The 55,115-nt window shown below is 36.9% G+C and overlaps 4 protein-coding genes across 6 annotated transcripts; 3 read left to right on the top strand and 1 right to left on the bottom strand.

The window, feature by feature from the left end:
- Positions 1–17,413: 17,413 nt before the first annotated feature.
- LOC137739885 (pentatricopeptide repeat-containing protein ELI1, chloroplastic) lies at positions 17,414–19,425 on the top strand. Its single transcript, XM_068479624.1, has one exon. It carries the CDS (start codon positions 17,456–17,458, stop codon positions 19,331–19,333), a length of 1,878 nt encoding a protein of 625 aa, XP_068335725.1. The 5' UTR covers positions 17,414–17,455; the 3' UTR covers positions 19,334–19,425.
- Positions 19,426–19,543: 118 nt separating this feature from the next.
- LOC137739894 (WD40 repeat-containing protein HOS15-like) lies at positions 19,544–28,103 on the bottom strand. 3 transcript variants are annotated; one of them, XM_068479652.1, is made up of 15 exons: positions 27,804–28,103; positions 26,959–27,104; positions 26,462–26,837; positions 26,226–26,303; positions 23,656–23,735; positions 23,482–23,528; positions 22,832–22,982; positions 22,513–22,576; positions 22,238–22,396; positions 22,038–22,159; positions 21,435–21,509; positions 20,985–21,038; positions 20,814–20,887; positions 20,190–20,264; positions 19,544–20,101 (listed from the first exon to the last, which is right to left on the bottom strand). In XM_068479652.1, the coding sequence occupies exons 1-15, from the start codon at positions 27,862–27,864 to the stop codon at positions 19,882–19,884; spliced, it is 1,782 nt and encodes a 593-aa protein (XP_068335753.1). In that variant the 5' UTR covers positions 27,865–28,103; the 3' UTR covers positions 19,544–19,881. The 3 variants fall into 3 exon arrangements, with proteins under 3 accessions (XP_068335753.1, XP_068335737.1, XP_068335745.1); XM_068479636.1 differs by lacking the exon at positions 26,226–26,303 and having other exon boundaries at positions 23,656–23,738; XM_068479644.1 differs by lacking the exon at positions 26,226–26,303 and having other exon boundaries at positions 23,656–23,732.
- Positions 28,104–34,638: 6,535 nt separating this feature from the next.
- Positions 34,639–38,476, top strand: LOC137719980 (cytochrome P450 81Q32-like). Its single transcript, XM_068458968.1, has 2 exons — positions 34,639–35,671; positions 37,729–38,476. Exons 1-2 carry the CDS (start codon positions 34,775–34,777, stop codon positions 38,341–38,343), a joined length of 1,512 nt encoding a protein of 503 aa, XP_068315069.1. The 5' UTR covers positions 34,639–34,774; the 3' UTR covers positions 38,344–38,476.
- Positions 38,477–52,631: 14,155 nt separating this feature from the next.
- LOC137733843 (cytochrome P450 81Q32-like) lies at positions 52,632–54,680 on the top strand. Its single transcript, XM_068473039.1, has 2 exons — positions 52,632–53,557; positions 54,010–54,680. Exons 1-2 carry the CDS (start codon positions 52,667–52,669, stop codon positions 54,619–54,621), a joined length of 1,503 nt encoding a protein of 500 aa, XP_068329140.1. The 5' UTR covers positions 52,632–52,666; the 3' UTR covers positions 54,622–54,680.
- The last annotated feature ends 435 nt before the right edge of the window (positions 54,681–55,115 follow it).

Genomic DNA, 55,115 nt, shown 5'->3' with positions numbered 1-55,115 from the left:
TGGATATCACATCCCTTTAGATATTGAGGTAAAACACAGTGATTAAAATGCACTTTTTTTTTTCCAAATTAAAATGCACTTAAGGGTAACCCGACTTTAATTTTTAAGAAAATTAATGAAAATACTTTAAATACTTTAAATTTTAACTAAAAATCATGTAATAACTTTATTTAATAGTTATGACAAAATCCAATACCAAACCAACCCAATAAGACTCGCCCAAACAAAATAATTTATCAACCTTCCGATTTTACCCCTTGTTGAGAAGTCAATGATATCATTCCTGATATCTTGGCTTAGTTTTAGGAAAGTATCTTGTAAATTGTTTGTAATTTATTTGTGATTATCTGTAAACCCTAGAATGTAGGATAGGTTACTTCTTCGGCAAGTACTCTCTTTGTATAAAGTCTCTTAGTATCAATTGAAGAAATTAATCTTCTGCAAAATATTCTTTGGACTTTTTACATGGTATCGAGAGCTAGGCTGAAAACCTAGTTCCTTCCGCTGCCTTTTGTTTCTCTGTTCTTTTCTGTCGTTTGCCATGGCTACCGACGCTGTTTCTGGAAGCAATTCCGATGCAAAGGCTAATGTTTCCAACCCTTTTTTTATTCATCATTCTGATCATCCAGCCATGATGCTGGTTTCAAAGCCCTTGAATGGGGATAATTATTCAACTTGGTCTCGTGCTATGAAGATCTCCTTGAGTGCCAAAAACAAACTTTGTTTTGTTGATGGCACTGTCCTTCAACCTTCTGTCAAGACCAAGCCGGACGATCACGCTTCATGGCAGAGATGCAACGACATGATTGTAGCATAGATTATTAATTCCATTGACTCGGATATTGCTGACAGTATCCTTTATATGACTGATGCTCATGCAATTTGGGAAGAATTACGTGAACGCTATTACCAAAGTAATGCTCCTTGAATTTTTCAACTACAACGGGACATTGCTTCACTTACACAAGATCAACTCTCTATTGCTGCATATTATACGAAGATGAAAATTTTATGGGATGAGTTGTCGTCCTACAGTGACTCCGTTTCTTGCACTTGTGGAGCACAGAATGAGAGGAACAAGTTGATGCAGTTTCTCATGGGACTTAACGACTCCTATAGTGCTGTTTGAGGGCAGCTTCTGTTGATGAATCCTCTTCCAACTGTTCGTCAAGCCTATGCATCGATTTCCCAGGAGGAGAAGCAAAGAAGCCTTGCTTCTTCCCGAGTTACTACATGCACAGCAGCCATGGCTGTGCGTCACAGTGGTTCGAAACCTTCTAATCGCAAACCCTTGCATTGTACTCATTGTGATCAAGACTACCATACCATTGATACCTGCTATCAACTTCATGGGTATCCACCAGGACACCGTTTGCATAAGGTTAAGCCACAGAAAGGGAACCATCGTCCTAAGACGGAGCGGGGTTCTTCCTCGGCAAATCATGTCTTGGAAAATGCAGCCACCAAAGAGGAGATGCAGTCCGTTATGTCTAGGCTCTCTGATGCCCAGTTTCAACAGATTCTTCAAATCATGAATGGTCAGGGTAGTGATGAACAGCCACAGGCCAATGCCAATGCCGGCAAGACAGGTTTGTCAAATCCCTCTTTGCATCTCCATCAATGGATAATCGATAGTGGTGCAACGGATCATATCACTTCCTCACCAGAATTGTTAACTAATGGTGTTGAAAATAAGAAACTGTCACCTGTTTTGTTACCCAGTGGAGAGACAGCCCGCATACTTTCCACCGGTCACATTCCTTTGAGTTCTACTTTTAGATTGCAAGATGTGCTATGTGTGCCTACCTTTAAAGTAGATTTGATGTCAGTAAGTCGTATTTGACCTCCCAACGTCAGCGTCTGCTCCTGCCCCGGTGCTCCGTCGCTCTAGCCGTCATTCTTCTCCGCCACCCAAGTTACGTGATTATGATTGTCCTACTCTCAAGCTTACCCAACCACATCCTCCATCGTCTTCGTCATCTGGTCACACTCCAGGTACATGGTATCCACTCGCTAATTACCTTACTTACCATCGTTTCTCACCTGCACATCAATCTTTCCTTGTCCATATTACTCAACAGGTTGAACCCCGAAGTTACGAGGAAGCTGCTCGTTTTCCTCATTGGCAAGCTGCCATGGCTTCTGAATTAGAGGCATTGGAAGCTAACCAAACTTGATCTCTTACTTCCCTTCCCCGTGGCAAAACTCTCATTGGCTACCGTTCGGTTTACAAGATTAAGCACCGTTCTGATGGCTCTATTGAGCGCTATAAGGCACGTTTGGTTGCCAAGGGCTATACCCAGCTTGAAGGTGTTGACTTCCATGACACGTTTTCTCCTACTGCCAAGATGGTCACTGTTCGGTGTTTATTGGCTCTTGCTGCTTCACGGCAGTGGTCTCTTCATCAGTTAGACGTTAACAATGCTTTTCTTCATGGTGACCTTCATGAAGAAATTTATATGATTCCTCCTCCAGGTTTTCGGCTACAGGGGGAGAACTTGGTTTGTCGCCTCAGCAAGTCTTTATATGGGTTGAAACAAGTTTCCCGTCAATGGTTTGCAAAGTTTTCTGACTCTGTTCAATCCGCTGGTTTTGAACAATCCAAGGCTGACTACTCGTTATTTACCCGGAAACAAGGCAAGTCTTTTACAGCCCTCCTAATTTATGTTGATGATATTTTGATTACGGGGAATGATTCGAATGTTATCGATGCCCTAAAACAGTTCCTTAATGGTCGTTTTAAAATCAAGGATCTTGGCAATCTAAAGTACTTTCTTGGGATCGAAGTATCACGTTCTAAGAAAGGAGTCTTTATTTCCCAACGAAAGTATGCTTTAGAAATATTAAAAGATGGAGGTCTTTTGGGAGCTCGCCCCGTTGAATTTCCCATGGAACAAAATCTTAAGTTATCAGACAATGGTGCAATTCTTAAAGACCCGGCCCAATATAGAAGATTGGTGGGGCGTCTGATATACCTAACAATCACTAGGCCGGATATAACCTATTCCGTGCATGTGTTGAGTAGGTTTATGCATGAGCCTCGCACACCACACATGGAAGCAGCCCTTCGGATTTTGAAATATATCAAAAATACACATGGACAAGGTTTGTTCTTCTCTTCTGAAAATGATTTGGCCTTAAATGCATATTGTGACTCGGACTGGGCAGGTTGTCCAATAACACGAAGATCAACTACGGGGTATTGTATTTTTTTGGGCTCTTCATTGATTTTTTGGAAGTCAAAAAGATAAAAGACTGTGTCTTTATCATCAGCAGAGGCCGAGTATCGAGCCATGGCTGGAACTTGTTGTGAATTATCATGGCTACGATATTTATTGAAAGATCTAGGTATACTGCATCAAAGACCGGCTCTGCTCCATTGTGACAATAAAGCAGCTCTTCACATTGCTGCTAACCCAGTTTTTCATGAGAGAACTAGGCACATAGAAATGGACTGTCACTTCATCCGGGACAAGATACAAGACGGTTTAGTTGTTACGAGATTTATTCCTTCTTCCAATCAACTTGCAGATGTACTCACGAAGCCATTAGGGAAGGAAACTTTCTCAAAGATCATTCATAAGTTGGGAGTTCTCAATATCCACTCTCCAACTTGAGGGGGAGTGTTGAGAAGTCAATGATATCATTCATGATATCTTGGCTTAGTTTTAGGAAACTATCTTGTAAATTGTTTGTAATTTATTTGTGATTATCTGTAAACCCTAGAATGTAGGTTAGGTTACTTCTTCGGCAAGTACTCTCTTTGTATAAAGTCTCTTAATATCAATTGAAGAAATTAATCTTCTGCAAAATATTCTTTGCACTTTTTACACCCCTAACGCCTGTCGTGGCCTCTAAGGTTAGATTTGACGACTTGAATACCATTGTCATTGCTGAGCTCTGCACCCGAGGTCGAGATTCTTATTTCATAGCATGTTTTACTTCTGAGCTCGGGAAGTTTAAATCCAACTTTATTTGCAGCATCTCAAACAAACAACCTGGAAATCCCAATTAATACATATACAAATTCTATAGACATCCCGTATGATTACGGTGCAGGGGAAGTAGACGACTGTTCATTTTTCACGGAGGCTCTCCAAGTCGAATCTGGATTTTCGTAAAGACCAAAATCTAAACATCGAAGTTGAAGACAACCCCTGATCCTCCCTTTGAGAACCCTCAGATTGTTGCCTTCCCGATTCCTCAATTCCCAATTGAATTGAATCAAAAAATAGAAAATGAAATCCCTTGTTCATTTTCTAATGCTAAACATGGGCACTAGTACAAACCTCCATGTAGTAGCCTTTCAAAATGTATTTTGTCTTCTTCCACAATTTTTGACACACCTCGACCGGAGTCGAGGCATATTGGCTGTCTTTTGAAGGTGACGTAACCATAAAGGAAAGTGAACTGTAAAAATATGTGTAAATTTAAACCAAAACTAACATTTATTTAATCTAAAATAAGGAGATCACAGTAGTGGGAATAACCCTTAAAACACAAATGTTAAGAGCATAGATGACATAAGTAGTGCAGTCGAAACTAGTTAAGTACTTATTACTCAACAGGAAAAGTTCCTACATTTATTTAGAGGTATGTCAAAATCGCCGGATATTCCTCGTATGCCACAGAGTAAATCAACTAACTAGGACCTGGAGGGGCGAAAAACAGAAGGGTGAGTGGGCAAAAACAAAGGTTTATAAAATACATTTAGTTTTAGAACATACTAACCCATCATTGTAAAACATGTATAGTTTCTAGAAATCATACTACGTACAAGTATGAAATCAAATGTAAATCAACAATAAATCCAGAAATATGCCAAATCACAATATCGCAACAGTAGTATAATAAAATCAGGTGCTCATCAATCTATGCTGACACACAAGTTCATGCAGAGGATTTCTGACATGAACATGACTGGGTGTAATCATAATATACGCTCTAGTGCTACAATCACGTGAAAATTTGCGCTATTTGTGGTCACATACGAGTCAGAGTTGCTTATTGCAACCTGTACGACATGACTGGCACCTCCTTGGATCCAAGGTGAGCATGCAGTGCGGATGTGAACATACACGTGAAAAACTGGCTCTGGCCCTAGGCGAGCACTAACACCGGGTGTAGCAATGTATGATGAGCAGGTAAAATGCATACGAACATGCCATGACAGTATATAAATCTCAACCACGTAATAAGATTTCTAAAATTAAATAAGACATGGGATGATAGGCATAAATCATTCCAAAAGCATTTGTGGAAACTATAAAATATATATATATATATATATATATATATATATATATATATATATATATATATATATATATATATGCCCACTCACTGATACGTCGATGGATCGTAGCCTCCTAGCCTTGCTTAACCTCGAACTTCCTTGGGATAAGTCTCACCTATGTGGGAAATAACTAAACTAATTAATTAGTAAGGACATAAACAAAAAGGCTAGGGAAAACCCCCATAGTTTTCTTAAACGGAGGGTTTAAATATACGAAAATGTTCTACAAGAAGTCATGGACCCATACACGTCGGCCTGAGGCTGGACGTGCCCTCAATGTAAAACCCCTCCTCAAATTTATTGTGAATTTTACGTTTCCCCTAAAGGTCCTTTTTACATTTTGGTCCCCTTACCCTTAACCAATTCGAATCCCTTTTAGATTTTCTCTTTTCTCTTTAGCTGCCACGCAGCAATTCCCTAACCCTTTCCCTTATTCTCTATTTTCCCTACCCCGAGACTCTCTCTCTCAGCTTTTTATCTCTCCCTCCTAAATCTCTCTCCTTCTTCCTTTCCCGATCAACACAGCATTGATAGGAGCATATTTATGCGACTTAAATGGCTTGTTCTCGTACATTTACGTTATGTTTCTTTAGTTATTTTAGTACTTTAAGCTATTTTCGTGTGTTTGTAGGTCCAAAGGGCTAAAGGAGCAAAAAGATGCATTTTGGAGACTTTTGGAGCACTTTTGGGCTAAGGACGGATAGCTTATGCTTGAAGCCAAAGTGTTGGACGAAATTGAAGACCTAATTGGAGCCAAAGTGTTGGAACCTTGTTCTCTTTAGTTTTAGGACATTTAAACCTTTCCTAATCCCAATCATGCCATGCATAACACACATCCATTCTAACACATTGTCATTGCACATGCATTTCCTTCATTAGTTAACCCACATGCACTTATCACTTATCATCACCACATATCATATCACTTAATCACTTATCACTTATCATCACCACTTAACCACTTATCATATCATAACCACATATCATATCACTTATCACTTATCACTTAACATAACATCCACCTACTTCACCTACAACATCCACTTCACCTACAACATCCACTTCACCTACAACATCCACCTACTTCACCTACAACATCCACCCACTTCACCTACAACATCCACCTATTTCACCTACAACATCCACCTACTTCACCTACAACATCCACTTCACCTACAACATCCACCTACTTCACCTACAACATCCACCTACTTCACCTACAAATGACATAGCCATATGTTCCCTCCACTACTCCTATAAATACCCTTGCATTCATTCATTCATAATCATCTCATTTCATACACAACACACCACAAACACTTCCATTCCCTCATTGCCGTGAGTCTCCCTTCCCTTATAATCCAAACACACCACTCCTCATCCATTTCCATAATTCCCCAATCCATTCAACACATCAACAACATCCCTTAGACCTTATGCTACAACGAAGAGGAGGAGAAGAGTGCCTAAACGTTCATACAATTCAAGTTTGAGTTGTTGGAATGTTTAGGTGTTTCTTTTCCTCGATTATAATGTTTAATTTTGATTCTCTTTGTTTTGTAATCATGAGGAACTAAACCCCCCTTTAGCTAGGGGGGGATTCGAAATATATGTTTATGCTTGCATTTTGATTTGATTACTTCTAATTGCGTTTTATAAGTTGTGATTTCAATTTGTTTAACCGTTTGATTGATAATTTATTTATGAATGTTTATTAAGAATGCGCGCTTAATTTTCATGCATAAATATGACGCTAGAATATAAGTGAATTTCACCTAATCGTTATGAACTTATATTCACAAGTAGTGGAGGTTGCTTATAAACAATCGCGTTAAATGAATTCTTGGCACTAGTTTCATGCGTATTCCATAGTAACGAAGGCCTCGTCAACACTTATAGTTTTCATAATGCTTAATGATCTTTGATTGTATCTTTATTGTGCTGTTCACGTAAAGGACTTTTGGAGAATGTTGTGAATTGCGTTGCGCAAACCCATCCAATTCATTAACTTAAGGAAAACTTGACGGTTAATTTAAGCGGACCTAATTAACCCGGAGTGTTGAGTTTCATAATTTATCGAAAGACCAACTGAGAATCAATCTTGTATGCAAGTGTAACATGTGTGGAGAAGAACCCCTTGGCTATTCCATCATCCATATTTTATTCACATTCATATTTACATTCTGTTTTAATTGCAATCTGTTCATTTAGTTTAATTTTGTCAAAACCTAAATCCCCCTTTACTTTAATGTCAAATTAGTTAGAAATCAATTTAGTTTGTGTTTTTAAGAGTTTTGAGTCTTTTGAACTTGTTAGAATCTGTTTAGTTTATGTTTTAAAGTATTTTTGAATTCTTTGAGTCTAGTTTAGTGTTTTATATTGTTTTTACGTTTTTAAGTCAGTTTCCAAGAGATTAACAATCCCTCCTAATCCCCGGTCCAGAACGATCCCTACTTGCACCTATACTACAATGGCGGATTGAAGTGTGCTGATTCGTTCACCGCTTCTTCAAAAGCAAAGGTATCTCATATCATCAAGGTCAAAAGCAAAAGTATCTCATATCATGCTCTTTCCCTTTCCTTTTCTTTGTCCTTGTTCTTACTCGCATGGCAAAGTGAAAGAAGCAATCAGCCGGCACTTGGAGTCAGTCTTCCGATCTGGATCCGACTGCCTGGAATTTATTCCTGATTGCTTACCTAGCGTTGCTCTCGAGTAGTCATCTTCAACGGTTGATACACTTCCAGAGAAGGGACCACTCCTGCAAAGATTGAACAAAGAAACAGATAAAAGGGGAAAGCTCAGACCTCCGGGGGAGACCAAAAGAAGCCTGTTGCCCAGTCCAAGAGTAGCACAAAGGAAAATCAACGATGGGAGCAGCGCAGTTCAAGAGTAAGCCTGTGGAATCACAAAGATCAAAGCCTCAATGCAATTATCAAGGAGAAGATGGAATTTACACTCTATAACCAGATTTGCGTCTCTAAACTCTTCTCTTTGTTAATTACATTCTGCCATGTTTAGTATGTTTAAATGCTTTTTGTGTGTTTACTTATGCTTTGTATGATTTTAAGCTTAAAACATTGAGGACAATGTTTGATTTAAGTGTGGGGGGGTAACTAATGTTGTTAATGCAAATTCGTGGGATTTTATCGCCCATAACTTCAAATGTTGTTCCTTACTGTTTTAAGTTGTTTTAGAGTGTTTTAGTATGTTTTGTTTTTATAACTCCGAAAATACCATAAAAATTTGAAAAAATTGTTTTGAAAAGCCTAAAAAGAGTGTTTTGAGTCGTTTTTGTGTGTTTGTGTCTTAGGGTACCTTCCAACACAATAATGAGGATTTGGTTTGTAATTGCATGACTGTTAAAAAGAGTTATAAACATGGATGAAAGTTTGATTTACTCTTGGTATATGCTTGGTTATGGTTATAATGTATGACTTCACATGCAATCATAAAAAAAAATTCGTTTTTGTAACATGCTTGAAGGAAGGAACTCAAACAAACGCTACAACCCTGAGAGACTTGAGCCTATAACGTTCTTTGGAGAGTATAATCTGTGATTTCTTGTTTTCTAAAGTCGTTGCATGATCTCATTATTCTTTGTTTGGTTACTACTTAGAAGGCGTTTCATCATATAGTTCCAAATGCTAGAACTCATGCCCATTTCATTCAAAGCATGTTATTGATTTGCATAACACATATTCAAGAAGAAGTTGTGTAGTGACCACCACCATAGCCAAATAGCCTTACTTCCCATACTTCGTATATGTTGTAAGTTTTAACCCCGTTGAGCCTCGTTTTGCCTTTATTCCTTGTTTACCCACATCACCCCTTACCTAGCTTAGAGTAGGACTTTCCTATACCCTTGTTCTTAAAGTTTAGTGAGCATGACTTAAATGAATTCCTTTTGAGTTACATTATGCAAGAAAATGAGTGTGGGGGAGTAAAAGTTTGTTCTTACGTTTATATGTATGTTTTGAGATTCAAAAGAAAAAGAAGAAAAAAAAAAGAAAAAAAAAAAAAAAAAAAAAAAAAGGAGTGAAAATAAGTAAGAATGAACTCACGAGCGTTGATGGTTGAAGAAAGGGTCCAAAAAGTTGAATATGGCCCTAAGTTTTGTGTGATTTTCCCTTGGGTGTTCAAAGTTGACTTCTGCGTTCTTAAGGGAATTCTAAGTGTCTAATTCAATACTTTGCTCATTATTGCTTTAAGAATGTTTGTTTATCCTTCACCTTTCATTGTTAGCCAATACCCTAGCCCCGTTACTACCCTTTGACTTCTATATTGAGTGTTATGTATTTCAATTGTGGAGTTTGAACTTGGTATGAGCTTATGGTGTCACTGGTTCTCGCGTCTAAGTAGTAGCATTCCATTCATGAGATCATATCTAAACATGCTTATTAACTCCAGAAAATGCTTTCCTTATTATAACATATGTGAGTGTTCGTCTACATGTTTACATCAATCTTCTCACATATACCTAGTGTAGGGTGTGTAGTCAGAAAATCTGTGTGAAAAACGAGAGTACATCTAGTAAGAAATTGAGGGAATTCTCTAAAGGCATGTTACTACATTTGAAATGTGTTTTAATTGCTTAATTGTGAACTAGTATGTGGTGACTATGATTAAGAATGTACTTAAGTGTAAAGATGGCTCAAATCTGTGAGAATAATGATTTTTAACTTGTCATGTGCATTGGAAGTCCCTGATACGATTGTTGGAAGGTGTAGGTTGTGTTTTGTTCTTTTTGTTTTGTTTTTCTGTTTTGCTCGAGGACTAGCAAAAGCTAAGTGTGGGGGTATTTGATAGGAGCATATTTATGCGACTTAAATGGCTTGTTCTCGTACATTTACGTTATGTTTCTTTAGTTATTTTAGTACTTTAAGCTATTTTCGTGTGTTTGTAGGTCCAAAGGGCTAAAGGAGCAAAAAGATGCATTTTGGAGACTTTTGGAGCACTTTTGGGCTAAGGACGGATAGCTTATGCTTGAAGCCAAAGTGTTGGACGAAATTGAAGACCTAATTGGAGCCAAAGTGTTGGAACCTTGTTCTCTTTAGTTTTAGGACATTTAAACCTTTCCTAATCCCAATCATGCCATGCATAACACACATCCATTCTAACACATTGTCATTGCACATGCATTTCCTTCATTAGTTAACCCACATGCACTTATCACTTATCATCACCACATATCATATCACTTAATCACTTATCACTTATCATCACCACTTAACCACTTATCATATCATAACCACATATCATATCACTTATCACTTATCACTTAACATAACATCCACCTACTTCACCTACAACATCCACTTCACCTACAACATCCACTTCACCTACAACATCCACCTACTTCACCTACAACATCCACCTACTTCACCTACAACATCCACCCACTTCACCTACAACATCCACCTACTTCACCTACAACATCCACTTCACCTACAACATCCACCTACTTCACCTACAACATCCACCTACTTCACCTACAAATGACATAGCCATATGTTCCCTCCACTACTCCTATAAATACCCTTGCATTCATTCATTCATAATCATCTCATTTCATACACAACACACCACAAACACTTCCATTCCCTCATTGCCGTGAGTCTCCCTTCCCTTATAATCCAAACACACCACTCCTCATCCATTTCCATAATTCCCCAATCCATTCAACACATCAACAACATCCCTTAGACCTTATGCTACAACGAAGAGGAGGAGAAGAGTGCCTAAACGTTCATACAATTCAAGTTTGAGTTGTTGGAATGTTTAGGTGTTTCTTTTCCTCGATTATAATGTTTAATTTTGATTCTCTTTGTTTTGTAATCATGAGGAACTAAACCCCCCTTTAGCTAGGGGGGGATTCGAAATATATGTTTATGCTTGCATTTTGATTTGATTACTTCTAATTGCGTTTTATAAGTTGTGATTTCAATTTGTTTAACCGTTTGATTGATAATTTATTTATGAATGTTTATTAAGAATGCGCGCTTAATTTTCATGCATAAATATGACGCTAGAATATAAGTGAATTTCACCTAATCGTTATGAACTTATATTCACAAGTAGTGGAGGTTGCTTATAAACAATCGCGTTAAATGAATTCTTGGCACTAGTTTCATGCGTATTCCATAGTAACGAAGGCCTCGTCAACACTTATAGTTTTCATAATGCTTAATGATCTTTGATTGTATCTTTATTGTGCTGTTCACGTAAAGGACTTTTGGAGAATGTTGTGAATTGCGTTGCGCAAACCCATCCAATTCATTAACTTAAGGAAAACTTGACGGTTAATTTAAGCGGACCTAATTAACCCGGAGTGTTGAGTTTCATAATTTATCGAAAGACCAACTGAGAATCAATCTTGTATGCAAGTGTAACATGTGTGGAGAAGAACCCCTTGGCTATTCCATCATCCATATTTTATTCACATTCATATTTACATTCTGTTTTAATTGCAATCTGTTCATTTAGTTTAATTTTGTCAAAACCTAAATCCCCCTTTACTTTAATGTCAAATTAGTTAGAAATCAATTTAGTTTGTGTTTTTAAGAGTTTTGAGTCTTTTGAACTTGTTAGAATCTGTTTAGTTTATGTTTTAAAGTATTTTTGAATTCTTTGAGTCTAGTTTAGTGTTTTATATTGTTTTTACGTTTTTAAGTCAGTTTCCAAGAGATTAACAATCCCTCCTAATCCCCGGTCCAGAACGATCCCTACTTGCAACTATCCCGACCTGGTTGATCCGTTGACTTTGATCCGGTCTGACCGTTGACTTTGACCGGTCAACGATCATCGTTGACTTTGACCGATCAACCGTCAACGTTGACTTTTCGACTGTTTTTCAGGTTTTTTTCTGGGACCCATCCTAGGCTAATTTCAATGTCCTGAATCCGTTTTCCAAAATTCAATCGTTTGAATGTAGTTTTATTAATTGGACCCTTATGTGCTTAGGGGCAATTATGGTGGCTTTGCCGGCTTCGCTAGTTTGCGTGGCTCTTCGGTGGCGAAACATCTGTGAGTGGACCCCATCTAAAATGCCTTTTTTAATAGTAGAAATGCATACATGAAAAGCATGATTTAATGATTACGTTTTATGAGATATTATGCTTACTTAGAATATTTTGGAATACCATATTTTCTATCGAACCCATGTTCTTATAGGGTATCTGATGGATGACAATATACTATTTAGAACATGTTTTTACACACTTCTTTATAGTATAGATGATGAATGACTTTATACTATGAAAATGTTCTTGAGATATATGTACCTATGTTTGGAAAGTCGATGTTAAATGTTTGTGTGTGTATCTAGTGGTCACTGTTCTGCCTTTGGGCGGGCATGTGTAGGGTATTGTTCTGTGCATATGGAAGATGGTACTTATATTGCCTTTGGGCGGACGTGTGTAGGGCATTATTATGTGCAGAAGAGAGATACTGATACTGATATCACTAGTTAGCACATTATATACAAGATATGTTTTATGAAAATTTTATGGCATGCTAGGGTTTTTCGAAGAAACCTATTACATATTATGCTACTAGTTTTCATAAACCTTTGGGGGTTATTATGTTGATAACTGTTTTATTATATATATATATATATATATATATATATATATATATATCAACTTGGTACACTCATGTTTGTTTTGCGCCCCCCTCAGGATTTGAGGCGTACGATCCCGGTGTCAAGGCACTTCTGCATCGGCATCTTCAAGTCCTGACTCATCCCTTTGTTCATTCAATTTTATATTATTCCTTTTTAGTGTCTAGGATTAGTTGTATGTTCTAAACACGTTCCTCATTTGCATATTGATTATATTAAAATTTTTGTTATCTTATTCCTATTTTAGTTCTCATATTTTCAATAAATGGCTTGCGTCACCCTCGAGTGTCGACCAGCACATACCTACCCTGGTATTCGGGGAATATCAGGATCGGGGTGTGTCACTCACGCGTCGCCTTGCCCACGACCACATGTGTGCCCAAGCGCAAGACAGAAGCTGACAGACCTAGGGAATATTCCTTCAGACTTGACAGAATATTCCGTTAACAGTAACGACGTCAGTTAAAGGCATTAACTGAGGGCGTCAGAATATTCCGTCAACTTTGACAGAATATTCTCCTTCTTCTCCGATGGTCTTCCGCCGTCTGCCGCCGCCACCGTCTGGTTCGTCGGTTTCTGAAAAAATTTCAGAACTTCATAACTTTTTCATTTCTTAACCATTCTTGACAAATTTTATATGGAAATGAAGCTTATGAAGAGTAGAACAAGTCTATACTTTTTGGAAATCCAAAAATGGACGAGAAATTGACTAAAAAAGCCTCGAAAGTTTCGGCATTAACTCAAACGTCTTAACTCGCGTGTTTCGACGTTGGCTTGCCTTTGACCTTGAACTTGAGGCCTCAGGGAGTTGTGTAGGTGCTCCCAAAGGCCTCAGGGAGTTGTGTAGGTGCTCCCAAAACTCCCAAAACCTTGTAACTCAAGCTGGAAATCGACGGGAAAACTCCACCCGAGTCAAAGCTCCGAGTTGTTCCGAGTTGGGCACTCAAAACTCGTCCATTTGAGAATAAATTGGTATGGATGGGTTCGTGAGGATGAGAGGATCTCGATGGTGGTAATTTTAGGCTTGATCCGCGAAGTTTGGTGGTGGTATATGGTTGTTGCAGAGAGGAAAAGGTATCGGGATAGAGAGAAGGAGAAGATGTGAGAGAGAGAGAGAGAGAGAGCTTTCTGATTGGCTGAGAAGAAGAACAAAAATTTGATTGGGTGCAATAGTGTCAGAAATGAAATGATTGGCGATGAGGGAAAAATAATAGGGCTCGGGACAAATTTTTAAAGAGGGAAAATGGATAAGATTTGGTGCAATCCAAAGGTACACAAAATTTGTCCCCTTATCAAAAACAATGTTTCCAACACTAAAAAATTAACACACGCGTGTACAATTTTACCTGTTGTTAACGCACTTCAACTAAGCGTAATTTTTTTCGTTACAAGTCTGATTCAGGTCTAACTCGCGTTCACACGTTCGTAACAACGAGTACTATTTAATTATGATACTAGGAAAAATAAATTAAAAGGCGAATAAGTACGTCCATGTTATGTTCCACTTTTGCCAAAAAGGGCATAAACGTCAATTTACACACTCGAGGAGAAAATTACATAGAAAATTAGGGACGGGTGATCACAATTTTTCTTACATAAAATAGTATCGAAATTATTCTGATTCTTGACTTGCTTGTGTTTGTGCATACATTTATACACATAATGGATCTTTAATCTAGTACACGAAAACATATCAACTGAGGGGGCATTGATATGAAAATTGAACCAAAATTGTGAAATCGAACCAAAATAACTTACACTATTTTTGGAAGGAACAAAATAAACACTATTTCTGGAACTACAACAAAATAACTACACTATTTATGAAATTGAACCAAAATAACCCACACTATTTCTGGAACTACTGCAAAATAAACCACACTATTTATGAAACGAGACCAAAATAGCCCACACTATTTATGAAACTATACCAAAATAACACACTATTTATGAAACTAGATGAAAATAATCCACATTATTTATGATACGATAGCAAAATAACCCACACTATTTATGAAACTAGACCAAAATAACCACACTATTTATGAAACTATAGTAAAATAACCCACACTATTTTTTAAACTAGTCCAAAATAACCCACATTATTTATGAAACTATAGCACAATACCCACACTATTTATGAAACTAGAACAAAATAACCCATACTATTTATGAAACTATAGCAAAATAACCCACACTATTTCTGGAAGTGAACGAAATTAAATTTATTTCTGGAACTACATCAAAATAACCACACTATTTCTGATATTAAACCAAAATAAGCCGCACTATTTTATAGAACTATAACAAAATAACTCGCACTATTTCTGAAATTAAATCAAAATAACCTAGACTATTTATGACACTATAGTAAAATAACCCAAACTATTTTTGAAACTATACCAAAATAACCCATACTATTTATGAAACTATAGCACAATCACCCACACTATTTATGAAACTAGACCAAAATAATCCACACTATTTATAAAACTATAGCAAAATAACTCACACTATTTTTGAAACTATATCAAAATAACCCACACTATTTATGAAACTAGACTAAAATAACCCACTCTATTTATGAAACTATAGCAAAATAACCCACAATATTTTTAAACCTAAACCAAAATAACCCACACTATTTCTGAAAGTGAACAAAATAAACATTATTTCTGGAACTACAACAAAATAACCACGCTACTTTTGATACTGAACCAAAATAAGCCATACTATTATGGAACTATAGCAAAATAACTCACACTATTTTTAAAACTAAACCAAAATAATCCACACTATTTATGTAATGGAACAAAATAAACGCTATTTCTAAAACTTTATGGTATATTCTCTATATATAAACGTGACAAATGCTATATTTTCTATTACAAGTGTGCATTTGTCATGTCTCACTAATTCATAAAAAATATAGAGCGAGAGTGCCACACCAACAAACAACAAGCTTTGCTACCATTCCCTGTCAAAGCACCTACCTTCTCTTTCTAGGTGAGTCTGGGTTCCCATTCTCTCATCACCTTCTCTTCCTCCGAATCTGCAGAATTCTGCCACTTCTCCTTTTCTTGTCTTCGAATTTGTTACACAGATTTGCAAAGAACTCGACCATCACCTTTCCCCTCATTTTTATTTTCGAAAAATGTTACACACTGTCGCCATCAATAAAAAGACTGCAATCCAATCTATCATCAATATCATGCATGCTTGATTTAATTTAGAAATTGATGCATGGTTTAAATTCCATACTAATTGAAGGAATTCTTGCAATATTTATGCCTATTTTTCCAGATGGATATAAGACTAATATCCTAGTTCGAGCCAGGCACTGAGCAAGAATCTAAATTATTTTTCTGTAATATTGTCGATTTCAATTTGTTTTCATGGCCTCTGAGACAAATTTTCAATAAATTTGATACTTCTCATTTCAAAATCACCATTTGATTCTTTGAGATCTATTAACATTTGTTTTTGGGTTCGATTCTGAAAGAAGGTGGCTAACTGACTGTTATGGCGGAGAGAGAATGAGAGGAATAGTTCTTTTTTGTTTTTCGTTTTTTTCATTGAAATGGCAGACAAGAAGGAGATGAATAAGTAGAGAGAGAAACGGAAAAGAGAGGATTAAGATGATGGGTTAATGCTTCTTGGGTTTGATGGAGGGGAATAGCAGGAAATAAAAATAAAGAAAACTAATGAAAATGATTTGAAAATTTTGAGTTTTAACGATAAGGATAAAATAAAGGGTACAGTGAATAGTATCAGGATTGATTTTTTAGTGTAAAAATGTGGTTTTTCGTTAAAGTAAATAGTACTGTAAGTTTTTCGTTAAAACTTCTATAAAAGTAAATAAATAAAGCACCTATTGGGTTCGGCTAGCAATTCGCTCATAGTATTTGTGAATTGGCTAACGGGCTTCGGTTAGGATCTGCTAGGGGTAATTATGAAAAAAAGTATTTTATTACGGGTTGGGCTTTAATTCGGCCTGTGTTTTTAATGTTTGTAGGATTGATATATAAATAGTTTTGTCTTTAGGTTAATTCTCAAGTTCTTTTAGTTAAATAAAAGCTTATGATGATTTTGTTAAGAAAAAATTGGTCCAATAGCTCCCCTAATTTTTCACTTTTTAGCGTGACTGACTAAACTTATTGAAAAATAGAAGGAATTGAGAAGAGAGAAATAAACACCAAGTAAGACCTAGTTTGGTACTGAGGTGATTCTGAAAAAAGCTGGTATAAAAAAAAACTGGGAGCTGTTTTTGTGTTTGGTAAACATTCAGCTTCAGCTTTTTTTCACAGTTTTGGGTGAAAAAAGCAAAAAACAAGAAGCTGCAAAACCCAGCTTTGAAAAATCGGTTTTTTTTCACATTTGTTTTTCTTTATTTCACAGCTGCTTATTCTCACAGCACAGCAGAATCAACTTTTTTTCAAAGCACAGCAATACCAAACCAGCCCTAAATCACAAATAATATATACACAAGAAGATAAATAATTAAGGGCGCCAAATATTTTTGAGATAGCGTTGGCAAAACAATGTCCTCAACCGCCACTTTGGCCACCACCGCACCCACTCACCACCACCACCACCGCCGCCGCCGCCACCCACCATCAATTGACAGACTCACATTCCTAATCGACAAGTCAAAATCCATCAACCACCTTCTCCAAACTCACGCCCTTCTCCTCCGCCACGGTCTCCACCACCACCCAATCCTGAACTTCAAGCTCCAACGCTCTTACGCCTCGTTTGGCCGCCTCGACCACTCCGTCGCCCTTTTCCACCGCACCGACAACCCCACTGTCTACTTCTGGACCTCCATTATCCACAGCCATGCCCAGTTGGGTCTTCAGAACCTTGCCCTCATGTACTTCACCGAGATGCTCACCAATGGCGTTGAACCCAATTGCTTCACCTTCTCCGCTGTTATGAAAACTTGCCCGCTTGAGCCCGGAAAAGCACTCCATTCCCAGACGATTAAGCTCGGGTTCGATTCGGATTTGTATGTCAGGACCGGTCTTGTGGATGTTTACGCAAGAGCCGGCGATGTTGTGTCTGCAAGGCAGCTGTTTGATACAATGCCTGAGAAGAGTTTGGTTTCGCTGACGGCGATGATCACTAGCTATGTGAAAAGAGGGGCAATTGAGGCGGCCCGCAAATTGTTTGACGGAATGCAGGAGAGAGATGTGGTGTGTTGGAATGTGATGATTGATGGGTATGCTCAGCATGGGATGCCAAATGAGGCTTTGTTTTTGTTTCGGAAAATGCTGGCGGCAAAGTTTAAGCCAAACGAATTGACTGTGCTGTCTTTGCTCTCTGCTTGTGGGCAGCTTGGAGCTCTTGAGTCTGGTCGATGGCTTCATTCTTACATTGAAAATAATCGAATTCTAGTCAATGCTCATGTGGGCACTGCATTGATTGACATGTATAGTAAATGTGGTAGCTTGGAGGATGCTCGTCTGGTTTTTGATAGGATTGAGGAGAAGGACGTTGTTGTTTGGAATTCGATGGTTGTAGGATATGCGATGCACGGATTTAGCCAAGATGCGTTGCAGTTGTTCGTTGAAATGCGTAGAATTGGTTACCATCCTACTGATATAACCTTCATCGGAGTTTTGAGTGCTTGTGCTTATGCTGGTTTGGTCAACAATGGATGGGCTTTTTTCAGTTCAATGAAGGATGAATACGGAATAGAACCGAAGATTGAGCATTATGGGTGCATGGTAAATCTCCTTAGCCGTGCTGGGCAGCTGGAAGAAGCATACGAGTTTGTGAAGAAAATGAAGATTGATCCTGATCCCGTCCTATGGGGAACTTTACTTGGGGCTTGTAGACTCCATGGTAACATTGCATTGGGAGAGGAGATAGCAGAGTTTCTCCTTGGCCAAAATCTTGCAAATTCAGGAACATATATTCTACTTTCCAACATCTACGCCACAGTGGGGAACTGGGATGGGGTGGCAAGGGTGAGGGCCTTGATGAAAAGCAGTGGGATTCAGAAGGAGCCTGGTTGCAGCTCCATCGAAGTGAATAATAAGGTACACGAGTTCCTTGCAGGGGATAGGAGAAACCCAAGGAGCAAAGAAATATACATGATGATCGAGGAGATGAACCGTTGGCTCAAGGCTCATGGTTACGCCCCACAGGTAGATACTGTGTTACATGATCTGGGGGACAAAGAAAAGGAGCAATCCCTTGAAGTTCACAGTGAGAAGCTTGCTCTTGCTTTGGGGCTAATCAGCACACAAGCTGGAACAACAATCAAAATTGTGAAAAACCTACGCGTGTGTTCGGATTGTCACGCTGTGACCAAGTTACTTTCGAAAATCACTGGCCGAAAGATTGTAATGCGGGACAGAAACAGGTTTCACCACTTTGTAAATGGTTCGTGCTCTTGTGGCGATTACTGGTAGTTCCTCTGAGATGCTCTCTTATATCTTGTAGTATGATCCTTCCACAAGTAACTAAATTTGTGTGTCTAATCCGAGCGATTACACACCCTTTTAACCGTGGTTTTGATCTATCAAGTGGAAGCAATCGACACATTCAACTGGTTCTGGTTCTGGTTCTTCAGTATCCGAATTGTATGGGGGCTTTCGCTTTCAAAGTAACCAACACAAGCAAAACCACAAAAATAGTTGGAATAACAGCCTTCTTGAGAATCTTCAGTAGCATGCCGTACATACCTTGAGAAGCAAAGTACACTAACAAGCCTAACTAAAAATGTTGAAAACAATCCTGTACACCTCCTAGAAAAGCAGCTCGATTAACACTTGAATCAGGAAACGAGCTTACGAACAAAATGAACATTAGCGAGCCGAGCCTTGATCTACGGTTAAAATGCAATGCCTACGCACCTAACATACACTCGCCACCCATCCTAATCAAATACGACGAACTAATCTACGACTGGGATTTGACGACCAACTTCCAATACAAGACAGGTTTGGCATTTCCAGCTCTACATTCTAAAATCTAAGACGCACACTGTGTTGTTGGCAAAACACGCAGCAAGTTTGTCGCCTTCCTTGTTCCAGCAGACTTCAAATATACCGCCACTTCCAGTGTACGTTTTCACAATCTTGCGTTCCTTCAGTGACCAGATATGCATGGATTTATCAAGAGATCCACTGGCCAAATACTCACCATTTGGGCTAAAAGCAACAGAATAAACAGGTTCCCTGTTGATTCAAATTGAAGTATCAATACACAACGAAGTAAAGAAATTTTATCAAGCTTCAAACACCATACGTTTGTTTTGTCCAGTACCTGTGTCCATCCAAGCTGCAGAGAAGCTTTCCTTGTTCCACATCCCATAGCTTCACAAAGGAGTCAAATGATGCACTGTCAAGAAGCACAATCACAAAACTTAGAACCATGACACAAACATTCAGTGTATTTTCTCCGCAGAAAGTACTCGGTGTAATTTCTCCACAGAGTATACATGCAGAACGAAAGTGCAAGTTTGAATACTATCAAGAAATAATATTTCTACATAAAGACAATTACGCTTGGGAGCGAAAAAACAAAAACCCGCAAATGCAAGAACATGAATACAAAAGAGCAGTGGCTTAACATACAGTTCTCACAGCACCATAGGGTTAATGGCAATAAGAAGTTAGACAAGAACTTCTTTCATGGCACAGAATGAATTAGGAGAATTACCACCCAACCAGGTTTTACACAGGTAATAAACCATTTGCTGTCTTTATATAAAATTTCAATTGACAGCATTAAGCTTTTCTCAAAAAATATGAAAACCATGCAAAAGCTACTTATTGAAACAATTTGCAACTTCTAACTGAAATAATAAAGGAACACATGGCAAACACAATGCAAACAATACAGAGAAGCCAATGGTATCTCACTTCATCTGAGAAGCACCATATTTACCTAGCTAGGACCAACTGTTGGTTAGGGTTGTTTGTTCCTGGTCCAGTGGGACTCCATCTGATAGTGTATATCTCCTGCAATACAAATTTCCAACGCTTCTAAGATTCCAGAAAAGTAAATTCAAACGGCCATGATAGGCAAATTAAACTTGAATGACAATCTGAGGAGTACCTTAGAATGCTCTCTTAAATCATGAACATATTTTTCCTGCTTCATGCTCCATATCTACACAATAATTTTACATGAGTTGCAAATTCAATAGTCTTCTCAATGGAAATTAATGAACCAACTGAAACTGATCCATTTAATTGAAAATGGCTATATTCCATTGAATAGAGGCAAGATGAAGAAAGTTAGAATTATATATTATATATGAATTATCTGATTCAAAACTTTTAATCAAGCAGCAAACAAGATTGGTTTAATCAATCCTATCCTTCCCATGTTCCGGAGTAAACAAAACATATGACATTAACCCCATACCAGGTCTGTGTTCAACTTCAGTACCTATCTTTAATTATATATATAAGTATAGATTAAAAATATTATATGCAAACAACTCTCTTATCGAACATAAAATGGAACTACTTTACTACAAATTGAGCAGGAAGCACAGATAACCTTTGCAGTGCTATCATCAGAACATGAAGCCAACAATGAACCAGTTGGATCCCATTTAACACAATTAACTTCTCCCTGAAACAGTGAAAACCCATTGATCAGCCACAAAATTTGAAAATTATAAAGTTTACTGTTTGCAAATAACACGTAAGTTTTAGCAGAAGTTCAAAAACAAGTGAAACCATTTTTGCTATCTGAGCGAATTCCAGTAACTACAACCAGGCATGTTAAAAAAACTGGTCAGCTCAAGGTTTTCCAGTTGACCAAATCAAAGGCAGGTGAATAATGGAAATAAAACAGCAACATTCTAGAATGGAGGGCTGGCAATACCAAGACCCTCTCAAATCCATTTTCAACCAGACAAGGACCAGTTAACAGTTAATTACTTAAATGAAATTGAACATTAACATGATAGCATCAAGAGAATATATCTCAGCCTAGAATTGGGCGTCCCTATATCTTCAACAATCTAAACAACACAAAACTATCTGCAGCCTCTTTAGAAAAAGAGCATAGTATACACAAATGAATAATAAGAACAAAATGCTTAAAAAGATAATTAACCTCAGGTCTAATCTAGAGCAACTAAATGCTTGAAAATACCTGATGTCCCGCAAAAGTTTTAACAGGGTGGTTTTCCCCAATCTTGCAGACATATATCATATTGTCTGTTGAGCTCATTGCAAAGGAGACATTGTTGCGCCAGTCAACATCAAGTGTTGGACCTAAATGACAGAAAAATAGTCATCAAAATCCCAACACAGCCACTATTACACTGTCTGTTCCATGAAAATAATACACACCTGAATGAAATTCAAATTGTTGTTTCGGTTCCTCTGCCTTTACATCCCACACAATTGCAGTTTTATCGCAGCTTCCTGTAAGAAGGTAATCTCCCTTTTTGTTCCACTTTAGAGAGAATATAGGCCCTTTATGTTTGCTCAAAGTACTAATTAATTCACCTGGGCAAAGATACCACACAATATATGTTCTAAAAACTTCCAAAATGATGCTGAAAAGTAAACAAGAATCATAAATCAGATAAAACAGAAAACCAGAAAAACAATCATCTGCTTACCCTTTGTACTCCAAATTCTTGCTTGCCCATCATATGAACCGGTTGCAAGCATTGTTCCCTCTCCCTGAATTAGTGAAAGGTTTATTTGCATATACACAAACAAAAAAAATTCTGGAAGAATAAAAAAATACAAATAAAGAAGCTCCTGCAGTTTTAGGTGGTTTTGGAATAAAGAAAACAAGTTTTTTTTTTTTTTTTTTTTTTTTTCTTGATGAGTCTCAAGAGCCCATAACAAAGAGCATCCGCATGGCATGTAATCTATTATATCAAACTTGATAGGTCAATTATCACAAAATATATCCATAACAATAGAGCTCACATTCCAGTCAAGTGTCGTCACATCTTTACTCTTTTCATTCGTTCTACCCTTAACATGCTTCAGCACCAACACATTTGAGGAACCATTTTGTGAACTAAATCTGGAGCTTCCATCAGCAATGGTCCAGATTCGAGCTGTCGAATCTCCAGACCTGGAAAGTGATTAATTAAAAGTGGCAAGAGTAAGGGATTGAAACAAAAGGTATGGTAATCCTAACACGGTATGGTAACGCCATGGACTCAGAAACAGCCCATATTCTGGTCAACATTACAGGCCCACGATTAACATGATATATGTTAAATTACTATCACCATTCCAGCTAGTCCTAAGGGATGTTGATTTTACTGAAATTTAATACTAGAGAGAGGCTTAAATAACAACAAAAGATAGTATAAAATCAAATGTTGCAGACTCTAGATAATCAGTAAAGGAAACACGAGCAGATAAAGGCAAAAACATGTCTCATCCAACGTTAGTATTCAATAACCAGCAAAACATGTGAAAGAATTAGTAAAGAGATATTAAATAAATTAACAAAAAAATTTCAATGGATCATTATGTCTTTTCTCTAAAAATAAAAAATAAACAAAATAAAAAAAAAAAGATTACAGAAACATCCACTAAATATGAACAATTTAACATATACATACCCCGATGCAAGAAGAGAACCTGCTGGACTCCATGCACAAGCACATACCTAATGCAAAAATGGAAAGGAGATCCAATGTCACACAGAGAAACATGTATGAGGAACTATATGGCAAAGAACGGGGGTAAAAGCCAGATAAGGTGGGTAATGCAAGAAAATAGGAGCATGCACAAACCTCATTAGTATGCCCCTCCAAAATTGTCACATCAGAACTAGGGATTTGAACATCTGTAAGAGGAATATCCATTGGCTCTGCTCCTCAAAAAAAAAACATGACGATTATCATAATGTACATTTAGGGAATTGAAAGGAATAAGAGACAGAACAAAAGTTGCTCAACTTCATTAAGTGGGAATTTAACATAACATGCTCTGTCTTTTTACACTAATGCTAAGAAGTCTAACTCCTCGTACCTAAATGATTATGGAATGAAGCTAGTTAAAATTCCTTGCACATATTCTCAAATGCCAAGAACTGCGCAAGCACCAAATTCCATAACCAATTCTCTGTTAGGAATTGGCTCAACAATGTTAGCGCCGTATTTTGTTTTGGATTGTATTAGGAAAGCTAAATGTGCACATATTCTTGTCCTACAAGGATTAGAAAAGAATTAAGTTTTCTTGTACAATTAGACTAGGAATCCTCAAACCATAAACGGAATAGGAATGTAAGTGTACTTTCCTATTCCAAATAGAATAGGAAACTTGATCAGAAAATAGGCATGTAAATCACACCCTGTACTTATAAATCGGGTGCGGCAAGGGGCAGAAAAAAAGAGAGAAGAAAACAGAGACAGCTGAGAAGTCAGAGGAGGGTTAACAAAAACACTGTATATTCAGAAGGTTCTTAAGAAGTTCAACATGCTAGAAGCAAAGGCAGTTTCAACTCCTTTGGCAGCTCACTTCAATTAAGTGGGCAATAGCGTCGTAAGTCCGAGAAAGAGAAACAAACAATGAAGAAGGTTCCCTATGGTAAAATCGTGGGCTGCCTAATGTATGCAATGGTGTGCAAGCCCGACCTAGCTCAAGCAATTCGTGTCGTTTCCAAGTACATGGAAATATAGGAAGCCAACATTGGGATGCAATCAAGTGGATTTTGTGTTACTTGAAAGGTTCTTGGCGACAAGGGATCTTGTTTGAAAAGCAAAAAAAAAAAACAAAAAATAAAAAACGCAAGGGTGTTGGGGTACATTGATGCCGACTATGCAGGGCATTTGGACAAGAGAAGGTCTACCCCAGATTATGTTTTTACATGCGCAGGTAGACCAATCAATTGGAGGGCACTACTGCAACCAATTTCAGCTTTGTTGACCACAGAAGCAGAGTATATTGCTCTGGCCAAAGTTGGAAAGGAGGTAAGCTGGCTTAGTGGCTTGGTAAGCCAAATAGGAATCACTCAGGATTTCAAGAAGCTGAAATGTGACTGTCACAGTGCCATTCACTTGGCAAATAATCAGGTTTTCATGGAAAGATTAAAGCACATTGAAGTGAGGTATCACAGAACCCAGGTTTGGGTGGAGTCCAAGGAGATTTGGGCCAAAAAGTTTCACACGGGTGACAATGCCGCAGATTTCCTTACCAAGATAGTGCCGGCCAAGAAATTCAAGCAATGCTTGAACTTGATCAATCTAGTTGATTGTGTACCTCCTCACTTGAGATGCAATGAAGCAAGAAGAAGTTTTCCATGGTGAAGGTTCTTGAAGATTTCCTTAAGATACTCTAGGGTGCAACAGTCAAGACTTGGTTTGATTCACCAAGGTAGAGGTTGTTAGGAATTGGCTCGTAAATGTTAGTGTCCTATTTTGTTTCCGATTGTATTAGGAAAGCTCAAGGTGCGCATATTCTTGTCCTATAAGGATTATGAAAGAATTAAGTTTTCATGTACAATTAGATTAGGAATCCTATAAGCAGAAATGGAATAGGAATGAAAGTGTACTTCCTATTCCAAATAGAATAGGAAACTTAATCAGAAAATAGGCATGTAAACCCAAGGTTCTAAAAGATGCTAGGCACTAGTCGGTCGGCGGGCTAGGGCCTAGCGCGTAGGCGGACTAGGCTGATTTAAGTAAATCTATTATATTTCGTGTAAATAAGTGTGTGTTTATACTTAAAATATATATAATTTCATCATAAACTACAATATAGAATGGCATATATATTATGAAGTATTGGAACATAATGAAAACATGGGGAACAAGCATATAATGTGTGTTCATTTAAGTATTCAACAAGTCTCTTACAATTTATTGAAAAAAATAAAATGCAAAATGAAAGTTATCTGTTTTTTGTTTAAGTGAGTCACAACTTAGGCGGGTGCCTAGGTGGGTCTGGACAGGCTAGGCAGGTGCCACTATGAATATGGTGTGGCAAGGGGCAGAAAAGAAGAGAGAAGAAAACAGAGACAGCAGAAAAAGGTCAGAAGGATTAGTTCTAGGGTTTACAAAAGCACCGTACACTCTATTATTAATTCAAATAAGCCGTGATTTATCTACAACAGTATGTAGCCAAAAGATCTGCCAAACCAGTATGTATCGTGTGTTTCTAGTTATTCTCTATTTGCTAAGTTTAGTCTATTGTCGGATACATCAAAGAACAAGTTCCAAGGGAATCGAAAATCTTACATTCTCTCCTTGGCAGATCATGATATATTACAAGGGCAAACAAGAAGTTAATGTAAAGCATTGTTCCTTAATTATTTTCTGTTCATTAAACATAAAAAATAAGGCTAAAAGAGTAGTTCACCAGCTAAAGCATATGTTCGAACGGATAAACTTTTCCTGCATCCTAGTAGGCTCCAGAAACAAGTGTCTATATCTTTTTATTTCTTACCAATCACAAAATAAAAGAACATAATCATTGAATGGATTTGTGGCTGCTTAAAAATTGTGGCCATTTTGTGGCCTTGGTAACTTTATTCAGGCTAATAAAAGAAAAAAAAAAACCACAAAAGAGAAAATCATTTGCAGTAAAAATTAAATCTACCTCCAGAAGCTCCATTTTCTTCATGTCTGATACTAACTTCATCTTCTTGATCTCTAACTACATCTCTGTCATTGCGGTCCTCACACTGCTTTTCTCGCTCCTTATTCTTTTCTATCCTCTCTCTATCCTTTTCGAAATCCTTCTCCCTTTCTTTTCTTTCTTTCTCTCTTACTCGTGCACGTTCTCCGTCATGTTCTTTTTCAAGCTCCTTATCTTTATCTTTCTTTTGATAAGACTCGTGCTTTTTATCTTTGTCTTTGTCCATCTGTGAATTCTTCCTTTTCTCTGTAATCATTTGCCTTAGTTGATTTACATCCTTCGTGATAAGATCTAAAGGTTGTAAAAATGAGAAATCTTCATCCAAATCTGCATCACTCTGGCAAGCTTAAAACAAAAGCTGGTTAACATATATTCTAAGATGTGCAATCCTGTGCAAGTTCCAAAACAAAAATTACCAGTTATTCGATAATCCAAAAAACAAGAACAAGAATACTAACATTACTCAAGTTAGCTTCCATCTCCAAGTACTGAAGTCCTTTTTGTATAAATGTAATGAGGGCACCAGGTGGAACCAAATTTCCATCTATAGTGCATTTGTTGATACCGGCCTCATATCCTAAAGCAAAAGCTGAGTGTGTGAAGCCTGCAGAAGTAATACAACAAAAAACTTAGAGAAAATGAAATGGGTTTTCCAATTCAATCTTCGATTGAGTTGGAAGCTCCTTCACGTTTTTCACTTTGATAACTGTAGAGTGTGTATGCATGCAACTGGTTTGTGTATAGAACCCCATAAGATCACTCCACAACTTCGATTCGACTGCTTTTATATGATGCTAAATAATCTACTACGTATACAAAACCCCTAATCGCTTTGTGTATTGATTGTGCATCAAATCCAAATCAATATAAAATCTCATATCACCATATCATGCAGGTACAAATCACATTCAGTTAAACATAAAAATTTAATTAAATTACGGCTAACCAAACTAAAATAATTTGATTATAAGAAAAAAAAAATACTGAAACTCGAGCATTCAAAAGGAGATTTACAAAATAAAATTATACCGACTACTGTTTTTTGATCCATAATCTCATGCCCTCTCGACGCCGGAAAACAGGAAGCCAATTAGCAAACTTATTCCCAAAATTACAGTTCTCAACCCTAATTAAGTTATAATAGCAAACATGTAACAGCAATTGATAAATACACCCTTATAATCTGTACAGCACACCCAAAATTCCCAGAAACCCTAGAATGACAATACAATTAAAAACGGGAACAGAAAATTAGGGAAATAAATTCGAAAAGTCGATTGAGGGTTTGCAAAGTGAAGCATACCTGATTCCTGAAGGTAACGAAAGACTAGGAAATTCAACTCGACGGAGGTGATGGAGGTCATCGTCGCAGAAGTCGCCGGCTTCAATGGCTGTGATGAGAGGTCCGCAAATCGTGCGGCCCAGTTTCAATCGGGGAGAGAGAGAGAGAAAGAGGGAGAGATTGCAATGGCAAACGGGTAGGGATTTATCGGTTTTGCAGAGTTTGGAGGGGCTCTGGAAACCCAAGTCAGAAAGAAGAAGAAAGGGCAGGGGAGCAACGATTTTCCATTTTTCCTTTTTTTTTTTTACGTTTGTTGTGAGATTTTCACTTGGTTCGTTTGTATTTATTTATTTATTGTATTTTATTAATGCTTTGGATAACGTAAAACCTAGGCCCTGTTTGGCACACCGTATAAGACATCGGATAGTACTAATAATACGGAGTACCGTGTTTGGTGTCTGTTTGGATTAAATAGCCACCGGATTAAATAATCCGACCCCACTTCCTTTATCCGGCTGATACCCGCTTAGTTGTACTGCCCAAAACCATGGTATTATTTAGTCGGGTAGAAGCACGCCTCTCTCTGTTCCGCCCTCCTGCAACTTCTCCTCCTCCTCCTCTGTTCCGCTCTCCTGCAACTTCTCATCCTCCTCCTTCTCTGATCACCGCGAACTGCGTAAGCGGAGGAAAGAGGAGAGTCGCGATGGACTGACGAAACTCAATGGTTGTGGCCGTCCTGCAGCAATGGCAGCAGTGACCGAGATTATCTTTATCTTCTCTGCGTTTCCCTTCGCCGCGGCTGCTGCACGTTGTTGTTCCAATACTTCAATGGCTGCTGCATTCCCGTTTTGGCTTCCGTTTGACATCGGCGGTGATGCTTCAAATGACAGAGAGGTGGAGATGTGAGAGGCTTCGGTGTAGGACGCGATGAGAGAGAGGACACGAACGGGCTTTAGGGTCTGCTTCTATATCTGAGGGCGTTGATGGTCTTTGTAGAGTGCCCGTCTCCATTTCATTTTGCTTTGGGAATGGGAGAAGCAAACTGCTTCTTTTTCTGCAGTGCAAAGTGAAGAAACAACAGTACAAATATTTTGAATTCCATTAATCATCAAAGTGCTTTATTTTGAATTCCATAAATATTTCTGCAAAGTGCTTTTTTCCATTAATCATCAATTTTTATCTTAAAAATAATAATATTTTGAATTCCTCCTATCCGGTATAATATCAAACACAGTATAAATAATACAATTATTAGTCCGATACTACACCAAACGCCCGACTAATTTAGTCAGTACTATCTGGTGGCTATTTATCTTATCCGACATAAATAGTCAGTACAGTCCGAGCTGCCAAACAAGGCCTTAAACATTCTCGCATTCTTGCGTCTGACGACCTGGATTATTGGATCCACTTAAGCACCACTTCATAGGCCTCGAGCCCAGTCTATTCCTCGCCATTCATAAATGGGCCGACTTGGACTGCCCAACAGAAAAGCCTAAATCAGGTCTAATCTCTTGATCTCGATTCGATTCGTGGCCCATCCTACAAATTGGCTCAATGATATGGGAACGGTTTGCGGCTATAAACGAAAAAAATTGTGAGAGGTTGCGGGTTCGGTGCTCTGAGATAGTGAGTCTGTTTGACTGTAGCCACTAACATGGTGAAATTCCTTCTAACCTCTCAGGGCCCGAAAAAGATGGATAACCGTGGGTTGCCACCAGTTGTCCTCTTTTTAAAAGAAAAAATCACCTCATCAGGTAACCATTATTTATTGGATAGATCATAGTTAGAAAAATACAAAACAAGTATGGTACATGAAAAATATATATATATATATATATATATATGTATATTTTTTGGTAACTAAATTAAAATAATACTTGTACTATATTTTTGGTAAAAAAAAATAGTACGAGTATGATACATGAAAAATACATATATGTATATTTTTTGGTAACTAAATTAGAAAAAATAGTACTGAGTATGGTACATGAAAAATACATATATGCTTTATACTTGAGATTTCGAGTTCGAATCTTCTGTCTGCCTGTGGTTGTTTTAGTTTTACACTAGAAGAAGAGGGAGTTCAGTTAAGCTACGTAATGAACAGTATAATTTGGTATTGAATTCATCATCCACAAGATATGAACCTAAGACCTCTCACTTCTAAACGAAGAAAAATATTACCAAATTATAGTATTGAGTGACGACTGTGGTTATTTTAGTTTGAAGATGAATATAATTTGTTTTTGGCAAGTTCCTCTGTCCCTTAAGTAGAGCGAGTGGGGCCTTACTTTGCTTTTGTTCCATTTGTACCCAGTGCATGTGGATAAGTGCATGTGGATAGTGCGCTTACGCATTCACTGACCTATGCACCGCTACAAGTCGACGATGAAAGGGAAAGACGATACACGACACACCCACATTTTGGATTGGGAGAAATTTTTGGAACGATTGTGTCATTTTATTTTAATAAACTAATAATTTGGGTAATTTCAACGTATTATTGTATTATTAGATTAAAACATTATATGTTCACGAACTTGTTTGTGTAAGGGGTTGGTCGGACTGACTCTCAAGTCACAAACATACGCAACGAAGAATGCATATATCCTTATTTTTATTTTTTATACAATAAAATTTTAAATAAAGAGTAAAATATTGAGCTAAGTCAAACAATAAGTTTGCCATGAAGTGATATCAAATTTGTCATATATGAGAGGCAAATTTAGGACCTCAGACTTACTAATTATTGATATATCATTCTCTTGCTCATTGAATTTTCATCTTTCTATTTAAAGTTAAAATAAAGAGAATTATCTTGATTGTATAATCCAAAAATGTGCAATCTGAACAAATACACAAATAAATGAACAAATGTTATTTGAATTAAGTTCGCAGTGTGACAATCACCTTGAAAAGTCATTCACTTACCATGGACACTCAAGTCCAAAATATCAAAGTTCAACGTACACAATGTAAAGTCAGTTGTGACATAAATCTAGATAGAGATAAGTGGAAAATAGGCAGAGAGAAGAGAGAGAGAAAAAGGGCTCGAGGAATTATGTGATTGATATTTTTCATGTTTAGTGTCTTTTACTAATAAAAACTATTAGATGAGCACACATTCTGTGTGTGTGAACAATTTTATTTTATTTTTTATTTTTTTATTAAGGAGTGTGATTAGTTTTTAAAATTTTAAAAAGAGTATGAAATAATGATGGTGGAACAATTTCTTAGTAAGTGCATATTTTATCTTAATATTACATAATTACTGTTTTGTCCTCCTTATGTGAATATTGTGTATCAAAAGTGAGGGTAAAAAAGGAAAAATAGTAAGTGCATATTTTATCTTAATATTACATAATTACTGTTTTGTGCTCCTTATGTAAATATTGTGTATTAAAAGTGAGGGTAAAATAGGAAAAATAGGGATATGATTGTCATTTTCTCAAAAGATACAAAATTACTATTTTGCCCTCCTCACGTGAATATTGTGTATTAAAAGTGAGGGCAAAATAGGAAAAAAAACGGGGCAAAAAGTTGACAAAGAGGGTTCTCTTAATAATAGTATAGATTAAAGTTAAAATAAAGAGAATTATCTTGATTGTATAATCCAAACCAATAGTATTTTGAAACGTGCAATCTGAACAAATACACCAATAAATGTACAAATATTATTTGAATTAAGCACGCAGTGTGACAATCACCTTGAAAAGTCATTCACTTATACGTACACTCGAGTCCAAAATGTCAATGTCCAACATGCACAATGTAAAGTCAGTTGTGACATAAATCTAGATAGAGACGAGTGGAAAATAGGCAGAGAAGAGAGAAAAAATGGGCTCGAGGAATTATGTGATTTATATTTTTCATGTTTTGTGTCTTTTACTAATAAAAACTATTAGATGAGCACACATTCTGTGTGTGTGAAAAATTTTATTTTATTTTTTGTTTTTTTTATTAAGGAGTGTGATTAGTTTTTAAAATTTTAAAAAGAGTATGAAATAATGATGGTGGAACAATTTCTTAATAAGTGCATATTTTATCTTAATATTACATAATTACTGTTTTGTCCTCCTTATGTGAATATTGTGTATCAAAAGTGAGGGTAAAAAAGGAAAAATAGTAAGTGCATATTTTATCTTAATATTACATAATTACTGTTTTGTGCTCCTTATGTAAATATTGTGTATTAAAAGTGAGGGTAAAATAGGAAAAATAGGGATATGATTCTCATTTTCTCAAAAGATACAAAATTACTATTTTGCCCTCCTCATGTGAATATTGTGTATTAAAAGTGAGGGCAAAATAGGAAAAAAACGGGGCAAAAAGTTGACAAAGAGGGTTCTCTTAATAATAGTATAGATTAAAGTTAAAATAAAGAGAATTATCTTGATTGTATAATCCAAACCAATAGTATTTTGAAATGTGCAATCTGAACAAATACACCAATAAATGTACAAATATTATTTGAATTAAGCACGCAGTGTGACAATCACCTTGAAAAGTCATTCACTTATACGTACACTTGAGTCCAAAATGTCAATGTCCAACATGCACAATGTAAAGTCAGTTGTGACATAAATCTAGATAGAGACGAGTGGAAAATAGGCAGAGAAGAGAGAAAAAATGGGCTCAAGGAATTATGTGATTTATATTTTTCATGTTTTGTGTCTTTTACTAATAAAAACTATTAGATGATCACACATTCTGTGTGTGTGAACAATTTTATTTTATTTTTTGTTTTTTTTATTAAGGAGTGTGATTAGTTTTTAAAATTTTAAAAAGAGTATGAAATAATGATGGTGGAACAATTTCTTAATAAGTGCATATTTTATCTTAATATTACATAATTACTGTTTTGTCCTCCTTATGTGAATATTGTGTATCAAAAGTGAGGGTAAAAAAGGAAAAATAGTAAGTGCATATTTTATCTTAATATTACATAATTACTGTTTTGTGCTCCTTATGTAAATATTGTGTATTAAAAGTGAGGGTAAAATAGGAAAAATAGGGATATGATTGTCATTTTCTCAAAAGATACAAAATTACTATTTTGCCCTCCTCATGTGAATATTGTGTATTAAAAGTGAGGGCAAAATAGGAAAAAAACGGGGCAAAAAGTTGACAAAGAGGGTTCTCTTAATAATAGTATAGATTAAAGTTAAAATAAAGAGAATTATCTTGATTGTATAATCCAAACCAATAGTATTTTGAAACGTGCAATCTGAACAAATACACCAATAAATGTACAAATATTATTTGAATTAAGCACGCAGTGTGACAATCACCTTGAAAAGTCATTCACTTATACGTACACTCGAGTCCAAAATGTCAATGTCCAACATGCACAATGTAAAGTCAGTTGTGACATAAATCTAGATAGAGACGAGTGGAAAATAGGCAGAGAGAAGAGAGAAAAAATGGGCTCGAGGAATTATGTGATTGATATTTTTCATGTCTTGTGTCTTTTACTAATAAAAACTAGCATATGAGCATACACTTTGTGCGTGTCAACAATTTCATTTCATTTTAAATTTTTTTTATTAAGGAGTGTGATTAGTTTTAAAAATTTTAAAAAGAGTATGAAATAATGATGGTGAGATAATTTTTCTTAATAAGTGCATATTTTATCTTAATATTACATAATTATTGTTTTGTCCTCCGTATGTAAATATTGTGTATTAAAAGTGAGGGTAAAATAGAAAAAATAGTAAGTGCATATTTTATTTTAATATAACATAATTATTGTTTTGTTCTTCTTACGTAATTATTGTGTATTAAAAGTGAGAGTAAAATAGGAAAATTAGGGATATGATTGTCATTTTATCAAAAGATATAAAATTATTATTTTGCCCTTCTTATGTGAATATTGTATATCAAAAGTGAGGGCAAAATAGGAAAAAAGGGCAAAAGGTTGACAAGGAGGGTTCACTTATTGTGTATCAAAAGTGAGGGCAAAATAGGAAAAAATGGGCAAAAAGTTTACAATGAGGGTTTTATTAGAAAATGAGAAGGAAAGAGGGAGAGAGAAAAAGAGGACAATGGGGGAGTGGGAGGTTTTTGTTTTTGGTTTATTTATTCATTTTTTTTTTTTTTAATATTGGAAGTATTTTAACATCACTTGTACGTAAGGCTTTAATAAAAAACAGTAAAATTTGGACATGTGAAATTACATTATTGCCCATCATTTTTTTATGTGATAGAAGACTAATTTGTCTTTTCACCCTCTTTTGATTGGCAAATAGGGTTTTATTAATTAGTAAAGATGATAGTATAAGATAAGAGAAAGATAAATTTGCTCTCCAACTAATATGAACACTACACTATGTTTGGATGAGAGAATTAAACTTGGAATTTGGGTAAAAGTTAGAATTTATAAATTGACATGTACCGATTCCTTTATTTGGATTCATAACCATAGAAATTTAGAATTTTTGCATGGAAAAAACTTGGATTTTGGGACCTCCAATTTCCAGGTTTAAATTTATGTAAAGATGTGTCATTTCTCAATTTCTATGATTGAGAGTTTAAAAATAAAAAATTCTGTATTCAATTCTATTGTTCTTTTAGGTTAACCAAACAAGAAATTTCACAAATTCTAGAAAAAAAATCCCGTCATTTCAAATTCCGTCATTTTGAAATTTCGTCACCTATTTACGTGGAATTTAACTTGGGAATTGGAGGTTCCAAATTCCAAGCTTTTTTCCCACGAAGAAATTTTAAATTATATATTTATGAATGCAAACAAGGAAATTCGTGCATGTCAATTTCTAAATTTTAACTTTTATTCAAATTCTAAGTTTTTTTTGTTTATTCAAATAGAAATGATCTCTAGAAAACAAACGGTACTTGAACATTGAGATCTAAACTGCTAAAAAAACTTAGCATGGATCACTACTATCGCACACCTCCTCTTTAAGTACCACATCTCCACCACACTGTAAACCACCCACTGATCACATCCATCTCAACTCCACAAGCTAACTATGGAACAACAGATCTTGTTATATACATTCCTCTCCATTATCTCCATCCTCTTCACTTTAAACTTCCTGCTCCAAACAAAACGACGCCGTTACAAAACCCTCCCTCCAAGTCCACTTTCTCTTCCACTAATCGGCCATCTCCATCTCCTAAAACTCCCAATCCATCGAACCCTCCACCGCCTCTCACAAAAGCACGGCCCCATTTTCTCACTCTGGTTTGGCTCGCAGCGCGTGGTCATAGTCTCATCCTCGTCGGCCGCACAAGAATGTTTCACCACCAACGACATCGTTCTAGCAAACCGTCCTAGCTTTATCCTAGGCAAGCACTTAGCCTACAACAACACCACCATGGCAACGTCCCAATACGGTGATCACTGGCGCAACCTCCGCCGCATTAGCGCCATCGAGATATTCTCCACCGCTCGACTGAACACATTTTCGATCATCAGAAAGGACGAAATCAAACAGCTACTACTTAAACTTTCACAAAACGCGCGTGAAGATTTCGCACCGGTGGCGTTGACGTCTATGTTCCATGAGTTGACCTTTAACAGTATAATGAGGATGGTGGCGGGGAAGAGGTACTACGGCGAGGATGTGTCGGTGGAGAAAGAGGAGGCAAGGCAGTTCAGAGAGATTATGAAGGAGGCTTTTGCTCAAAGTGGAGCGGCCAACCCGGCAGATTTTTTGCCGATTTTGAATTGGGTTGGGAGCGACGCGTATGAGAAGAGGGTCATGAAGTTGGGTAAGAGGACCAATAAGTTTTTCCAAGGCCTCATCGATGAGCACAGGAGCAAGAAGGGTGGAACTACTGGTACTATGATTGACCATTTGCTTACTCTGCAGGGATCACAACCTGAGTATTACACTGACCAAATTATCAAGGGGATTATACAGGTTAGTGTTTACTGGCCGTCTCATATATTATTTTTTAGGGTTTTTGAACTTTAATCCTTGAAGAAGATTAAAATTCAATAAAAACTTAGTGTTAGATTATATATTGATTTTATTTCTCTAATGTGTACCTAATTCAAATTTATATTATATTTTGTTTTAACATTTAATAGAGATCTTATTTAATGTCATTATATTAAAACTAAAATTATTTATTATTATACACATTTTAATTCATTATATTTATTTTACTTCCTCTAATTAGTGTACCTAAACGTCCGTATCATAATATATTTTACTAAATTAGTATACCGAAATGTCCATATCTAAATATATTGTAGTGAATTAGTGGCACACAGATAGGATTGCATACTTGGTCACCCGATGCTATGGAGGGTCCCACTCCAGTATCCGCTTCGATTCATGCAGCTACTATGGTAATAGCTGGCGTTTTCATGATAGCAAGGCGGGTCTGGTTTACATGTGCAAAAAGTTAGGACTAGTGAGTAGTTCTACTGAAACGGTTTCCAATAAAGGGTAAAAACCCACTGAAAAAAAAAAGTAAAAAGGCAATGCCGCTTGTAAAGCTCTTTCGTCGAGTGCGCGATCATGACAGGACTCGAGGAAGAAGCCCCATGCAAAAACATAAGTGTACCGAAAAATTCCGTACCTAAACATATGATATTAAACTAGTGTACCGAAATGTCGGTACCTAAATATATTATAATAAACTAATGTAGCGAAATGTCTATACCTAAACATATTATATTAACATAGTGTACCGAAATGTTCGTACCTAAATATATTGAATTAATTAGTGACACATAAGAAAATATGCAAAAACATGTGTATCGAAAAATCTTTACGAAAATATTTTCTTATATAAGATATTTACCATAATGAGAATTAAAATTTTATAATATTTTCATAAAATTTAATTTATAAACACCATAAAATTATAAATAAAAAAGAGAGACATTTAATATGTTGGCATTAAATAAAGTCCTGGGACTAAAATCAATTTTTAATCTTGTATAAGACATTTTTCTAAATTTCATCTTATTTAAGGATTAAAATCTAGTTTTCTATTATTTTTTTATTGTGAAGTTTTAGTCTATATTTATTTCTCAATTATATCTTACCAACTGAATTATCACATGGTAAGGTATGAAATGAGAGTCATGAATCAAAGATAGAAAAACAAAAGGAACGAGGATGAGATCCACGCTATAATTGATTTGATTTCTGACTTGTAAAATAGAATCAATGAGCATGAGATCCACTAGCCTCCAATTAATTTGGAGTAGTGTTATTCACACATTTATTTTTACTTCTCACACACCTCTCTTAATTTCATTCTAAGATTGAATGAATTGAAAAAGATCAATAGCTAAATGGTGTGTAAATAGCACTTTCCTTGATTTAATTCCGGATTTTTAAGTATGTATTGGATTACATATACTTTTCTTTTTCACAAACACCTGCCAATGACCTTCAGAAATACAATTTCTGGAATTCTTTGAGTATCTCCAATGCAGAAATGTAAATTTAAGATCCGTTTTCACTTTGATTGGCGAGACCCAACACCAAAAGATGCAAAAATGATGTAAATTTAGGTTTATATTTACATTTTTAGGGCAAGATGAATATATTACATTTACATCTCTCTATTGAATTGTTTTCCGGCCAACCAAAAACATAAAATTACATTCCATTTCAAGATATCTTACATATCCGATTTGAGTATCTGAAGTCACAATAATATAAGTGAATAAAAGATAAGTAGGTAGTTGGTTTTGACCGGTAATATAATGGGTGACACATTTGATATAAAGCACTAGGTTGGTTTGAAAATAATAGTTTGTTTGATGTAGATAGATAACAACTAATCAATCATGAATTGCATATCCAAGCTGTGCGAATCCCCTCTCAAACAAGCAATCGCCTACATTTTTCCACCCATCATAACTTACAACAGCTGGGTTTAGTGTTTTAGAAATTAAAGAAGACAAGTCTTTTTTCTTTACAATTCATAATATTAACTCAAAAGTAATTTTTAGGTCATAATAATGGCGGGTACTGATACATCAGCAGTGACACTAGAATGGGCCATGTCCAATCTCCTCAACCATCCCCTCGTGTTAAAGAAAGCTAGAGCTGAAGTTGATGCTCAACTTGGAAATGAACGCTTGGTGGACGAACCAGATATCTCTAAACTACCCTATCTGCAAAGTATCATCTCCGAGACCCTCCGATTATACCCCGCAGCTCCATTGCTACTACCACATTTTTCATCAGATGACTGCATGATTGAGAGATTCGACGTGCCACGTGACACAATGGTATTGATCAATGCATGGGCCATCCATAGAGACCCAATGTTGTGGGATGATCCTGAAAGCTTCAAACCCGAAAGAATTAAGAGTGGTGAGGACTTGTCACACAACCTGATGCCGTTCGGACTAGGAAGAAGGGCTTGCCCTGGGGAGGGCCTAGCGAAACGTATGGTGGGGCTGACTTTGGGGTCATTGATCCAATGCTTTGAGTGGAAGAGAGTTAGTGAAAAGGAGATTGATATGGCTGAAGGTAAGGGATTCACAATGCCTAAAGCCGTGCCATTGGAGGCTAAGTGCAAAGCACGCTCTGTTATTATGAACCAAATTATGACGGCTTGATCTATAAACAATATTATAATATTGTTTATAATATTTTCATAAAATTTAATTTATGAACACCATAAAATTATAAATAAAAAAGAGAGACATTTAATATGTTGGCATTAAATAAAATCCAGGGACTAAAATCAATTTTTAATCTTGTATAAGACATTTTTCTAAATTTCATCTTATTTAAGGATTAAAATCTAATTTTCTATTATTTTTTTATCGTGAAGTTTTAGTCTATATTTATTTCTCAATTATATCTTACCAACTGAATGACATGGTAAGGTATGAAATGAGAGTCATGAATCAAAGATAGAAAAACAAAAGGAACGAGGATGAGATCCACGCTATAATTGATTTGATTTCTGACTTGTAAAATAGAATCAATGAGCATGATATCCACTAGCCTCCAATTGATTTGGAGTAGTGTTATTCACACATTTATTTTTACTTCTAACACACCTCTCTCAATTTCAGTTTGGGATTGAATGAATTGAAAAAGATCAATAGCTAAAAATCAACAAAAGTGTGTAAGAAGTAAAAAAAATAGATGTGTAAATAGCACTTTCCTTGATTTAATTCCTGATTTTTTAAGTATGTATTGGATTACATATACTTTTCTTTTTCACAAACACCTGCCAATGACCTTCAGAAATACAATTTTTGGAATTATTTGAGCATCTCCAATGCAGAAATGTAAATTTAAGATCCGTTTTCACTTTGATTGGCGAGACCCAACACCAAAAGATGCAAAAAAGATGTAAATTTAGGTTTATATTTACATTTTTAGGGCAAGATGAATATATTACATTTACATCTCTCTATTGAATTGTTTTCCGGCCAACCAAAAACATAAAATTACATTCCATTTCAAGATATCTTACATATCCGATTTGAGTATCTGAAGTCATAATAATATAAGTGAATAAAAGATAAGTAGGTAGTTGGTTTTGACCGGTAATATAATGGGTGACACATTTGATATAATGCACTTGGTTGGTTTGAAAATAATAGTTCGTTTGATGTAGATAGATAACAACTAATCAATCATGAATTGCATATCCAAGCTGTGCGAATCCCCTCTCAAACAAGCAATCGCCTACATTTTTCCACCCATCATAACTTACAACAGCTTGGTTTAGTGTTTTAGAAATTAAAGAAGACAAGTCTTTTTTCTTTACAATTCATAATATTAACTCAAAAGTAATTTTTAGGTCATAATAATGGCGGGTACTGATACATCAGCAGTGACACTAGAATGGGCCATGTCCAATCTCCTCAACCATCCCCTCGTGTTAAAGAAAGCTAGAGCTGAAGTTGATGCTCAACTTGGAAATGAACGCTTGGTGGACGAACCAGATATCTCTAAACTACCCTATCTGCAAAGTATCATCTCCGAGACCCTCCGATTATACCCCGCAGCTCCATTGCTACTACCACATTTTTCATCAGATGACTACATGATTGAGAGATTCGACGTGCCACGTGACACAATGGTATTGATCAATGCATGGGCCATCTATAGAGACCCAATGTTGTGGGATGATCCTGCAAGCTTCAAACCTGAGAAATTTAAGAGTGGTGAGGACTTGTCACATGACCTGATGCCGTTCGGATTGGGAAGAAGTATTGAGAAATCTAAACCAGTCACAAGTTAGTTACAACAGTAAATAGTTAATTGTGGTATTTATGTAATTAGTTGTAGAAGATAAGGGTATTGATGTAATGATTGTTTGGGGCTATATATATTCCTGTGTACTGTCAGTTAACCTTATCAATAAAAATATCTTTTTCTACATGGTTTCATCGCCAATTGCCTCCCGGCATTCCTTGATCCTCAATTTCTTCCGCTCAGTTTCTCTGATTTCTTTTCAAATTGATCGAAGTTCTTCATTGATTTAGTATTATGATCATTGTTCTTGATCTGTAATGGCGTCTTTGAGTCAGTGATATCTTGATTTTCTTCTCACTGCCTTCATTTCTTGATCGATTTCTTTCTTTCTCGATCGATTTCGTAATCAATTTTGTGCTCTCTGTCTTTGATTGATTCCTTGATCGATTTTGCTTCTGAATATCATGGCCTCCCTCTCTACCTCTTTGTCTCTGATTAACTCACCGCCATTACCAAACCCTAATTCTTCTGCAAATTCTCAACCTTAAAACTTGTATATGTCTCTTATGATCCAAAATATTGGTAGCATGGTGCCAATCAAACTCAAGCACACTAATTATCTCCCATGCGTGCGTTATTTACTCTAATTTTGCGCCGGTACAAACTTATTGGCCTCATCGACGATACTGAGCCATGTACGGCTTCACTTCTCCCTGATTGATCCCTAAATCCAGAATTTGAGCAGTGGTTTGAAAAAGATCAAAATCTCTTGATCTGGCTCAACTCGACCCTATCTGAAGATCTCATTCCCTTCACAGTAGGTGTTTCCACATCTCGAGAGCTTTGGCAGAAGCTTGAACAATGTTTTGGTAGCGTTTCTGATGCTCATATCCACCATCTTCGCTCTCGTCTTCAATCAATTCAAAAAGGCTCTCAATTGATCTCGGAATATCTACAACAAATCAAGGAAATTTCAGATTCTCTCAATGCTGCTGGTGCATCTATATCTGATCATGATCTCATTGCAACGACACTTCACGGTCTTCCTGATGAATTCGAGTCATTTATTAACTCTATCATGCTGTAATTGTCTTCTATCTCTCTTGATGAATTGTATGGTCTGTTGCTGACAAAAGAGATCTCCATGGCTCGTCGCAAGCAAACTCTGTCCATTGCTGCTACTGAGCCCTTTCAGGCCTTCTCTGTCTAATCTCAATCACCTTTGCTACCCATGCCTTCTCCACAGGCCTTTGCTGCATATAGTCAACATCTTTAATCTTCTTTCCGTTAAAATTCTAATCGAGGCAGGACCAATCGCAATTCTTCCAGAGGAAATCGCAATTTCCGCACTAATCGTGGACACTTCACTGGTACTTATCGTGAATGTGAGTCTCATGCTTCTTATCCAGGCTCTCGGTCTAACAACCAAGGTTCTTCATCTCATCATAAGAACACATGTCAAATCTGTGGCTCCACCAGCCACGAAGCCATTGACTGTTTTGACAGAATGAATCCTGAGATCTTTGGACGAGTGCCACCAGCCAAACTTGCAGCTCTTTATGCTCACTACTCGTCTAAACCATCCTCATCTTGGCTATTGGACTCTAGAGCCACATCACATATCACAAATGACATTGCCAATCTCTCTGTCGCATCTCCCTACACTACACTGGTGAAGACAAGGTCTATATAGGAGATGGTAAAGGTCTGTCTATTCACAATATTGGTACCTTTTCATTAAATACATCTCATACTTCCTTTAAGTTGAGTAATGTATTACATGTCCTTGCACAACTTATTATCTGCCTACCAATTTTTAAAAGATAATAATTGTGCCTTGACTCTTGACCCTGATGGATCCACTATAAAGGATTGTGTTTCGAGGAAAACGCTTTTGCGGCGACCAGTTAAAGATGGCTTCTATCCATTTTAAGGCTCTAGTAATCACACTTCTTCATCACCCTCGGCTTTAATAAGTGTCAAAGCTCCTGTACAGATTTGGCATCGAAGATTGAGTCATTCATCTTCTTCTATCTTTCACAAGGTTCTTTCAGGAAATCAGCTTGTGGTGCAAGGCAAGACTACTGGTGATATTTGCTGTTCAGATTGTGCTTTAGCTAAAAGTCACAAGCTTCCCTTTGGATATGCTAGTTCTATAACTACTGAAAGCCTCAAATTGCTACACTATGATCTTTGGGGTCTTGCCTCCGTCACTTCACCTAGTGGTTTTAAGTACTACTTGTTGCTAGTAGATGATTATAGTCGCTATAGTTGGTTATTTCCATTAAAAGCTAAATCTGATGCTTATTCTACTTTTGTTGTATTCAAATAATATGTGGAAAATTTACATGGAAATAAAATCAAGGTTGTGCATTCAGATTCTGGGGGTGAATTCATTGGTGCTATGTTTCAGTCTTTTCTTCATACTTATGGTATTGCTCATCATTTAACTTGTCCTCACACCCCTGAACAAAATGGTTGTGCTGAAAGGAAGCACAGACACATTGTGGAAACTACCAGAACATTACTTGTTGCTTCTAATATTCCCCATCTCTATTGGGTGGAAGCTTTGTCCACGGCTGTGTATCTTATTAACAGATTACCCATTTCTGGACTCTCTAAATCTCCTTGGGAATTGCTATTTTTCAAGCCACCAGATTACTCCCGACTTAAAGTCTTTGGCTGTAGATGCTTCCCGTGGCTCAAACCTTACACTCATTCCAAGTTGGATGCAAAAAGTAAAAGCTGTGTTTTTCTGGGGTATAGTTTACAACACAAGGGTTATCGATGCCTTGACCCAGTCACTAGTCGTATCTATATTTCCAGACATGTGCAGTTTGATGAAGCAACATATCATTTTCAGTCTCCTCCCCCCAATCATGTTATCTCTTCAGAATCTGTTTCAGCTCTCATGGATCTACAGTTCTCCGTTTTTAATAGCACTAGTGTTCCTTCTAGCTCTTCAGTTCCAGATTTGAGATTCAACTTTGATTGTTCTCCTTCAAGTTCACACATTGGTAATACTCAAGGTCCCATTTCTATAAATGCTACCTCACATACAGAATCTCCACATGATGCATCACTCTCTTGCAATGCACCAATTATCTTATTGCCCCCTACCAATACTCATCCTATAATCACTCGCTCCAAAGCTGGTATCTTCAAGCCTAAAGTATATGCAGCTACCAAACATCCTCTTCCATCTGATATTGACTTTATTCCAAATACATATTTGCAAGCATCTAAACATGCTCACTGGAGATCTACCATGCAAGATGAGTTTAATGCATTACAATCAACAGGTACTTGGACCCTTGTTCCTCCATCTTCCTCTCACAATGTTGTTGGCTGCAAGTGGGTCTTCAGAATAAAGCAGAAACCTGATGGTACTGTCGAGCGATTTAAAGCTCGTTTGGTTACAAATGGGTATCATCAGCAGGAAGGCATTGATTTTCAAGAGACCTTCAGTTATGTGGCTAAACCAGTTACCATTAGAGTCATTTTGTCACTTGTTGTGCATTTCAATTGGTTTTTAAATCAATTAGACATAAGTAATGCCTTTCTTCATGGTGATTTAAAGGAAGATGTGTACATGTAGCAGCCTCCAGGTTTCACTAATCTCAGGATGCCACATCATGTCTGCAAATTAAGGAAATCCCTTTATGGTCTCAAACAAGCACCCCGAGCTTGGTTTGACAAACTATTTCAAGCTCTTCTTCAGCTTGGTTTTAAGCAATCTTCCTCAGATGCTTCTTTATTTGTTCTCAACAGTACTACTCCTGTCATGGTGCTTGTGTATGTAGATGACATATTAGTCACTGGACCTGACTCTTCCCTATGCCATCTATTCATTCAAAAACTCAGTGCTATTTTTCTAGTCAAGGATTTGGGTCCATTGCACTACTTTCTGGGATTAGAGGTTCAACGATCCTCCACAGGTCTCTTTCTTCATCAAACCAAGTATTTACTGGATCTTCTCAGGAAAACTAATATGGATGGTGCAAAGCCTTGCTGCACTCCACTTGGCTCTCATAAATTGGATCACACTGGTCCTCTTTTGTCCAATCCAACTGAGTACCGATCCATTGTAGGTGGTTTACCGTATTTGACATGGACGCGTCCAGATATTTCTTTTGCTGTGAATCAAATTTGTCAGTTCATGCACGCTCCTCGAGACCAACAAATGCAAGCTGCAAAACGAGTTATTTGTTATCTCAAGGGTACTGTGTCTGAAGAACTATGGTTCAAAAAGGATGCAACTAATCTCAAAGCCTTCTCCGATGCAGACTGGGCTAGCTGTCCCTTTGATAGACATTTCACTAATGGTTACAATGTATTTCTGGGATCCAACCTTATCAGTTGGAGTGCCAAGAAACAAGCTATTATGGCACAATCATCAACAGTAGCAAAATATCGTTCTCTCGCACACACTGCAGCTGAACTAACTTGGATATGCAAAATCTTCTGTGACATTGGTTTCCCTCTCTCTCAAGTTCCTACCCTTTGGTGTGATAATATTTCAGCAATCTCCCTTACTTTTAATCTGGTATTTCATGCCCACACCAAACATGTAGAGATCAACTATCATTATATTCGAGAGTTGGTCTTGGCACATCTCATCAAGGTTAACTTTGTTTGCAGTCAGGATCAGTTAGTCGACATTCACACCAAATCTCTTTCCAAAAGTAGATTCAACTATCTTAAATCCAAGCTTTGTGACATCCCACATCGCCCAGGGGAGTGATCCTTAAATGTATATTCTCATCCCTACCTAGCACGAGGCCTTTTGGGAGCTCACTGGCTTCGGGTTCCGTAGGAACTCCGAAGTTAAGCGAGAAAGGGGCTAGAGCAATCTCATGATGGGTGACCCATTGGGAAGTTGCTCGTGAGTTCCCAAAAACAAAACCGTGAGGGAATGGTAAGCCCAAAGCGGACAATATCGTGCTACGGTGGTGGAGCGGGCCCGGGAAGTGATCCCGCCTGGGTCGGGATGTGATAAATTGGTATCAGAGCCTAACCCTGGCCGCGTGTGTGCCGACGAGGACGTCGGGCCCCTAAGGGGGGTGGATTGTGACATCCCACATCGCCCAGGGGAGTGATCCTTAAATGTATATTCCCATCCCTACCTAGCACGAGGCCTTTTGGGAGCTCACTGGCTTCGGGTTCCGTAGGAACTCCGAAGTTAAGCGAGAAAGGGGCTAGAGCAATCCCATGATGGGTGACTCACTGGGAAGTTGCTCGTGAGTTCCCAAAAACAAAACCGTGAGGGAATGGTAAGCCCAAAGCGGACAATATCGTGCTACGGTGGTGGAGCGGGCCCGGGAAGTGATCCCGCCCGGGTCGGGATGTGACAAGCTTCCTCTTGGTTCCTCAGTTGATCCCAAGCTCAGCTTGAGGGGGTGTATTGAGAAATCTAAACCAGTCACAAGTTAGTTCCAACAGTAAATAGTTAATTGTGGTATTTGTGTAATTCGTTGTAGAAGATAAGGGTACTGATGTAACGAGCCTCTATGGCTATATATATTCTTGTGCATTGTCAGTTAAGCTTATCAATAAAAATATCTTTTTTCTACAAGAAGGGCTTGCCCTGGGCAGGGCCTAGCGAAACGTATGATGAGGCTGACTTTGGGGTCATTGATCCAATGCTTTGAGTGAAAGAGAGTTAGTGAAAAGGAGATTGATATGGCTGAAGGTAAGGGATTCATAATGCCTAAAGTCGTGCCATTGGAGGCTAAGTGCAAAGCACGCTCTGTTATTGTGAACCAGATTATGACGGCTTGAGCTATAAACAATATTTAGAACTTTGCTACATGGTTATTAATCTACTCACGTTCTCCTTTTTTATTTAATTTAAAAAGAAATTAAAAAAAAAAAAAAAAAAAAAAAAAAAAGAGATTGAAGACTGCCATGAAACATTGGAGTGCATCCTCTGGTCTTCAGTTCTTTCAGCTATATTGTTGCTCTCGACGCAAGCTCATCCGGCGGACCACTGGAAAATGCAACTGTTACCTGAATCAATGATTCAAGCTTTTTTTCCCAACATGAACACATTTTTGTTAGCAAAGGTTGATACTCTCTAGCTAGCGTAATACCTGGAATCTATGAAAGCACCATAAAAGTTGTAGAAGGTTAAGTAAAGTATGTGCGGCATGATAAATTATGTATTGTTGAGAATGAATTCTACATTGGCGAAATGAGAAAGTTTGCATGAGCTTATAAGATGTTGGGTTACTCCTTATATTGCTAATTGGTTTTATGATGGAACCCCAACTTTCTTCATAGTACTCAGAGTGGATTTTCCCGTGTGTGAAGCCAAAAGGCCACACGCGTTCCACGTCACCTCGTTGTGTTACCTACGTGTTACGCTTGAACATTCGCCACACATGAAGGGCATGTTGAGAATAATTCCACATTGGTGAAAGAAGAAACCTTGCATGGGTTTATAAAAGGTTAGACTACTTTCCATATTGTCAATTGGTTTTATGGTGGGACCTCTGCTTTCTTTATTTAGGCCCAGCATGTTCAACTAATATCACTGATACATGGCCATCTTTGAGAATTCGGAGGCCCTATGCAAAATTTGTAAAAGGACCCCTCCTCAAGATAGTTTTATGAAAAAAGAACAATCCAAACAAATTTTAGCATTGATTGCAAGTTTACATATATTATTAATTATAAGTAAAAAGGGTTTCAAATATAACCTTCACTAAATAATAAAAAGCAATTCATTCTTAAACATCCAAACATGAAAAAAGAAAAACTTCAAAACTCTAACTTTGAAGTTTCACTTGAACATATAACATTATTACATAATAAAATTGAAAAAAAAAATCGTTTTTAGGTGTTATTACTAGCACATAGAATATCTCATTGAACTCCAAATTTTTATATTTAGAAAGGAAAAAAATTACTCTTATAAGAGGTGCATAATAAGATTTTAAAATGCTATCAAAAACAACTTTTTTAAACATAGAACATTATTACATAATATTAGATGACAAAAATTTTGGGGGCCCTTGAAATTTGAGGCCCTATGAGACTGCACCTTTCACTCCCCCTTAACACCCCCTCTGCACTGATATTGTCTCAACTTAATCACCTATTGTTAAGTGTTGGGTTTTAACATAAACATCTCTGTAATGTTAATTGTGTATTATTTTATCATATAATTAATGTGAACTCCTATTCTCCAACATGTCCGCCCCTCATGAGTGGCCCCTCACAGAATCACAAGGGAAATCAATTCCCACATCAGCAGCTAGTCAAGCCATTATATCGAAGCTAGTGCAATTTTTCAAGAGCCTAGTCATCATTCAAGGACTAGAGTCAACACAACTTTCGAGGGTCGGTCATTCAATATCCTTAAGCTAGAGCTAGCAAAACTTTTCGAAAAACCCAACTTAAGCGCATCTCCAAATGAGATGTAAAAATTTCTACATTGATCGTTTTGACAAAAAAAATGTGGTTTTCTAGTTCCAAAAGAGATGCCAAAGTCTTATATGAATTAACATTCTTCACCTCCAAATTTGAAGGCAACGCCAAACTTCTTGTTTTGTAAAAAAAAAATTTAGTTTAATGTTGGGCCCACATATTTCTTAATTTTCTTATTAATTATTTTATTATTAAATTCTGACTCACTTGATTTTATAAATTACCAAAAAGCATTTTAAATGACATCTCGATTGAAATATGAAACTTTACAAAATGTTATTTTGCCACATCAACTATAAAAATGAAATTTGACATCTCCTTTGAAAATGGTCTAAGGAGGCAAATTCGACCCCAAGAATCGGATCCAGGACCTGTTGAAAGGATAGCCCACTCTAACTTAACCACCTATTGCTAGGTGTTGGGTTTTTATCACAAAAAGTCTTGGTGATATTAGGGGGTGTAAACTCCCATATATTAATTGCATATTAGTTTGTCATATGACCAATGTGAGATCCTATTCTTCAACAAGTTCTTTAAATGGTGGTACAATTCAACGTCCAAGTGGTTAATTGCGGTGCCAATCAATATTACGAGGGTGTATTACAAGTACATACACCACGTGACATCGTATAAGAAATGCGAAAGCACATGGGTGTTAGTTAAATTATGTGAAGGCTAGGAGAGTTAGGAAACATGCATTGGAGTTGGTTAGAGGATCACTAAGAAATCTTACGAGGTACTTCCATCCTATTTTTTTGTCTTATGAGCCAAAAATCTTGGTACACTAACACATATTGAAAACCGATGGAAATAATCATTTTCTATATTGTTTCATGTCACTTAGACTTTGCATAAGAAGATTTCAAAGTGTTATGAGGCCGTTCATAGTGGTTGACGGGACATTCTTCAAGGGTAAATATCACATGCAAATGCAAATCCAATTGTGTGAATCCAATAGTGATTTCGAAGTGTTATGAGGCCGATAATTGTGAATTTGTCCTTGCACCATGATAGAGATTTTACCACACACGCAAACGGGCTAAAAACTCCTATAATACTTGCAAGAATGACAAGGTTATTGTAGTATAAATGGATCTTGCAAGGTCATTACCCACAGGGATTATTAAATAATTCGAAACAAACCAAATTTCAACTAATTATTGTAAAATAAAAATTTGAGATAATTTCTTTTTATGACCTAATATAATAAAATGAATTTAATTAATAAAAAATAAAACAATCTGCAATATTAAAGTTGAAAGAAAAGGAAAAGTTTTGGAAAAATCAAATTAAGAAAGTACCAGGGTTTCACCATCACCAAGCAATCCTATGAACTTTTACCAATTACTTATGATCTACACATGCCACTTTGAATGTTAGGTTTTCCTAATTTATATTCTACTTGGAACCTCCAACATAGAATGTATATCTAACATGCAATCCGTCCGGACGTTCGGATCAAATATGAATGAGATACTCATTATGCTTTATGAAAACTCTTTGAAAAATCATGCAACCCTTAAGACTGGTGTTCATCTTAAGTGAAATTACAATTCTTAACCACATGAAGCCAGCACCAATTTCAGGGAACCTTCCGACCAAAATTGAATCAAATTACTTTTCTAAAGATCCTAATGGTGATCAAGCATTAAGACAATTAGATAGTTTCAATCACAGTGTTTAATAATTCATGTGCATGCAATCAATCATAAGCAATTAAATAAAAATTACATATTCATGCTAAGACTCAAGGCTTCGCCCTAGCAAAAGGAATTAGTTACACATATTCATAATTGAAATCATAGAAAATATTATTAAGAATAAAAGGAATGAAAACACCTTAAAGTAGAAAATCTCCAAGAACCCTAGCAATTCTCTCTGTCTCCAAAGTTGCATAAAAGAAAGCATAGCCCCAAACTAGGGCTGACTAAAACCTTAAATATCTCCCTAAAAGCCAGCCGCACAATCCCTGAGAGCCAAATCTCTTCTTTCCAATAGGAAACTAACTAATAATAAAATATATTAAAACATAAAGTCCTAATTAAGTTAGGATAAACTGCACAGAAACTGTTCAGCCACGTTTTAGCCTCAAATCTCTTTCAAATCCGGCCTAAGATAGGTTGTTTTAAAGATAAAAACGTTCTGAACACATCTCCAGAAGGCCACGAACCCATCTGAGGTCATCTTGGGCTCCAAAAACGCAAGTTAAGCCCAAAACGTCACTATTCCAGCACCATGCATCGCCCCTTTATTTTATTGCCAGAAAATCATCACTTGGTAGAAAAATATGATATTTTGATACGATCAAGCCAAGTGACTCACGAACGTCCTCTAACTGAAATTACTCCGAAATTCGTCCATTTGATCACGTTTTGCTCTAGAAGAAGTCAAATGTCCTATATTAAAAATACAATTCAAAATATCAAAATTCTTCCAAAATATTAACCAAAAGATACTAAGAATAAAGTTAAATATATAATATAAAATATACTCATCACACCACACTCTTCTTTGCTTTGCTTTTCTGATCCATGTCGCATGCAAATGCAAATCCAATTGTGTGAATTCGTACTGGCTGACGTATGCACTTACAATACGCACTCCCTGACGTAGGTGTCGATCCAGCTAGCACTGGCAGCGCATGATGGAAGCTGTCGACGCCTGATGAGGACGAACTCATATAGTGAAAACGAAACAAGAAAAAGATGATGATTTATACAAAAATACTTTCCTGCACATCTGCAACTTATGTCACTCGATCGGATTTATTTTACTGATTCTTTGCGTGGATGGATTCTTCATAACACGGGCGTGTTATTTTTACAAGTGATATTGTCAAATAATGTTATATTTAAGCGTGAGTTAACGGAATAAGATGTTTGACAAAATTTTATAGAGGGTGAGGCAGAGTAGCTAGGAAGCCAAGAATAATTAGGTAAAGTGGAAAATAATTAAGTAAAGTGGTGCATAAACTTCATCTTATCCTAAACTTTATGCTATCGATTGCGTAAGTACATATAAAAAAAATTGTTGAAATTAGTGGTCAAGACTAAAATGAAAAGTACGATTACACAACACGATTTGTACTATTATATTTCGAAAAGATATATGTAAAACAATCAGATCCAAAAATTATAGAGACAAACGGATGCATATGGTCCCCCTTGCTATCCGAAACAGGCAATGTCCACACACATAAGAAAAAAAAACAAATCGTAATGACCCAATGGATAAGTTGTTTTCTGCAACACCCACATGTATGCATAGGGGTGGGCATAAAAACCGCAAAACCGCATCGAACCGTAAGAAAAAAAACCGAAAAAAACCGTGTTGACCGGAAAAGTCAACTTTGAGTGAAAAACCGAACCGAACCGTTCAAACCGGTTCCGGTTTCGAATGACCAAGAACTGGCCGAACCGAACTGAACCGTTTTATTAATAATAAATAAATAAATTATATATACACACACATGTCATGGTATAATAGGTTGAAAAATAGTGTACAGGAGCTGCTGCTTCTTGCTTGCTCTCTGAAGTCTGAAAACTTGCAATTTGTTTCATCATTTTTTTGTTTGTTGACTGATTGACCAGTGCATATGTATTTTAGTTGTCTCTTTTTGTTGACTTGGTGCCACTACCAAAGACATTTGCATTAAAAAAGATGTGTTGTATGCAACTTTATGTAATCAGTTTTAGAAGATGTATTTGAATGCATGATGATTTGGTGTTCAAATAATTTATTATTAGGAACCGTAAACCGGCAAGAACCGAATCGGAACCGGTGTAGACCGAACCGTAATGTTTTAGTCATAAATTTAAGTGGAACCGCACCAAATCGAACCGTTAATATATTTCGGTTCCGGTTCCAATTTAGAGGTAGATATGCATGAGTCTTTTGATGGATCAAGTTCACATGTTTATTCTATATCGTTATATTCAAATGATAAGTATGATAGTTCAGAACTCAGAATAGTTATCTAGCTCCCATTTAAATATAATTCCTTAGTGCCTCATAGAACTTTCGTTATTACTTGAGCAATAATATCTGTTAGATACCACATCGTTCAGGAGAAAGGATCTTCTATGCCTTATATGTATATGTCTACCTCCATATAGCACGAGGACTTTTGGAAACTCACTGACTTCAGATTCCATTGGAACTCCGAAGTTAAGAGAGTTCGCGCGAGAGCAATCCTAGGATGAGTGATCCATTAGGAAGTTCTCGTCTGAGTTCCCAGAAACAAAACTGTGAGGGCGTGGTCAGGGCCCAAAACGGATAATATTATGCTACAGAAGAGTCGAGACCGAGATATGGTGAAGCCTGAATCGGGATGTGACAATATCACGTTATCTAGCTCCCATTTAAATACAATTCCTTAGTGCCTCATAGAACTTTCGTAATTACTTGAGCAATAATACCGCGTACCACACCCTTTTATAGAGAGAGAATTTTCGCACCATCCCTTTCTCTTCTTAAAATAAATTAATATAAAACAAAATAAATAAACTGAAATAAACTAAAATTTACGAAGGATTTAAATAAACCGAAATTTACGGACTAAGAAAATGAGTCCATTTTCTCATTATAAATAGGAAAGTTTAGTTGAACCTATATAACTTTTTTCTGCCCTTAACTTATTTTTACATTCATTTTATTTTTAAATAAAATATTAATATCTCTTTAAATTCAAATTTACTACTTAAATTACACACACAAACCTAGTTCAATATGTAAATTTATCTTTAGACTCATTTGAAAATAAGAAACATAGAAATATGTAAATCAGATTAATTGTTGTGATGGGTTGTTAACTATCCTTAATTTAGAAAACTTAGTGAAACACATAGCAGATGCCAAATAGTATGCAAATGTTAGCTGGAGAGCTGGAGAGCTGGAGATAATAGACATATAGAAGTGAAAGACAGAACACTACATAACATAAACTCAAGAACTTAGTGAAACACAAAAGAAGTTTTGATATGCCGTGAGAAACTTCTTGTTCATTTGTACTTGGTACTGTCAATTTTTATGTAATAAAAAGAAGCATGAACGTAAATATGAAAACTATATTGCTGATAAATTTTCTAATAACATGATTTGTACTGGTTCTGTTACTTTATTAGGGTTTGATTTTTGAGTGTGAATTTATTGATAAAACTTATTTTTATTGTCGAATTCATCTTGTACTTAACGATAATTATGCAATAAAATAATAAAGCATTTCATATGATTCACATAAAATTCCCCTTATAAATATCACTTCTTCACAACTCATTCTAACTCATTTCAACCATGGAAGACTTCTTGTTCTACATATCCCTCTCCCTTATCTTCCTGTTCTTCACCTTCAAATTCCTCCTCGTGAGAAAACGACCTCAACTTAACCTCCCACAAGGCCCACTTTCCCTCCCAATCATCGGCCACCTCCACCTCCTTAACTTCCCAGTCCACCGAACCTTACACCGCCTCTCCCAAAAACACGGCCCCATATTCTCCCTCTGGTTCGGCTCACGCCGCGTGGTCATAGTCTCCTCCTCGTCCGCAGTTCAGGAATGCTTCACCAAAAATGACATCGTCCTAGCCAACCGCCCTCGTTTGCTCATGGGCAAGCACATAGGCTACAACTACACCACCGTAGTCGCTTCTCCATATGGCGATCACTGGCGCAACCTCCGCCGGATTAGTGCCATCGAAATCTTCTCCACTGCTCGACTCAATACATCCTCGAACATCCGAAAGGAAGAGGTCAAACACCTATTACTTAAACTCTCAAAAAACTCCCGTGATCATTTTGCAAAGGTCGAGCTCAAGTCTATGTTTTCGGAGCTGACGTTTAACAACATAATGATGATGGTGGCGGGGAAGAGGTACTACGGCAATGACGCGTCGGTTGACAAAGAGGAGGCGAGGCAATTTAGGCGGATTATGAAGGAGGCTCTTGCTCATAGTGGGGCGGCCAACCCAGCCGATTTTTTGCCGATTTTGAACTGGGTTGGGAGCGATGCGTATGAGAAGAGGATTATGAGGTTGGCTAAGATGACCGATGCGTTTTTGCAAGGTCTCATCAATGAGCACAGGAACAAGAAGGGTAGAAATACTAGTACCATGATTGATCATTTGCTTTCTCTGCAGGAGTCACAGCCTGAGTATTACACTGATCAAATCATCAAGGGACTTATTCTGGTTAGTTCAAAATGATATCTCATGAATTTTTTTATTTTTTTATCATAAAGTTAAATTTATTATGGCACTCAGTGAAAGTTGGCGACAACAGTGATTTTAGTCACACTAGTATATTTGGTAGCGTATTGATTTTTGTCACAGTAGCAGATGATCGGTTTGCTAATATGACACCTGGCCACATGCATATTCACTATTTATGTCTCATTAAATTTAATTAGGTCAGTAGTCACACTTAGATGAAGCTGCAGGATGGTGACTGTTAACCATATCACAGCATACTGAAAGTAACATCTTGGATTACAATTACAGAATGATAGTGATCATAGCTAATAAGAAAGAAATACAAAATGGCGTTATGCACTTCAATGGTACATATATTGCACTTCATTGGGGTGTGTGTGTGTTCTATTTTTCCTTCCCAAGTAAGTGGCTAACTTAAGGGCAATATTCAGATTATGCTGTTGGCGGGTACTGATACATCAGCTGTTACATTAGAATGGGCTATGTCGAATTTGCTTAACCATCCGCGTGTGCTAAAAAAGGCTAGAGCCGAACTGGATGCTCAATTGGGTCAAGAGCACTTGATGGAAGAACCAGATATCTCTAAACTACCATACCTGCAAAGCATTGTCTCTGAGACCTTTCGATTATGCCCAGCGGCGCCACTGCTACTCCCACATCTTTCATCCGAAGACTGTACTATTGAAGGATTTGACGTGCCGCGTGGCACAATAGTATTGATCAATGCATGGGCCATACACAGGGACCCAAAGTTGTGGGACGATCCTGAAAGCTTCAAGCCTGAGAGGTTCGAAAGCGGTGAGGATATGTCGCATAAGCTTATAACATTTGGATCGGGAAGAAGGGCTTGCCCAGGAGCAGGACTAGCCCAACGTGTGGTGGGATTGACTTTAGGGTCATTGATCCAATGTTTCGAGTGGGAGAGAGTTGGTGAGGAGGAGGTTGATATGACTGAAGGTAAAGGACTCACTATGCCTAAAGCTGTGCCATTGGAAGCCATGTGTAAAACACGCTCAATTGTAAACAAAGTAATTATATCTTAAATTATATAAATAATTTAGTATTGTATTAGCAAAAGAGGGAAGCTGCAAGACATAGTTAATGATCTTTGTCTACTTAATTGATATACCATTCCTATTCCCCTTTTCCATTTTCAACATTTCGGTTCATCCTACAATTTTCATTGCCAGAACATCTTTCCCAAACATCAATCAAAACAAATGAGTTTCAAATTAGATGTGCTTTAAGAAGAACCATCCCTGAAAGGATTACTTAAATGGTAAACGAAAAAGTTTTGATTACTGCACGATATTAAAGAATGAGAAGGAAAATATAGGCAAAAGGAAAATAAAAAATCAAAGGGTAGCGTCACTTTATCCAAAAGAGTAGGTATATCAGCTTATCTTTACCCCTTTTAAGGAGAGATACTCTCGTAACATCTATTGGATTAATTAGAGTATTTCAACCAAATGTTAAAATCTGTTATGTAAGAATATGCTAAACCCCCAAAAGATGAAAGTCAAGCAAATAAATGATC

Source organism: Pyrus communis, chromosome 1, assembly GCF_963583255.1.
Source record: "Pyrus communis chromosome 1, drPyrComm1.1, whole genome shotgun sequence".
Lineage (NCBI taxonomy): Eukaryota > Viridiplantae > Streptophyta > Magnoliopsida > Rosales > Rosaceae > Pyrus > Pyrus communis.
This window is presented reverse-complemented; position numbering and strand designations above follow the sequence as displayed.

Coding starts and splice junctions, on each gene's coding strand:
- LOC137739885 (XM_068479624.1), top strand. CDS start 17,456: ATGTCCTCAACCGCCACTTTGGCCACCACCGCACCCACTCACCACCAC.
- LOC137739894 (XM_068479652.1), bottom strand. CDS start 27,864: ATGACCTCCATCACCTCCGTCGAGTTGAATTTCCTAGTCTTTCGTTAC. Junction 23,529..23,655: donor TGGAGGGGCATACTAATGAG/GTTTGTGCATGC, acceptor TTTTTGCATTAG/GTATGTGCTTGTGCATGGAG. Junction 22,160..22,237: donor ACAATTTGAATTTCATTCAG/GTGTGTATTATT, acceptor TCTGTCATTTAG/GTCCAACACTTGATGTTGAC.
- LOC137719980 (XM_068458968.1), top strand. CDS start 34,775: ATGGAACAACAGATCTTGTTATATACATTCCTCTCCATTATCTCCATC. Junction 35,672..37,728: donor TTATCAAGGGGATTATACAG/GTTAGTGTTTAC, acceptor AGTAATTTTTAG/GTCATAATAATGGCGGGTAC.
- LOC137733843 (XM_068473039.1), top strand. CDS start 52,667: ATGGAAGACTTCTTGTTCTACATATCCCTCTCCCTTATCTTCCTGTTC. Junction 53,558..54,009: donor TCATCAAGGGACTTATTCTG/GTTAGTTCAAAA, acceptor GGCAATATTCAG/ATTATGCTGTTGGCGGGTAC.